The 72,089-nt window shown below is 38.4% G+C and overlaps 1 pseudogene; it reads right to left on the bottom strand.

Moving 5' to 3' along the window:
- Positions 1 to 32,652: 32,652 nt before the first annotated feature.
- LOC101026901 lies at positions 32,653 to 46,631 on the bottom strand (annotated as a pseudogene).
- Positions 46,632 to 72,089: the final 25,458 nt, after the last annotated feature.

The following is a 72,089-nucleotide window of genomic DNA, read 5'->3' as shown; positions in this document are numbered from 1 at the left end:
ATGACATTAGACTCTTCTGTTCTCCTCCATTAGGTCAACCCAACATACCTGAAAACCAAATTCAAGAAATGCCTTCATTCTTACAATTCCTCAGATTAGGCCTCTTCCTTCTTCATGATTTCTCCTGAAAGTCTGCATCTGTCCTTTCTGTTTTATTCTCACTGTCACAGTCTGGAACAGATCCAGGTTTAGATCCAGGTTTAGACTCTCTTTTAGAGAGTGGCATCATGCTTGGCCAGCGGTCATCTTTTGGTGTGTCAAGTTGGTGAATGCTCATCTGTTTGCTTTCAAGCTTCTAAGATTTTGTTGACATATCTGTTGTGCTGTTGTCTGAGCTCCTATTCTTTAAGCCTTAGGAGCTTTCTCCTTTGTGACCCTGTTAATGTAGTTTTGTAGAGTTTTCTTAGCAGGTAGAGGTAAATATATGCATTCAACTCGCCATCTTTAACAAAAAGTGCCCATATACCCATATACTGTTCGAAATATTTTACAATATTGTTAGTGACTGCATAGTAACTCCTGCTGTTCTTCTTCTTATAATTTTTATCATTTAGTTCCATTTTCCACAAGCTTTTTGAAGTCCCCTTGTATGTGGTATGACCCTTAAGAAAATGCAAGCCAATGAAATAAAGAAAACAAAGTTTGGGACAGTGGTGACATCTGGGGGATACGGATGGGAAAATGAAAGAACAGAGAAGAACACATGGGAAATTTGTAGGTTCCAGCAGTGCTTTGCTTTTTAGATGGGGGTGGACTCATGGGTTTTCATCCCATTCTTTATTCATTTACTACTATTTTACACATGTTGCCTGAGTGATTAATTTACTTATTCATTCAACAAATATATATTGAGAGCCTAGTATATGCCTGACACGTGTTAGCCAGTGAGAACTGAATGATAAATAAATAGTCATGGCTCCTGACTTTACAGAAGGGATTATGGTAAAGAAATACACAGGGGAGGAAACAAATAGGGAATGACAAACAGTGAGATAAGTCCTCTTATAGGAGGACAACAGCTGTGAGAGGTACATGTCCCAGACTTGGCAGTCAGGAAAGGTTTCTGTAAGGAAAACGCATTTTAATTAAGGCCTAAAGAATAAATAAAAAAATAGAAGAGTATGTTCAAGGAAGGATTTGAAGGTGAGAGGGGCCTAACATGTTTGTGGTATTGAACATAAAAAGTGAGATGGGAAATAAACAAAGATGATTTTGGACAGTTAAATAGGGCCCAAGTCATAAAAGTTCTTGGAAACTATTTGCATTCATGGGGACTCTTGGTGGCAAGCACCGGAAGCACACCTCAATCAACTAAAAAATATTTTAATCATAAATATGAAGCACCATCTACAGAGCCCTAGGACAGGGATGGGGCTAGTTCACAAGGACATCTGACCTTGAATACCATGAGCACCTGCTTGTCTTGGTTCGTCCTGTCCATCTGTTTTCTTTCTCTCTGCAGACACCTCTTCTTCTAAGGGTCACATAACAGAAAATATGACCACTGACTCTCTTAGTCCCAAGTCCTCAAATCCAGAAAAAGATACTTGTCAAGTATGACAAGATTAATAACACAGCTGTCATGGAAACCACATAGATAGATGGGAGCAACAGCTTGGGAAGAGATCCATATCTCTTTGCTAAGAACTGGTATCTTTTCCTAAAATCAGTAAGAGGATGATAATAAAACTTGATTTGCATACTAGAAAGATGACTTTGTCCAGAGTTTGGAGAATGGTTTGGGGCCAAGGGGTGGTGGTGATAAGGCCAAAGATAAGTTGGGAGCTTGCTGCAGATGATAGAGAATGCAGTGTGGGTAGTGGCAGTGTGACATTGAGGGCATGTGATGTTCATTTCATTTATTTTCTACTACACGTGAGTATTCCAAACTTGTGTCATTGACCATTTTCCCCAAAATTCTGGCACCCAAAAAGAAGTGGATAGGGTTTCTGTGGTCAATGAGATAGCCATCTACAGGAGATCAATAATGCAAATTAGCATATCCAAGTATCTAAGAAATTGGTTGTTAAAGAAACAAGTTCAATTTTCTTTGACCCAGTTTCTCACATATACATGTCAGGTTAGATCTTTCATGTAATATCTATGAACAGCCCACAGAATTATGTCTTCACAATTTGAAAATACTACATAGAGACAATGAAGAGTGAAGATAAGATGACTGGGACTAGTTTACTCTTTCCAACCATGCTTTGAGATAATCCCAGGGAAGATGCTGCTTTAAACAGTCTTTAGACTGAAATCTGTTTCTTAGGCTTCAGGATGATATTAGACTCCTCTATTCTGCTCCATCAGGTATACCCAACATACATAAAAACCAAATTGAAGAGATGCCTTCATTCTTCCAATTCCTCAAGTTAGACCTTTTCCCTCTTCATGATTCCTCCTGAATGTCTGCATCTGTTCTTTTCATTTTATTCTCATTGTCACAATCAGCGGGGTAGATCAGGTTTAGGGAACTCTCTTTTAGAAAAAATGAAGAAATTATAAATACAAAATTAGGCATGGAAGTTAATTTTTATTTAGGCTGGGAAAAGGAATCATATCACACAAACACCATAAACATTACAAAATCCATAAAAATAACACAACATTTTTATTAATTCACTGCCTGATATACTTCAACACCTTGATTTTTCCCTGATACTTCTTTTTTTTGGGTACACAACACTATGTACTTGTTGATCACCTCTTTGTAAGCAAAAGACTGTGTAATATTTTCTGTAGAAAGAATAGAAAGACAACTCAGTCTTTCTCCAACTTAATGGATTGAAAATTTTAAAAGCTATTAATGGTTTAGAAAAGTTTCTTTCATCATCGCTTCATTATTGGTAATGCCATAAAATTGTTATCAAATCTATGAAAAAACTATCAAAATTTTTTTTTCATAACAAGCTGCTTTAGACTTACCATGAGATGGGACCAAAGGTTTGTGTTCTATAAACCTAGGAATTATATATATAGATATGTATTTTTTTTTTTTTTTTGAGACAGAGTCTCTGTTGTGCAGACTGGTGTGCAGTGATGTGATCGCAACTCACTTCAGCTTCAACCTCCCCAGCTCAAGTAATCTTTCTACCCTAGCTGCCCAAGTAGCTGGGATTACAGGAGCACGCCACCACGCCAGGGTGTTTTTTTTTTTGTTTCTGTTTTTTTTTGTAGAGATGGGGTTTTGACATGTTGCCCAGGCTGGTCTCAAAATCCTGGGCTCAGGCAATCTGCCTGCTTCTGCCTCCCGAAGTACTGGGATCACAGGTATGAACCATTGTGCCCAGCCTATACCTGTTTTTTACATTTCCAATATAAACAGAAACAAAGTACAGTGTGTTTATTATTATAATGTGGTTATACAGTTATAATGTATATGCTGCAGTGTCCAACATATTCTTGATGGGACAGAACATCTGTTTTGATTAGCTGTCAATGAAAACCAAATCATCCACTTCCAATGTTATACATCTGATGGTTGGAAGAATTTTCCACTGACTTGCTTATGGTTCCATACATTCCAAAATAGTTTTTCGCTTCTATCACCCATTGCCTTTGGGACCTTAGGGTCTTAGGTCATGTTATGTTGCAATATAGCATGTGTCTCTGCATCTTCATGGGAGTTAGCACTGGGAGATAGGCGTATTTCTGAAGCCATTTCTGTATAGGTAAAAATAATAATAACCTAACTCTTTAGGGAAGTGACTGAAATCCGCATAAACATACACCACTAAACCAGAACTAGATTTCTCTCCAACACAAATCCCCCTAGTCTGATTCCCAGAGTGCCCACTGCCACTCCAGAGCACAAGAGAAAAGTAATATTGAAGGAAGAACTAGGAGTGGAAAGAGACAGTGGTCTTAACCAACTATAATGTCTTATTTTTCCAAATTTTACAAGCCCACGTGACTCTGAGGGTAGGTCTAGGGTTTTTTCTGAGGCCTTGGAAGGGGCCTACGCAAATTTCATGATACATTCATCTTTGGCCACATCTCTGGGCTTTGCCCTTAGCTTAGACCATTGCATTAACCTCATGAATTGTCTGGATCAAGTCTCCCCTCTCAAACAGGTTGCATAACTGCTGCAACAATCTTTCCCAAATATCACTTTCACCATGACCTTCTTGGCTTAAACATTGGACATCCATAAAATAAAGTCTAAATCCCTTAGTCTGATACTCAAGGTGTCTACAATCTGGCTGTAACTTTGGTTGAGAAATTTTTATCCCATGACTTCCTATATATATAGCAAACAATTGGCCAGGCGTGGTGGCTCACGCCTGTAATCCGAGCACTTTGGGAGGCCGAGGCGGACAGATCACGAGGTCAGGAGATCGAGACCATCCTGGCCAACGTGGTGAAACCCCATCTCTACTAAAAGTACAAAAATTATCTGGGCGTGGTGGCAGGTGCCTGTAATCCCAGCTACTTGGGAGGCTGAGGCAGGAGAATCACTTGAACCAGGGAGTTGGAGGTTGCAGTGAGCAGAGATGGCGCCACTGCACTCCAGGCTGGCGACAGAGCAGGACGCCTTCTAAAACAAACAAACAAAATAAAGCAAAACAAAAGTGAACAATCAGTGGGAACCTATGTACTTATAGGCATTTTCCCAAATGTTAATATTTTAAGTCTTTGTAACAACCTTTACACATGAGAGAATGGAGGCTCAAAGATAACAGCTGGAATTGGGGGGCAAATGTGTCTGACTCAGTTGTCTCACTCTTTCTACTGCACTATGTGCTTCTCACTCAGTCCTTGAATTTGGATTTAGTTAAAACCGCCATTTAAATCCCATCCTTTCCATGAAGCTTTTCCAAATTACTTCCTTACTCTGAACTCTCACAATATTTGATACCTGTATTATTCAATGGGCATATGTTCAACACTGCCTTGCATTTTTCACTTATTTCATCTTTATGTATCCTAATTCTATCTCAGTTGCCAGCCCTCTAGGGAAAGAGAGAATGGCTGATACTTCTGCGCATCCCTTGTAACACCTGGCAAAGTTCCCTACCCCCATTTAATAGATAATTCTGAAATGAGTATATTTGTCCACCAGTGGGACCCAAAAGATTAAGGCGACAAGAGGAGAGGAGCCAGCCTTGGATCCAGAAGATTAAGGACAAAGGAGGGGAGAATAGCCAGCATCTTTACCTCTTGCTATTTCTTTACCCCATTATTAGATTATTAGGGTACAGTGAGTTGCCACTGGGGTTTGGTTTTCAATTCTTCTCAGAAGTGCAGCTGCTGATTGACAAGACCTTAGAGAATAGGAAAACAGCATGAGCACCAGTTGGCACTAGCTGCCACGGTGATTTATTCCCCAAAGCACCACTCTGAGGGGTGACTGACACACCCATCAGCTTTCACAGTCATGACAGAAGAAGACAAAAGAGCTCAGTTCCCTGGGGTTCTGAACACTTTAACTGCAGAAGTAGTTGAAATTTTCCACATCACTCTGACACTTGTCCAGTGTTCTCAAGTAGTTATAAGTTGGCCTTTCTATCATATTGTTGTCAGTCTTCGTTTTATTTTTTTACAGGAAAGAATGATTTCATGACTTTATCAGAATTACTGTAAAGATTTCTGGTGCAATTTTAAATTAAAATGCAAATTGTGTTTTTTAAATTATACTTTAAGTTCTGGGGTACATGTGCAGAATGTGCAGTTTTCTTGCATAGGTATGCATGTGCCATGGTGGTTCACGGCACCCACCAACCCGTCATCTACATTAGGCATTTCTCATAATGCTATCCGCGCAACAGGCCCCGGTGTGTGATGTTCCCCTTCCTGTATCCATGTGTTCTTATTGTTCAGCTCCCACTTATGAGTGAGAACATGTGATGTTTGGTTTTCTGTTCTTGTGTTAGTTTGCTGAGAATGATGGTTTCCAGCTTCATCCATGTCCCCGCAAAGGACATGAACTTATCTTTCTTTATGGCTACAAGTGTTCCATGGTGTATATGTACCACATTTTCTTTATCCAGTCTATCATTGATGGGCATTTCGGTTGGTTCCAAGTCTTTGCTATTGTGTAAACATACATGTGCATTGTCTTTATAGTAGAATGATTTATAATCCTTTGGATATATACTCAGTAATGGGATTGCTGGGTTAAATGGTATTTCTAGTTCTAGATCCTTGAGGAATCGCCTGTCTTCCACAATGGTAGAGCTAATTTACATTCCCACCATCAGTGTAAAAGCATTCTAGATGTGTGGTGTTATTTCTGAGGCCTCTGTTCTGTTCCGTTGATCTATATCTCTGTTTTGGTACCAGTACCATGCTGTTTTGGTTACTCTAGCCTTGTAGTACAGTTTGAAGTCAGGTAGCATGATGTCTCCAGCTTTGTTCTTTTTGCTTAGGATTGTCTTGGCTATATGGGCTCTTTTTTGGTTCCATATGAAATTTAAAGTCGTTTTTTCTAATACTGTGAAGAAAGTCAGTGGTAGCTTGATGGGGATAGCATTGAATCTATAAATTACTTTGGGCAGGATGGCCATTTTCACAATATTGGTATTTTCCTATCCATGAGCATAGAATGTTTTTCCGTTTGTTTGTGTCCTCTTATTTTCTTGAGCAGTGGTTTGTTCTCCTTGAAGCAGTCCTTCACATCCCTTGTAAGTTGTATTTCTAGGTATTTTATTATATTCGTAGCAACTGTGAATGGGAGTTCACACATGATTTGGCTTTTTGTTTGTCTATTATTGATGTATAGGAATGCTTGTGATTTTTGCACATTGATTTTGTATCCTGAGACTTTGCTGAAGTTGCCTATCGGCTTAAGGAGATTTTGGGCTGAAATCATGGGGTTTTCTAAATATACAACCATGTCATCTGCAAACAGCAACAATTCGACTTCCTAATTTCCTATTTGATACCATTTATTTCTTTCTCTTGCCTGATTGCCCTGACCAGAACTTCCAATACAAATGTTGAATAGGAGTGGTGGGAGAGGGCATCCTTGTCTTGTGCTGGTTTTCAAAGGGAATGCTTCCAGTTTTTGCCCATTCAGTATGATATTGTCTGTGGGTTTGTCATAAATAGCTCTTATTATTTTGAGATCTGTTCCATTAATACCTAGTTTATTGACAGTTTTTAGTATGAAGGGCTGTTGAATTTTGTTGAAGGCCTTTTCTGCATCTATTGAGATAATCATGTGGTTTTTGTCATTTGTTTGGTTTATATGATGGATTATGTTTATTGATTTGCATATGTTGAACCAGCCTTGCATCCCAGGGATGAAGCCGACTTGATCATGGTGGATAATCTTTCTAATGTGGTGCTGGATTTGGTTTGCCAGTATTTTACTGAGGCTTTTTCGTATCGATGTCCATCAAGGATGTTATTCTGAAATTTTCTTTTTTTGTTCTCTCTCTGCCAGGTTGTGGTATCAGGAGGATGTTTACCTCATAAAATGAGTTAGGGAGGATTCCCTCTTTTTCTGTTGTTTGGGATAGTTTCAGAAGGAATGATACAAGCTCCTCTTTGTACCTCTGGTAGAAATCGGCTGTGAATCTGTCTGGTCCTGGACTTTTTTTGGTTGGTAGGCTGTTAATTGCTGCCTCAATTTCAGAACTTGTTATTGGTCTACTCAGGGATTCGACTTCTTCCTGGTTTAGTCTTGGGAGGGTGTATGTGTCTAGAAATTTATCCATTTCTTCTAGATTTTCTAGTTTATTTGCGTAGAGGTGTTTATAGTATTCTCTGATGCTAGTTTGTATTTTTGTGGGATTGGTGGTGATATTCTCTTTATCATTTTTTATTGCATCTATTTGATTCTTCTCTCTTTTCTTCTTTATTTGTCTGGCTAGTGGTCTATCTATTTTGTTAACCTTTTCGGAAAACCAGCTCCTGGATTCGTTGATTTTTTTGAAGGGTTTTTTGTGTCTCTTTTTCAGTTCTGCTCTGATCTTAGTTATTTCTTGTCTTCTGCTAGCTCTTGAATTTGTTTGCTGTTGCTTCTTTAGTTCTTTTAATCTCTCAGCATTTGCTTCTCTGTAAAGGAATTTTTTATTTTTTATTTATTTATTTTTTTGAGATGGAGTCTTTCTCTGTCGCCCAGGCTGGAGTGCAGTGGTACGATCTTGGCTCACTGCAACCTCCGCCTCCTGGGTTCAAGCAATTCTACTGCCTCAGCCTCCCAAGTAGCTGGAACTACAGGCACTTGCCACCACACCACCACACCTGGCTAACTTTTTTTGTACTTTTAGTAGAGACGGGATTTCACTGTGTTAGCCAGAATTGTCTCGATCCCCTGGCCTCATGATCTGCCCACCTCAGCCTCCCAAAGTCCTGGGATTATAGGTGTGAGCCACCCTGCCAGGCCTGTAAAGGATTTTATTTCTCCTTCACTTACGAAGCTTAGTTTTGCTGGATATGAAATTCTGGTTTGAAAATTCTTTAAGAATGTTGAACATTGTCCCCTACTCTCTTCTGGCATGTAGGGTTTCTGCAGAGAGATCTGCTGTTATTCTGATGAGTTTCCCTTTGTGTGTAACCTGACCTTTCTCTCTGGCTGCCCTTAACATTTTTTTCCTTCATTTCAACCTTGGTGAATCTGATGATTATGTGTCTTGGGGTTGCTTGTCTCAAGGAATATGTTTGTGGTGTTCTCTGTATTTCCTGAGTGTGAATGTTGGCCTGTCTTGCTAGGTTGGGGAAATTCTCCTAGATAATATTTTCCAACTTGGTTCCATTCTTCCCGTCACTTTCAGTTACACCACTGAAATGTAGATTTGGTCTTTTCACATGGTCCCATATTTCTTGGAGGCTTTGTTCATTCCTTTTCATTCTTTTTTCTTTAATCTTGTCTTGCTTTATTCTTTTGAGTTGATCTTCAATCTCTGATATCCTTTCTTGTGCTTGATTGATTCAGCTATTGATACTTGTTTATGCTTCACAAAGTTCTTGTGTTGTGTTTTTCAGCTCTATCAGGTCATTTGTGTTCTTCTCTAAACTGGTTATTCTAGTTAGCAATTCGTCTAACCTTTTTTTAAGGTTCTTAGCTTCCTTGCATTGGATTAGAACATGCTCCTTTAGCTTGGAGGAGTTTGTTATTACCCACCTTCTGAAGCCTACTTCTGTCAATTCATCACACTCATTCTCTGTCCAGTTTTATTCTCTTGCTGACGAGGAGTTGTGATCCTTTGAAGGAAAAGAGGTGTTCTGGTTTTTGGAATTTTCAGCCTTTTTGCTCTGGTTTCTCCCCATCTTCGTGGATTTATCTACCTTTGGTCTTTCAAGTCGGTGAGCTTTGGCTGGGGTTTTTGAGTGAACTTCCTTTTTGTTGATTTTGATACTATTCCTTTCTGTTTGTTAGCTTTCCTTCTAACAGTCGGGCTCCTCTGCAGCAGGTGTGCTGGAGGTTGCTGGAGGTCCACTCCAGACGCTGTTTGCCTGGGTATCACCAGCAGAGGCTGCAGAACAGCAAGGATTGCTGCCTGTTCCTTCATCTGGAAGCTTTGTCCCAGAGGGGCACCCGCCAGATGTCAGCCAGAGCTCTCCTGTATGAGGTGTCTGTCGCCCCAATTAGGAGGTGTCTCCCAGTCAGGACACACGGGGTCAGGGACCCACTTGAGGAAGCAGTCTGTCCCTTATCAGAGCTCAAATGCTATGCTCAGAGATCTGCTGCTCTTTTCAGAACTGCCAGGCGGGGACATTTAAGTCGGCTGATGCTGGGCCCACAACCGCCCCTTCCCTCAGGTGCTCTGTCCCAGGGAGGTAGGAGTTTTATCCGTAAGTACCTGACTGTGGCTGCTGCCTTTTTTGCAGAGATGCCTTGCCCACAGAGGAGGAAATCTAGAGAGGCAGTCTGGCCGAAGTGGCCTTGCTGGGCTCCAGTGGCCTCCTCCCAGTTTGAAGTTCCTGGCAGCTTTGTTTACACTGTGAGGGGAAAACCGCCTACTCAAGCTTCAGTAATGGCGGATGCCCTTCTGGTCCAGCTCAGACTGCTGTGCTGGCAGTGAGAATTTCAAGACGGTAGATCTTAGCTTGCTGGGTTTCATGGGGGTGGGACCTGCTGAGCCAGACATCTTGGCTTTCTGGCTTCAGCCCCCTTTTCCAGCGGAGTGAATGGTTCTGTCTTGCTGGCATTCCAGGCGCCACTGGGGTATGAAAAATAAACTGTGGCCCGCTCAGTGTCTGCCCAAATGACCACCCAGTTTTTTGCAGGAAAACCAGGGCCCTGGTCGTGTAGGCACTGTAGGGAATTTCCTGGTCTGCAGGTTGGAAAGATGGTGAGAAAAGTGCAGTATCTGGACCAGAGTGCACGGTACAGTTCCTAACAGCTTCCCTTGGCTAGGAGAGGGAGTTCCATGACCCCTAGAGCTTCCCGGGTGAGGTGATGCCCTATCCTGCTTTGGCTCACCCTCTGTGGGCTGCACTCACTGTCCAACCAGTCCCAATGAGATGAATCAGGTACCTCATTAGGAAATGCAGAAATCACTGCCTGCCCTGTTGATCTCCCTGGGAGATGCAGACCAGAGCCGTTCCTATTTGGCCATCTTGCCAGCACCTCCCTCTCCTCCACCCCCCAATTCTTCATTTTTTGTAAGGAGTCCTAAATTCAATTTTGAAGTTTTACTTCTTATTTCAACTTCTATTGTAGAACAATTGAAACATATACAAAAATAGAGAGAATAATATGATCAACATGTATTCATCATAAGCCTTGAAAATTAACATCCCATGGTCAGTCTTGTTTCATCTTCCCTTTCATTCCCTCCCTGCCCCAGCACTGAATTATTTTGAAGCAAATTCCAGTAATCACATTATTTCATCCTTTACTTCTTTTAAAAATATGACAGAAGTTTTTGACAAAAGAATCTTAATGTGGGGAGATTGAATGATAACACTTTTAACATGACAATTTTTAAAAACTATGACTTTTGATTTATATTTTATTCAATTTTACAGAAAATAGTTATGCAAAGTATCTTTTTATTATAAGAATCCTGCATGTAGAAGTCCAGAGTAATATCAAAGGACACGATAATCAGTCGTGTCCATCTTGTTCGAACACTGAGAGCTAGCTAACAGGAATAAGATATATAAGGAATACAAATGCTGACCAGGTGTCTTAGCTAAAGAACATTTTCTACTCTGCTTATCTAATTCATTTATTTATGTTTTGCCAATCCGATTTCTTAGCAACACTTATTTGAGAATTTATTTGACTCCAGAATGGTTACTGGATTATTGAGATTTCTGGAAGTGAATAGTTTTGTAGAGCTTTAGATAAAATTAGAACAAAAGAGTCATATGAAAGGGGGAAGAATATGTTGTTGGCAAAATTCACATTTCTTCTCATCTACTCTCTCCTGATATCAGCCTTCCTCTTCCCATGATGAGACTGAGGTTCGTTTTGACACTCCTAAGAAACTAAGAGTGGAGGGCAGGTGAGGAAAGTAAAACGGAGACAACTTAAAAGACATTGAAAGAGCCTGTAATGTGACTCATTCAATGTCTTTATCTCTTTAGTTTATGATGTCTCTCATTGTCTCCTAGAACGGATTTGTGCTCTCCTCCTGGTTGCTATGATGAAACAGATGTGAAACATTTCATTTTCCTGGATTATGTAGACTTCAGCTGTCATCTCTACTGAGTAACTCAGCCTACAAGGCAGTTCCGTTCAGGTCTTTTGTTATTTTTATTTTTTGTAATAGGGAGAAGAAAAATGATGGCTATAAGGAGAAACGTGCATTTCTAAACCCCAATGAGGAGAGATTCTCAGGTAGAGGGCTACATGATAAGGGGAACCAGAAGTGGCCAGGCTGGAGAAAGGAGCAGCACTCTTTGCTAAATCTGAGAGGGAGGTAAGCAAGTGGTCTGGGGGCTCCAAGAATAGCAGAAATCTCTGCTGACTTCCTCCCTCTTATCTCCCTATGGACATGGGACCCAAGGTGTCAGGTTTCCAACCTCAGCAGAACCTCCACCCACCTTTCAGCCCTGAAGCCATCATGTGACTTGTACTAGGAGAGTCTATCTGTGGTGATGATGACCAGTGAGGTCTAAACACCAGGGATCTCCCAAATGTTCTCAGCCATATACGAATTTCAGGCCCTACATAGGACCTGGATGAAGGGGGGTGATGGAGCCCCAACAATAACCACAATTGATTTTTCCACACCCTGTTGATCAGATTAAATGTAATTTAGAAAAATAACAAATGTGGCATTTTTTAAACCTGAGATGTAAAATAAAATCCATGACAGCTGTACTGTATACTTTGCCTAATTTACTTTCTCAGAGGTTTGGAAGGAATGCTCAGAAATATTTAGAGGAGTTGCTTTCAGTGAGATTACTTATATTTATGATATAGAATATCTCTTTTTTCCAAGTGTTATGTACTAAATTTCATGTCCCACAGCCGCCTTCCGAAATTCATATATTGAAGCCCCCATTCCCAGTGTGACTGTATTTGGAGATAGAGCCTTTAAAGAAGGAATTTAGGTTAAAGAAGGCCATAAGGGTAGAGCCCCAATTCAGTATGAACTGTCATTATAAGATGAGGAAGAAACACCAGAAATTCACTTGCCCAGAGAAAAGGCCATGTGAGGACAGAGTGAGAAGCTGGTGATTTCCAAGGAGAGAAACCTCAGGAGAAACCAAACCTGCTGACACCTTGATCTTGGATGTCTAGTCCCTAGAACCATAAGAAAATACATTTCTGTGGATTAAGCCACCCAGTCTGTGGTACTTTGTTATGGTAGCTCTAGCAGACTAAGACATGATATTTAACACTTTCATGTATAGGTCTTTAGTCTCTGAAAATCTGTAATATTTTCCTCTAGTAAAATTCTCTTGCTTTGTGGAATTTTTGTGCACTCTACTAGCTAAAATCGTTCACTTTCTGAAAAAGTGTTGCAAAAGGCTACAGAAGATACTGGATACCATTGACCAAACTAATTAGAAAATTAATGCTGCTCAAACAGTGACTAAAAATAACAGGGGGGTGGGTACATATGCAGGATGGGGCATCGCTACTGGAAGTTAAAACAGCAAGTACTTTTCCCTGATACCATGGTAATACAAGCATCATGGTAACCTTTGTTAAAATAAATGTGTTGGGCTGACGCCTGTAATGCCAGCACTTTGGGAAGCCGAGGCGGGTGGATCACTTGAGGTCAGGAGTTCGAGACCAGCCTGGCCAACATGGTGAAACCCCATCTCTACTAAAAATAGAAAAATTAGCCAGGCATGGTGGTGCACATCTGTAATCCCAGCTATTCAGGAGGCTGAGACAGGAAAATCACTTGAACCCAGGAGGCGGAGGTTGCAGTGAGCTGAGATCCTGCCACTGCACTCCAGCCTGGGCGACAGAGTAAGACTCTGCCTCCAGAAAAATGGAAATAAAATAAACAAAATGAAATAAAATAAAAGTGCTGAATACATGTTAGTTTATCAGGGAGATGATATTTAATTATAAAAGTTACTTTCCTTCACACATATATGCTGCTGTTATAATTCTGCTTGAAATCTTTAAAGAATGAGAGTCAATCTGCTTTATATTCTAGAGACCTCTAATATTGCTAGTTAAATTTCATATGCTGTCAAAAAATAAGGGAAAGCAAGAAAAACACAAAGACAAGGAATATGTATTACTGAACCATAAGTTCCTGAAAATCGGGGATTTGTTTTTTCCTTGAGATCATCAAACACATTGTTTTGCACATCATTGACATTTATGATTGGTTTAATGCATTGTAACTCTGACAAAGAAAAGCACACAGCTAATATGACTGTAGAATAAAGACTAAATTTTGCATACAGCATGAGAAATCAATTGTATCACTTTATAACCATACATTGTATATGCATAAAAATATATGAGTAGATTTTAGCTTATTACAGTAATATGCTAACAAAAATCTAGATATTTATAAATATCTAGACATTTCCAAATACCTATGGTATTAAATATTGTGAAGAACAGACATATTATTTGTCCCAATTGGTCACTTTTTATGCAATTTCCTTTTTGTAAAAATATTTGATACATAAAATTTCCTCCTATGTTTAAGAATAAGAACAAACAAGAACAAAGATTAACAGTGTCCAAATTTTTTTAAATAGATCAAGCTGGTAACGCAATAACTTCATTTGCAATTTATCATATATTAGTCGTTAAAACACACACAAAAAAACCCATTAGTTTTACACACCAGACACACATAGGTTACTACCAAAAGTCAGTGAGAGTAGAACAAAAGTATGTGGTTCTATGTTGTTATGACTGTGTGTGGAAAACTTTCCTTCATTAATCTGCCACTCCACCTCTCTGACACACACCACAAAGTATCCACCACGTGTTAAGGTATAATTGGAACATAAGAGAGGGGATAAAGAACCCGGGAGCCTGGGTGCATAGGAGTGACCTACACTTGAGTGCCGCCACAGAAGTCCAGTGTGTCTGTGTTGGCTGAGTTTTAGCTGTGCTCTCTGCGGGTTGTGCAACCTAATCATAATAAAAATAATGACAACAGAAAGCATTTATTTCATACAGACAAAACATCTTGTGCAAAAAATCTTGTGCTAGGTGGTTTAATTCATTATGTTTAATCCTAAGAAAAACTCAGGGCAAAAGCAAAGCAATGTCTAACTTGGTTTCTGCTCATAAGGAAAAGTCTAGCAATAGGGACTTCCTTAACCAGTGTGAGGACTAGAATTGTCATGGCCATGGATATTATGGATCAACTCAATCATTACCTAAGGTGACTTCCTTGAGGTGGTTACATCAGAACTGGACCTTAAATGATGACTCTAAATTTGTTATGAGGAGAAATGCTGAGCACTTAGGACAGAGGGAACAGATGTCGAAAAGGGTGTAATCGTGATGTAGCATGACACATTCAGGGATATAGCATGAGGTAGCATGACACATTTCAGGGATATAGCATGATGCAGAATGACACATTAAAGGATATAGCATGAGACAGCATGACACATTCAGGGATATAGCATAAGATAGCATGACACATTCAGGAATATAGCATGATGTTACATGACACATTTCAGGGATATAGCATGAGATAGCATGACACATTCAGTGATATAGCATGGGATAGCATTACACATTCAGGGATATAGCATGAGATGGCATGATGCATTCAGGGATATAACATGATGTAGCATGACACATTCAGGGATATAGCATGAGACAGCATGACGCATTTCAGGGACATAGCATGATGTAGAATGACACATTCAAGCATATGGCATGAGATAGCATGACATATTCAGGGATATAGCATAAGATAGCATGACACATTCAGGGACATAGCATGATGTTACCTGACACATTTCAGGGATATAGCATGAGATAGCATGACACATTCAGGGATATAACATGATGTTGCATGACACATTTCAGGGATATAGCATGAGATAGCATGACACAATCAGGGACGAATTCAAGCAAGCCTCAGAGTTTGTCAGATTGCCAGTATATCTCTTTCTTTTTGAAAAGAGAAAACAAAAATAAACACCTCACTAATGTAGTATTTTTTTTTAAATTGAATCCTTTCTATCACCTGTTTGACGTGGTATTATCTTTCTCTGAGGCCTTCAGACGTTCTGGTTTGCAGGACTGTTGGTGGGCGAACTCTTCTGTTCTGTCCCAGAAAGCCCTAATTAAGGTTTTTATAAATCTGGTATTCTTATTTGAAAGTCTCTTACAGTCTACATTAAAAAATCAATATTTATACATAAAAAATAAACATAATTAGAGATACTTTTTATTCTTCTATATATAGCTAATTTATTTTCGTTCTGTAATTTTCACAAGTACTATAGGATAATAAACTTTGGTCCCCAATCAGCTTTCTCATTTTTAACACAATAAGCAAAATGAGATGATAACTTAACTTCTGAGGAAGAAAGAAAACTTTGTTGTGGTTATATGTATGGATTATTGGTTATGTTTTCTAAATCCAACAGACATAGTAGCATCCAGACTTAAACTCTTTAATATTAGCACACGAGGGTTGTGGTGGCTCATGCTTGTAATTCCAGCACTTTGAGATACCAAAGTGGGTGGATCGCTTGAGTTCAGGGATTCGAGACCAGCCTGGGCAACATGGTAAAACCCCATCTCTAAAAAAGAAAAAAAAAATTAACCAGGTGTGGTGGCATGTGCCTGTGGCCCCTGCTACTCAGGAGGCTGATTTGGGAGGATCGCTTGAGCCTGCAAGGTCGATGCGCCAGTGAGCTGAGATCGCACGACTGCACTCTAGCCTGGGTGAGAGTGACAGCCTGTCTCAAAAATAAAAAATAAATAAAAATAATATGAGTACACCATAAATAATGGTGTGCATTTAATAAAGACTGTGATGACTCAAAGTTAAAACCAATACTTTTATTTTTGTGTATTAGAGAAATGCTCACCTTCATTCTAACTTTCCATATGAACAAGCCTCAATAACTGCAATTTTTATGTGAAACCATACTGTTCCCAAAGCACGTATAGGTTGGCAAAAGGCTGAAGAGAGAAGCAGTGGAGACTTGTTTCTTCTGCAAGCAATGTGAGCGTATCTACTGGTCTTAGACTGAAGCAGTGGGGTGCAGTTGCAGCAACTTTGCAGTATTTGGCTTCTTGGAAGAGCAGGTTTTTAGGGCACATGTCCCATTTAGGAGTGGCTGGTTCAGTTAATTGCATGGGTGAGGTTTTGCCCACAGGATAGCTTGTTTTTGACTCATTCTCCTTTGTCTTTAGCATCTTTCTCATCCCCGGAAGGCTCTGCCTGGAAAGAAGGATACTGTAGGAACCACAGTGGACTGTACTTCCACAGTTCTGTTTCACAAAGAGCGTCAGTTTCTAGCTATAAAGTTTAGAAGCTGACCTCCCAACCAAGAGGAAGTACTAGCTTTATAATTTGTTCAAGAAACTCTAATCTTAATATTTCAAAGATGTACATGCTTGATAACCTTTTAAACATCAACTAGGTCAGTGATGTATTCAGTAGTAACTACTTTGCATGTTTCTACAATGCAATGTGCTTTAAAAATTACTGAATCGATGGAAAGAAAAGATTACTATCATTTAAAGAGAATTTCATATTGTGCCTCAGAATTCAAGACTGATTTGGTCCACAGGGAAAGGTCAACATACATCCTGATTTCCCTAATAAAATCTTGAAATGTAGCAAGACTATCAGTTTAAATAAACTTTCATGTAAATACAGTTACCTAGGTTATGCTCCAAAAATTGTGTTTAATTTTCTTGGCTTAATCAGTTCCTCTGCTTCTACAGTTTATTTGTGGCTCCAGCTCTACAAGCTGGAGAATGTATAAGTTATGCTATGGGTTTTTGCTGGGGAAACCAAGTAATTTCTAGAGTCACAACATGGCCTGAGTGATATGGATTCAACAGATACAAGCGACAAAGCACTTTTTGTGTTATATATAACCATGTGATGCATTTATTGCAGAACTTCCCAGAGGCTTTTGGTCCCAACATGCTGAAAATTGTCTTGCATAGTAAGAGTATGGAGTATGGAGTAAATGGAATAGGGTACACATAGTGACAGAGCCAGGGACTCCAGCTTCCCCTTGCTCCTACCCAGAAGCCTGAGGGCTAAGAGCATCAACATCTTGGGACACTTATAATCTATTCATAGGCACATGGTTGCTTTATTTCAAGCTACTTCAATAGATCATTTGCAGTCCACCAACTGGCCGAGTACTCATCACTTGCAGTCAATCACCACGTTAGAATTGAAGAGGACGTAAGAAAACCTTTGGAGTGACCATTCAATTCACAGATCAGACAACTAAGGGAGAAAGCAGTAACATGATAGAGTAGGGAAGGGAGGGACTTTGGAAAGATAACTACTGTTTCATACGTCTGTAATCTTAGTCATGCTCTAAGCCACTCAGAGTCTCCATGTCCTCATCTACAAAATAGAGATAATTATAGCTATCTTGCTATAATATTTTAAAATTAGAGATAATGTATGTGAGTTGCATACCTAGTACAGTAATGTGATACATAATTAATTGCTAATTTGCTAAGTCACTTTCCCCATGTATAGAGTGAGAGTTCAAGCCTCAATTAAAAATCTGTGCCTAGTTCCCAGTTCAGAGTATTGCTTGTCTATTGTGGTATCTTGGATATTTCAAACTATTTTGACCCTTTACTTCAATATGCTTGAGTCTACTAATGTTGTTGTAGCTTACTTCTTTAGTGGTTATCAATTGCCTTGCAACTTTATCTCAGCAAGTAAGTCTGGGGAAAAAGAGATTCTCTTGTAATAATCCTAAAAGCAACCAATATTTGTAGAGCACTTCTAGTTACAGTCTGCTTTCACAGACTTGAAACCTCTGAATAACCTTGAGGAATTTCTACAGTCAGTGTTTTTAACACCCTTAATATACAGATAAGGCAGCTTCAGTCAGTTGTCTGGCCAAGGCCTATTGCGTCTGTGTGATGAACTCAGAGATCTGCTGTCCTTGATCCTGTGTTTTCATTGCTCTGAGTGTCTCACTGCTGCATCTTGCAGTTGAGTGTAGATGGATACACTGATGGTTCAGACGCCTAACCATACTTACTGGAGCAGGACTTTAAGTGATTAGAAAAGCAGGAATAAGGTGTGAAGTGATGGTGGAGAAGGTAGTTAAAAAGTGTGGTGGAAGCAGATGCAAGAAGAAACTAGTACCGGGAGCTAAGAAGGTTTCTCCAGATGTTTTCAAGCCATCCAGCATAATTTTAATTTGCTCAAAAGAATAGTGTGATCTGAGGCCTCTGTAAAGTGGCAAGATGCCACCCAACAGTATCACACTTTCCCTTAGGCACAGACTAAGTTTTCTAGTGTTTTGATAAGGTGAAGAAGTATTTTACTAAGTATTGTTTAGCTCTTAAACTCTAAAAAGTTGAAACGAAATATACAAAAACGTTGAATTGATCCAGTTCAACTAATACTCGTGATAATCTAAATTAATATATGTTATAATTATTTGAAGAACTGATTCATCATGTAGGGTTTCCAAGTTTATTTAACTTGTTTTGAAGACAGAGGAGCTGAACAAAAATAAGAGGTTAAGATTAGTATTAAAAAGAGATTACATATTAGCTTTGTGAGGTCTAAGAAAACGTATGTTGAATGACACCAAAATCAATGCGTAGTGAAAAATAGAGGATTTATCCTGTGAATTCTGCCCTCGAATTCTTCAGTAAGAATTGGTACAGACCCCCTCTCTCTCCTGGAAAGCACAACTTTTTGATCCTTCAACAAATTGCTTGTTCTTGCTAGGTTAATTTTTTGGAGTTATAAGAGGTTGCACTAGTCTTTGGCTTAACATTTTATTTTAAACTACTTTAGTAGAATGGTGTAGGTAACAAATGGTAGAAATAATCTTAATTTATTGCACTTATAATATATATATCAAATATTCTCCTGTACTTTGTGTTCATGTGTGCACATTATCTCCAGTCTACATGACAGGAGTCCCCCCGTTATCTTCGGCTTTACCTTCCAAGGCTTCGGTTACCTGTGGTCAACAATGCCCCAAAATATTAAATGGAATATTCAATTCCAGAAGTAAACAATTCATAACCTTTAAATTGCTAGCCATTCCGAGTAGAGCGATGAAGTCTCCCACGTAGAATGTGAATAATCCTCTGTCCAGCGTATCCATGCTGTATGTGCCACCTGCCTGCTACCGTAGAGAAAAAAACCCAGCACATATGGGGTTTGAGTGTATCCACGGTTTCAGGCATCCCCTGGGAATGTTGTAATATATTTTCCTCTGATAAGGGTTAGGGGGAGGATTACTGTACATCCAGGCAAAGTGAGCATTGTAAGTCTTATTTTATATAAAAGGAAACCGAGGCTCAGTTCATTGTGATTGGCTTAGAGTAGAACCCAGCCTTGTCTAACTCAAAAGCCTGTGAAGAAGGATCTTTCACCATTCACATGGTGTAGAGGGGGTGTAGAGATGTTAACATTCAGGAATCCAGTTTAAAAACACAGTTTAAGTACACTTATTTATTCCACAAATACTTACTGAGATTTTATTAAGTTCCAGGTATTGTTATAAGAACTGAGTCTACGTTAATAAACAAAACCAATAGAGGGCCCCTATTCTCATGGAGTTCTCCTATCTTGTTGGGGAGTTACGTGGTTAACTATTCTTGTAAGGAGAAATACGTAAATGCCTGTTACTGTAAGTCCGCAAAGTTTACTTTAAGAAAAGAAAAATAATAATTATTAAAAAAATTAGAACAGAATGCAGCCATTTTCATTCTTGCATTTTATCTGTAATGAAGGTATTTCTTATAGAGACATACTTTCAACCCCATCTTTAAAAGATAAAGTAATTCCTCCCTAGTAGACTTAGCCCTGAATATCCTTTGTGAGGACTCACCAAAAGGCATTTCCTAACTCCCCTGTCTCGGAGTTAGGATCTCTGACTACAGAAAATACTTAATTACACTGAGAATGAAAAATAGCTAAGACTATTTTAATCTTTGTAATGAAGCCACTTAAAATACTGATTGCATGAGAAACAAAGGTATGCTATTTCCAGGAACTGACTTTTTTATGATTCATATTTCTAACATTGTTATTAGTCAGCAGAGAATTAAACATGATCTCTGACTGTTTATTTATTTTAAGAAATGCAGACTAATGAAGAGTAACATTTATGTATCTAATTAATAGTTAACATTGCAGTCGCTCCTCAATATATGCTTTCTTTCATTGTAAAACATAATTAAACCATCTACTATTTATTGTCCTAGGTACCAACTAATGAGATTTGTGGTACTTAATCTATCCTTGATCTCATCTCTCTGGCAGCCTCTCTGCCTTATTCACATTAATTTTGGTTCCAACAGTCACTACAGATTCTTCCATTCATTACTAACCCCAACTTAGCTTGGATGCACCTGTTCATATTACAAATGCATCTCAAAGTGAAAGATAATCATACTCAATTGCCACTCTTCCTGAGAGTGAAATAGCTGTCAGTCAAGTGGAGAACTTCACTGTGGAATTTTCAGTTTCCTTTAAACTGGGCTTAATGTAACTAGACTTGCCCAGATGTGCCTGAGAAAGAGTGTCAAAAGGAAAAGATCAAGATACAGGCACTAATGAAGCCAAGAATAGTTGCTTATTGTTCTTGACTCTTAGATCCTTTTTTTTAATGACATGACAGGCTGACAAGAATTTAAGTCCTTGCCTTTCTTGACAAAGGCTAACTCAGTGTGTTGACATAATTGTGCAAAAGTACCTTACTGAAGTGCCAAATATAACAACAAGGTATAAGACCCAATTGATCTTGCATTGACAAATACAATTCAATCTTTCTTAAGATTTGGCAGCTAATAAAAATTATTCCTAAGAGATTTTAGAAATTCACACCATGTGAGACAAATCTTGCCTTCATTTCACTTGACATTTTCATGTTTTATGCTTAGCTGTCTTTTGGACATCATCTATTGTGGTATCAACTTTCCATTATTTACTCAACTCTTATTGATATTTTTATTCCCCTTTTTACTCTATTTTACTTATAGCCTCACATTCAGAATTTGCAAAAGAGAAAGGTCATTTAAATAAAACTTTCAATAGCCTAACTTCCTGACTTGTGGGTTGGAAGTTATTCTGCCAACTTTCTCCAAGTACAAGAAGTGACCTCAGATGGTAGAGACCATTGCCATCACATTAAATAGATGACTCACACTTTGTGTATTTCCAGGATGGAGAGTTATTTCCTCCTGTGTTGCTTCCCATGTAGGCAGAGCAGAGAGGTCATCCTCTCACTACTCCCTGACTTCAAAGGAAATTCTAAATTTCAAAGTAAATATTATACATGCACACACATATAAAAATTTATTTAGATTTCTGTATCTAGATTTCCATATAAATCTTATCTGTATTACTACATATAGAAACTTAAATAAGAAATAGATATAGACACTTACCTAGAGACATCTATCTATATCTTGAAATTTTGAGAAAAAAGGGCAGTTATTCAATTCACAGTGTAGAAGAACAAATACTGAACTGTAAGTTAGAAAACCCGGTCACTTATTAGTCATAGGTCCTTAAACAATACATGAAACATCACTAAACCCAGAGTAGTTTACTCATTGGTATAATAATGATAATAACTCCTGTCCTACGTACTAGGTTATTGCAATCCTAAAATAATTATATGTAAAAGTGATTTAAAACCCTTGAAGCCCCCTGCAACAGTAAATTTTTTAAAATTATTTTTTATTATACTTTAAGTTGTGGAATACATGTACAGAACATGCAGTTTTGTTACATGGGTATACACGTGCCATGGTGGTTTGCTGCACCCATCAACCCATCATCTACATTAGGTATTTCTCCTAATGTTATCCCTCCCCCAGACCCCCACCCCGTGACAGGCCCTGGTGTGTGATGTTCCCCTCCCTGTGGCCATATGTTCTCATTGTTCAATTCCCACCTATGAGTGAGAACATGTGGTGGTTGGTTTTCTGTTCTGTGTTAGTTTGCTGAGAATGATGGTTTCCAGCTTCATTTATGTCCCTGCAAAGGACATGAACTCATGCTTTTTTATGGCTGCATAGTATTCCATGGTGTATATGTGCCACATATTCTATATCCAGTCTAACTTTGATTGACATTTGGGTTGGTTCCAAGTCTTTGCTATTGGAAACAGTGCTGCAATAAACATATGTATGTATGTGTCTTTATGGTAGAATGATTTATAATCCTTTGGGTATATACCCAGTAATGCAATTACTGGTTCAAATGGTATTTCTGGTTCTAGATCCTTGAGGAATTGCCACACTGTCTTCCACAAGTTGATCTAATTTACACTCCCACGAACAGTGCAAAAGCATTTCTATTTCTCCACATCCTCTCCAGCATCTATTGTTTCCTGACTTTTTGCTGATTGCCATTCTAACTGGCTATGTTTTTGATTTGCATTTCTCTAATGACCAGTGATGATGAGCATTTTTTCATGTGTCTGTTGGCTGCATAAATGTCTTCTTTTGAGAAGTATCTGTCCATATCCTTTGCCTACTTTTTGATGGGGTTGTTTGTTTTTTTCTTGTAAATTTGTTTGAGTTCTTTGTAGTTCTGGATATTAGCCCTTTGTCATATGGATAGATTGCAAAAATTTTCTCCCATTGTGTAGGTTGCCTATTCACTCTGATGATAGTTTCATTTGCTGTGCAGAAGCTTTTTAGTTTAATGAGATGCCATTTGTCATTGTTGCCTTTGCTTTTGGTGTTTTGGTAATGAAGTCTTTGCTCATGCCTATGTCCTGAATGGTATTGCATAGGTTTTCTTCTAGGGTTTTTATGGTTTTAGGTCTTACATTTAAGTCTTTAATCCATCTTGAGTTAATTTTTGTATAAGTTGTAAGGAAGGAGTCCAGTTTCAGTTTTCTTGCATATGGCTACCCAGTTTTCCCAACATCATTTATTAAATAAGGAATCCTTTCCCCATTGCTTGTTTTTGTCAGGTTTGTCAAAGATCAGATGGTTCTAGATGTGTGGCATTATTTCTGAGGCCTCTGTTCTGTTCCATTGGTCTGTATCTCTGTTTTGGTACCAGTACCATGCTGTTTTGGTTACTGTAGCCATTTAGTACAGTTTGAGGTCAGGTAGTGTGATGTCTCCCACTTTGTTCCTTTTGCTTAAGATTTTCTTGGCTATACAGGCTCTTTTTTGGTTCCATATGAACTTTAAAGTAGTTTTTTTCTAATTCTGTGAAGAAAGTCAGTGGTAACTTGATCGGGATAGCACTGAATCTATAAATTACTTTGGGCCAGATGGCCATTTTCACGATACTGATTCTTCCTATCCATGAACATGGAATGTTTTTCCATTTATTTGTGTCCTGTTTTATTTCCTTGAGCGGTGGTGTGTAGTTCTCCCTGAAGAGGTCCTTCACATCCCTTGTAGTTTGTATTCCTAGGTGTTTCATTCTCTTTGTAGCAATTGTGAATGGGAGTTCACTCATGATCTGGCTCTCTGTTTGTCTGTTATTTGTGTATAGGAATGGTTGTGATTTTTGCACATTAATTTTGTCTTGAGAATTTGCTGAAGTTGCTTATTAGCTTAAGGAGGTTTTGAGCTAAGACAATGAGGTTTTCTAAATATACAATCACGTCATCTGCAAACAGACACAATTTGACTTCCTCTCTTCCTGAGACAGGCAGCCTTGTGAGAGATGGCATCCTTGTCTGGTGTTGGTTTTCAAAGGGAATACTTCCAGCTTTTGCCCATTCAGTGTGATATTGGCTATGGGTTTGTCATAAATAGCTCTCACTATTTTGAGATACGTTCCACCAATACCTAATTTATTGAGAATTTTTAGCATGGAAGGGTGTTGAATTTTATCGAAGGCCTTTTCTGCATCTATTGAGATAATCATGTGGTTTTTGTGTTGGTTCTGTTTATATGATGGATTATGTTTATTGATTTGCTTATGTTGAACTTGACTTGCTTCCCAGGGATGAATTTGACTTGATCATGGTGAATAAGCTTTTTGATGTGCTGCTGGATTCAGTTTGCCAGTATTTCATTGATGATTTTCACATAGATGTTCATCAGGGATATTGTCCTGAAATTTTCTTTTTTTGTTGTGTCTCTGCCAGGTTTTGGATCAAGATAATGCTGGCCTCATAAAATAAGTTAGGGAGGATTCCCTCTTTTTCTAATATTTGGAATAGCTTCAGAAGGAATGGTACCAACTCCCTTTTGTACCTCTGGTAGAAATCGGCTGTGAATCCATCTGCTCCTGTGCTTTTTTTGGTTGGTAGGCTATGAATTGCTGACTCAATTTCAGAACTCATTTTTGGTCTATTCAGGGATTCGACTTCTTCCTGATGTACACTTGGGAAGGTGTACATGTCCAGGAATTTATCCATTTCTTCTAGATTTTCTAGTGTATTTGAGTACAGGTGTTTGTAGTATTTTCTGATTCTGTGGGATCAGTGGTGATATCCCCTTTATCATTTTTATTGTGTCTATTTGATTCTTCTCTCTTTTCTTCTTTATTAATCTGGCTAGTGGTCTATTTTGTTAATGTTTTCAAAAAACTAGCTCCTGGATTCATTCATTTTTTTCAAGGGTTTTTTGTGTCTCTATCTCTTTCAGTTCTGTTCTTACTGTAGTTATTTCTTGTCTTCTGGTAGCTTTTGAATTTGTTTACTCCCACTTCTTTAGTTATTTTAATTGTGATATTAAGGTGTGGATTTTAGATCTTTCCTGCTTTCTCCTGTGGGCATTTAGTGCTATAAATTTCCCTCTAAACACTGCTTTAGCTGTGTCCCACAGATTCTGGTACACTGTGTCTTTCTTCTTATTGGTTTCAAAGAACTTACTTATTTCTGCCTTAATTTCATTGTTTAGCCAGTAGTCATTCAGAAGCAGGTTGTTCAGTTTCCATGTCGTTGTGTGGTTTTGAGTGAGTTTCTTAATCCTGAGTTCTAATTCGATTGCACTATGGTCTGAGAGATTGTTTGTTATGATTTCTGTTCTTTTGCATTTGTTAAGGAGTGTTTTACTTCCAATTATGTGGTCAATTTTAGAATAAGTGTGATGTGGTGCTGAGAAGAATGTATACTCTGTTGATTTGGGGTGGAGAGTTCTGTAGATGTCTGTTAAGTCTGCTTGTTGGTCCAGAGCTGAGTTCAAGTCCTGAATATCCTTGTTAATTTTCTACCGCATTGATCTGTCTAACATTGATAGTGCGGTGTAAAGTCTCCCACTATTATTGCGTGGGGGTCTAAGTCTTTATGTAGATCTCTAAGAACTTGCTTTATGAATCTGGGTGCTCCTGTATTTGGTGCATATATATTTAGGATTGTTAGCTCTTCTTGTTGCGTTGATCCCTTTAACATTATGTAATGCCCTTCTTTGTCTCTTTTTTTCTTTGTTGGTTTAAAGTCTGTTTTATCAGAGACTAGGATTGCAACCCTTGCTTTTTTTTTTTTTTTTCATTCCATTTTCTTGGTTAATCTTCCTCCATCCATTTATTTTGAGCCTATGTGTGTCTTTGCATGTGAGATGGGTCTCCTGAATACAGCACACTGATGGGTCTTGACTCTTTATCCAATTTGCCAGTCTGTGTCTTTTAATTGGGGCATTTAGCCTGTTTACATTTAAGTTTAATATTGTTATGTGTGAATTTGATCCTGTCATTATGACGCTAGCTGGTTATTTCGCCTGGTAGTTGATGCAGTTTCTTCATAGTGTCGATGGTCTTTACAAGTTGATATGTTTTTGCAGTGGCTGGTACTGGTGTTTCCTTTCTGTATTTATTGCTTCCTTCAGGAGCTCTGGTAAGGCAGGCCTGGTGGTGACAAAATCTCTCAGCATTTGCTTTTCTGTAGAGGATTTTATTTCTCCTTTGCTTATGAAGCTTAGTTTTGCTGGATATGAAATTCTGGGTTGAAAATTCTTTTCTTTAAGAATGTTGAATATTGGTCCTCACTCTCTTCTGACTTGTAGGGTTTCTGCAGAGAGATCTGCTGGTAGTCTGATGGGCATCCCTTTGTGGGTAACCTGACCTTTCTCTCTGGCTGCCCATAACATTTTTTCCTTCATTTAAACCTTGGTGAATCTGATGATTATGTGTCTTGGGGTTGCCTTTCTTGAGGAGTATCTTTCTGGTGTTCTGTGTATTTCATGAATATGAATGTTGGCCTGTCTTGCTAAGTTGGGATGTCCTCCTGGATAATATCCTGAAGTATGTTTTCCAACTTGTTTCCATTCTCCTCATCACTCTTAGGTACACCAATCAAATGTAGGTTTGGTCTTTTCACATAGTCCCATATTTCTTGGAGGCCTTGTTCATTCTTTTTCATTCTTTTTTCTCTAATCTTGTCTTCATGCTTTATTTCATTAAGTTGATCTTCAATCTCTGATATCTTTTCTTCCTCTTGATCGGTTCAGCTATTGATACTTGTGTATGCCTCACAAAGTTTTCATTCTGTGTTTTTCAGCTCTATCAGGCCATTTATGTTCTTCTCTAAACTGGTTATTCTAGTTAGCAATTTGTCTAACCTTTTTTCAAGGTTCTTAGCTTCCTTGCATTGGGTTAGAACATGCTCCTTTAGCTTGGAGGAGTTTGTTATTACCCACCTTCTGAAGCCTACTTCTGTCAATTCATCAAACTCACTCTCTGTCCAGTTTTGTTCCCATGCCCTGGAGGAATTGTGATCCTTTGTAGGAGAAGAGGCGTTCTGGGTTTTGGAATTATCAGCCTTTTTGAGCTGGTTTCTCCTCATATTCATGGATTTATCTACCTTTGGTCTTCAATGTGGGTGACCTTCAGATGGGGTTTTTGTGTGGATGTCCTTTTTGTTGATGTTGATGCGATTCCTTTCTGTTTGTTAGTTTTCCTTCTAACAGTCAGGACCTTCTGTGGGAGATGTGCAGGAGTTTGCTGGACGTCCACTCCAGACCCTGTTTGCCTGGGTATCCCCAGCAGAGACTGCAGAACAGGAAAGACTACTATCTGCTCCTTCCTCTGGAAGCTTCATCCCAGAGAGGCACCTGCCAGATTCTAGCTGAAGCTCTTCTGTGTGAGGTATCTGTTGACCCCTGTTGGGAGGTGTCTCCTTGTCAGGAGGCACAGGGCTCAGCGAGCCACTTGAAGAGACAGTCTGACCCTTAGCAGAGCTTTAGCACTGTGCTGGGAGATCTGCTGCTCTCTTCAGTGCTGGCAGGCAGGAATGTTTAAGTCTACTGAAGCTGTGCCCACTGCTGCTCCTTCCCCCAGGTGCTCTGTCCCTGGGAGATGGGAGTTTTATCTATAATCCTCAGACTGCAGCTGCTGCCTTTCTTTCAGAGATGCCCTTCCCAGAGAGAAGGAATCTAGAGAGACAGTCTGGCTATAGTGGCTTTGCTGGCCTGTGGTGGGCTCTACCTAGTCTGAACTTCCCCCACAGCTTTGTTTACAGTGTGAGGGGAAAACAGCCTACTCAAGCCTCAGTAATGGCAGATGCCTCTTCCCCTACTAAGCCAAGCATCCCAGGTTGACATCAGACTTCTGTGCTGGCAGCAAGAATTTCAAGCCAGTGGATCTTAGCTTGCTGGGCTCCATGGGCATGGGATCTGCTGAACTATACCACCGTGCTTCCTGACTTCAGCCCCCTTTACAGGGGAGTGAACGGTTCTGTCTCATTGCTGTTCCAGGCGCCACTGGGTATGAAAATAATCTCATGCCGCTGGCTCAGTGTCTGCCCAAATGGCCACCCAGTTTTGTGCTTGAAACCCAGGGCCCTGATGGTGTAGGCACCCGAGGGAATCTCCTGGTCTGCAGGTTGAGAAGACCATGGGAAAAGTGTAGTATCTGGGCTGGAATGCACCATTCCTCAGGGCACAGTCCCTCGTGGCTTCCCTTGGCTAGGGGACTCCTTGCCTTTCCTGGGTGAGACAATACCCCACTCTGCTTTGGCTCACCCTCCATGGGCTGCAGTCACTGTCTAACCAGTCCCAGTGAGATGAGCCAGGTACCTCAGTGGGAAATGCAGAAATCACCTGCCTTCTCTGTTGATCTTGCTGGGAGCTGCAGACCAGAGATGTTCCTATTCGGCTATTTTGCCAGCCACCAGTAAAGTTTTGTTATTAAATATGAAAGCTTCTTTTACTTGCCTGCAGTGGTCATAGACTTAGTTTAAGTTCCTTAAGGATCTCTGCTACAGAATCCTGTTGGAAGCCAAAGGAAAACATGATTTTATGTATAAAAATATTTGTTTTATCTATAACAAACAGCTACAGGAACAAGAAATGCAGTTGGGTGCATAATTATGCATAGAAGAATATTTATAAGTGAGGTTAAAAAAATGTTAGCATTGTACCCTATTTGAGGGAGGAATTACACATTTCAGGGTGAAAAGCGTAAGCTGCGGGAGATCTCTGTTCGCTGGTGCCAGGACAGCTGTGTGTTTATCTCAGTAGTCTGGCCAACTGGTATCAGCTCTGCTATCACTGATCCCTGCCTCTCCCTCTGCTGTTCTGTGAAAGCCATACAGAATCTCAGCATGGACTTATAGCAAACTATAGTTTGAATTTTCTCCTACCAAATACATTGGCAGTCGGAAATGACCAATTAAACGGAACACTGAGGTAGATTAAATCTGAACTGATTTGGGTTCACCCCTTAGACATTAGGATTAGTACCTATTTTCATGCCTGTTAGTTCATGCTACACTTGATTCACTAGTAAGCACCAGGCTCTATCTCCTGAAATAACCAGCACACTCTATGTTCAGCTTCGTTTAGAGCCATTCATCTTATCTTTCCTTTTTTCCTACATTGGCGAAAGAAACCAAAGTATGTTTGATGGTATTTTTACATTTTCATAATGAGCCTGCACAAATGTGTGCTGCCTACTGGCTACACTCTCACACGGATGTTCCCAGATAATCCCAAACACCACCTACAGCAATAAGTCACATGCCCTTTTTCGGGGCCCAGTTCAGAATGGCCAAGTGCTGCTGTGCCTGTTAGTTTGTCCATGGCAGCTGGTTGGTGCTATGTTTACATGCTGGTGTGCTTGCTGAAATTCTGCCCAATCTCTGAAGGTGGTGTTTTTTCAATCATAATTTCTAGGTCATATACTATGTATATGTTTAGGGCTTGGAGCAGAGAAGAATTCTTGATATTTTTATAGTTCTGAACTACCTTCTCCAAAATCCAATATCATATTAGTATTAGTCAATCACCATGTCTCCATTCCAAATATTTTGATATTTCTTTTTTTGAAAGGAGGTAGCAAAAACATTTCTGTCATGGGTAAGTGTGTAGAGACCACTGGAATAAATCTGTGACATTTTCCTGCCAAGATGTGGCATACTAAGTTTAATTGAGATCGAATGAAGTCATTTTAAAATGAATAGAATAGCAGCAAGTAATAAAACTATGGTAGTGTTTTCACACATATTCTGGTATTCATAGATTCACAAGTCTACCTTTCACTCGCTGAAAAGGAAAATGGTGACTCTATCTGTGATATATTAATTATGTTTCCTAGAACCACAAATTCAAGTTCAATGACACTTGGTTAAGTCTTACATCTTTGTTATAAAAAATTTATATTTTCCAAAATTTCCTGGTTAGAAGCTTTGCATAACATTTGAAAGATGAACCTCTCTGTTTCATCCATGAGTAAAAGGCAGTGGAAATTTTCAGAAAGGTCGCATTCCATCTTAATGTTCATGGGCAGAGTTTCTGGAATGCTGCAAATATCTGAAGAAGTATTTCTTACAAACATATTTAATGTTATACATTTAGAAGAATTGAGCTTCGTGGCAGTATGAAATATTTTTAAAAATTCATAACTATAAAAATGTACCTTTCTGCAATACTTGCATTCTTGAAATTTTGCTTTTCCACATTTCTAGAAATAGAATATTTTTTGAATGATTTAAAACAATTTCAAAAATATATTTTCATACAGATTTATCTTTCTAATATTATAAAAGTAATTTTTCAAAAGGTGATGTCTCTTCTTTGTGGATTTTTCTTCCAAAAGTCTGCAATAAATATGAATTGCTTTTGCTATGAGAAAACATTTAATTTCTTATAAATTTTATAAGGTTCAAGCAATCTAAATATCCAACATAAGATCAAACTGTTACATCTTCATACAGTGAATTAATATCCAGTAATTATGAGTTTTAACGGCAGAGGCTATTTAATGACAGAAAATGTAAATAATATATCACATGATAAAAGCTTGCTGCAAAATAGAAAAAACTAAATTTCGGAAAGAAAACAATACAAAGGTACACATAAAAAAAGAAAAGAAAAAATACACAATGAATTGTTAACTATAGTTGCCTCAGAGTGGTAGAAAGGTGGATGATTTTGCTCTCTTTAAAACTTTCTACATTTTCCAAATTTCTCTGAGAATTATATATTATTTTACATACAGGAAATGCAATATTTTGAAATAAAACAGTATATATGTAGTGCTTATATACTTTTTTTTTTTTTTTTTGTCACCCAGGCTGGAGTGCAGTGGTGCGATCTCAGCTCACTGCAACCTCTGCCTTCTGGGTTCATGTGATTGTCCTGCCTCAGCCTCCCAAGTAGCTGGGAATACAGGCACACAGCACCATACCCAGCTAATTTTTTTGTATTTTTAGTAGAGACGGGGTTTCACCATCTTGGCCAGGATGGTCTTGATCTCTTGACCTTGTGATCCGCCCGTCTCTGCCTTCCAAAGTGCTGGGATTACAGACGTGAGCCACCGCGCCCGCTCAGCCATATACATCTTTAAGAATTCTGTATTTTTACAGGCATGACAAGGAAAGTGCGGCTGATCCAGGCATTGGGATTTGAACAAGTAAATTCACAGAAATGTGAAAGAGGACATCACATTCAGTAAATGGCAAGGAGGTCTATACTGTTGAAGACACATATGGGCCTCGATCATGTAAGAGGACAGGAGCTATGCCAAGAAATTTAGTCTCTATGCAGGGTGACCATACAGACTTGTTTACCTCTGAGAGTCCCAATTTAGTCCTATTATGGCTGTATAATTGTTAATAACACCAAATTATCAAAATTGCCTGGATTCAGATGATAAATTAAGTGGTTACCTTATTTAGCCACTGGGAAACCACTGAAGAGTTATTACCAGAGGATTAACACAGCCAGACTTACAGTCTGGAAAGAGATCCTTGGCTGCATCCTGAAAAGTGCATTTAGGGGGCTGTAGGACTACGGGAAGGAAGATCAGTTAGGATACTGTTGCAAAGTTTACGGGAACTAAGGCAGTAGCAATAGGGTTAGAGTAGAGACAAGAAAGAAGATGGATATGTAAGAGCAGGTTTGGACATTCATGTAAGATAAGTTTGAGGCATTTTAAGACAGAGATGAGTTATTGTGATGCCATTTGTAGAAAGTTCTAGAGCAGCACTATCCAGTAGAACTTTTGGCATTGACAGAAATGTTTTATATTTGTTCTGTCCGGTATGGTAACCAGTAAGCACATGTGGCTAGTGGGAACTTCAAATTAAGTTTTAAGTTATATTAAGTATTAATTAACTTAAATTTATGGAATAGCCATATGTGTCTAGTGGCTTTTGTATTAGGCAGCACAACTCTAGATATTTATCTGCTAGGGTATGAGAGAGACCTGGGCTAAAGTGTAATATTGTGAGGGATCAGTTAGGTGCCAACTTAATAGATGCACTGGCCAGAGGAGCTTGGATATTGAGAAAAGAGCAGAGTACCATATTTAAGGGATTGACAGGAGGAGAAGACTGAAAAGGAAGGCTAAAGATTAGTCAAAGGGTTGGGGAAAGGCCTAGGAGAGGAAGCTGGTTTGGTAATCAAAGAGACTGACGATGTCAAGGAGTGCTAACAGTGATGAAAGATTTTATGCTTTATGTACTTACCAACTAAGATAAAGACACTTTGGAAATACTGAAGTAAAGAGATTATAGAGGTAGAATTATATATATATATATAATATATATAATATATATTTTGAGACATTATATAGATTATATATATATATATATTCATCTTTTAATTGTCATTTTATAGCTCCCCACCATAGCTGCCCTTCATCCTTACCTTCGATGATGACATTTGCTGGCTTCAGGGGAACCAGGGAACAAAGCTGGGACCTGGCAGCCCCACTACACTGCCAGCTGGGGAGAGCAAGTCACAGTTACAAATTATCACAACAATTAGTGCCTTTACTTGGGGGATCTGCAAATTGAGGAGGCCCCAGCTCCTCATTGTACAGGGGTCTATTTGGCAGTGACCTTTCTCTGGGTATGATGATATTCCTTCAGCCTGAGGGAATTGATGTTGATGAACCCGGTGGCATCAATTGGCTCATAATCACCCTTCACGTTCATGCTCACCAGTTCCTCATTGTAGAGAGACAGTGGGAACTCCTGGCCAAGGATGTACACCTGGTCCTTGAGGACAGCCACCTGCACTTTCCCTTCCACTCGCTCCTGGGACTTGGCGATGCTGTGGCGGACAAATTCACACTCAGAGCTGTGCCAGAAACCAGTATACATCAGCTTAGCAAATTTCAAACCCAGGCCTTGTTTGATTTGGCACACTTCCCGGTCCATGGTGAAGGCCTCCATATCTAAATAGGTGTGGTAAAGGATGGTGCCTGTGGGGTCTTGCAGATACCTCAAGACTTCATTCTAATGAAGCGGCTCTCTACGATGTCAGTGCGGCCCACACCGTGCTTGCCTGCGACTTGACTCAGGTACCATGAGGAGCTCCAAGGAGGTCTGGTGGGTGGTGCCATCCTTGACGTTGGTCATCTTCACGGGTCCCCTTTTGTGAACTCGATCTCGAGAATGTCAGGGGCGTTGGGGGCGTTCGCCGGGTCCTGGGTCTTCGTGTAGAGACCTGGAGGTGCTTGGTTTTTGGTATTTTGATGGGCTTAGGCGTTGACTAAGGGGAGATATTGTAGGTGAAGACTTTTCTCTGAGAGTAAAGTTATACAGACTCTATAAAGGTTGAAATATGAAAACTCAGTCTCATTTTGCCACCTTCTACCATGCCCAAATCCTTAAGGAACTGCATAGCTGACTTCTTGATGCAGCTATTTTCCTAAGAATTGATGGCTTGTGCCAGCCAGGAAGGAAACCTGCTTCACAGGTATAAGGAACTGCTTTTTTCCCCCCTTCTTTGGTGATGTAAGGCAAGAACCTGGAAGTTTGTTCACCATTTCAGTAGGGCAACTGCAGTGAGGGGCCAACAATGAAAGAAAGGTGGAACCCAAGAAAGGAAGACAGAATCAAAATATCCTCTGCCCTTCCCATCCCCAAATAAGAATAATTGTTGAAGCAAAACTTACAGATAAAAGTTTATTTTAGGAGCATTAGGACTGGAAAGATGCAAACAGCTATGTGTTGATCTGTAAACTTTCTTTTGGAGGGAGGGTCAATATGATGTGGTGGAATAAATAATTGAACTGGATTTCCATTCAGTAGACTTGAGTTCTAGTGTTGTTTCTATTGTTGATAAACCAAGTGGCCTCAGTATGCATGCCACTTAGTTATTTGGATCACAGTTACTTGTAAAAGTAGATTAGTGTTCAAGTTTATGTTTTTTTTAACTTTAAAACTCTATTAGGGTAAAGTTAAAATTAAGGTAAAGTTAAAACTCTATTAGCCAAGTTAAAATGATATCTAACATGCTAAAATAAGTCTGGTTACATGAAACCCATGTCAAATTTTGTTGACCTGCGTGATAAAATTTTACTCACTGTTTCAATGGATGCATTTTAAATGACTTTATAAGATACCAGTGTTAAAATGGGTAGTATGGAGATACACTGAGTTATGGAAAGTGAAAAAAAAGTAAAATACATAAGAAATTGTTTTCAAATTATTTTTTAAAGCCACTCCACAAATAATGAGGTTGTTTCCAGGCTGAGAACCTGTATGACAAGTTTCAGTTCAAAGAAACTATTGAAGGTTTCTTAATGGTGCCTGGAGGGGTAGACAGTGTAGTGGGTTAAAGTATGCAATATTTTCAATCTTTGGTTTCAAATTTTATTCCATTTAAAAAAAGAAAGAAAAATATTAGGGTTTTCCAGAGAAACAGAACCAATAGGATATATAAAGAGATACATAAGAGGGGGTTTATTATAGAAATTGGCTCACAGGATTATGGAGGCCAGAAGTGCCATAACTGACTGTCTGCAAGCTGGAGAACCTGGAAGGGGGAGTTCTCATGTCGGAGGGCAGGAGAAAATGGACATCCCAGCTCCAGAAGAGAGAGTGAATTTGCCATTTCTCTACCTTCTGCTTCTATCTGGCTCTCAAAAGACTGAGTCATGCTCACCCATATTGATGACAGCAATCTTTTTCACTTGGTCTACTGACTCCAAGGCTCATCTCTTCTGGAAACATCCTCACAGACACACACACAATGTTTCACCAGCTACCTAGTTACCCCTTCACCCAGTAAAGTTGGCACAGAAAAAAGATAAAGAAAGAAAGAAAGAAAGAGAGAGGCAGAGAGAGAGAGAGAGAGAAAACAGAAAGAAGGAAAGAGGGTAAGAAATTTGCAAAGAAAAGAGAAAAAATGAAAGGAGAAAAAAAGAAAAAGGAAGAAAAGGAAGAACGAAGGGAAAATAAATTAGCTGTGTATTGTTGCAAGAAAAGTTTGGCATGGTAGAACATAATAACTAGAGTTTTAGTACTTAATCCTCCGTTAACTGTGTGACCTTGTTTAAGTAATCACACATCTCTGGACTTTTTCTCGTCAGATGAGGGGTTTGAACCAGAAATTTTTTAGAGTCCCTTCCAACTCTACAGTGTTACAACATTTATGATGTAACTCATATGGCCCAAGACTGTTGATTTGTGTTGTTCAGAAAATGCCAAAAAATAGTACAGTCATGTGCCACATAATAATATTTCAGTCAACTATGGATGGCATATATGACAGTGGTCCTATAAGATTACAATGGAATGGCACGTTTCTATTGCCTAATGATGTCATAGCTGCCATAATGTCATGCAACACCTTACTCACATGTGTGTAGTGATACTGGTGTAAACAAACCTACCATGCTGCCAGTCATATAAAAGTCTAGCACATACAATTATGTACAGTACATAATTCTTGGTAATAATAATAACCAACCATAGTACTGGTTTATGTATTTACTATGCTTTTTATTGTTATTTTAGAGTATGCTCATTCTACTTATATATAAAAAATATTAACTGTAAGACAGCCTCAGGGAGACCCTTCAGGAGACATTCCAGAAGAAGGCATTGTTATCATAGGAGATGACAGCTCCATGCGTGCTATCGCCCCCGCAGACCTTACAGTGGGACAAGTTGTGCAGGTGGAAGACAGTGATATTCATGATCCTGATCCTGTATAGGCTAGACTTGTGTGTGCTTGTATCTTAGTTTTTTAACAAAAAGTGTAAAAAGTGAAATGAAAAATTAATAGAAAAAAGTATATGGAATAAGGATAAAAAGAAAGAAAATATTTTTGTATAGCTGTACAATGTGTTTGTGTTTTTTGTTGTTGTTGATGTTGTTTGAGATAGAATCTCACTCTGTTGCCCAGGCTGGAGTGCAGTGGTGCGGTCTTGGCTCATTGCAACCTCCACCTCCTGGGTTCAATTGATTGAACTCAGTTTCCTGAGTAGCTGGGATTACAGGTGCCTGCCACCATGCCCAGCTAATTTTTTGTGTTTTAGTAGAGATGGGATTTCACCATGTTGGTCAGTCTGGTCTCGAACTCCTGACCTCGTGATCTGCCCACCTCGGCCTCCCAAAGTGCTGGGATTACAAGCATGAGCCACTGTGCCTGGCCCAGTGTGTTTGTGTTTTAAGCCAAGTGTTATTATGAGAGTTAAAAGTTAAAAAATTAGTTTATAAAGTAAAAGAGTTACAGAAACTAAAGTTAATTTTATTGTTGAAGAAAGAACATTAAAAAATAATGTTACTATAGCCTAAGTATACAGGGTTTATAAAGTCTACAGTGGTGTAGGGTAATGTCTTAGACCTTGACATTTACTCACCGATTCACCCAGGGCAACTTCCAGTCATGCAAGCTCCATTCATAATAAGTGACCTATACAGACATACCATTTAATAATCTTTCATCCTGTATTTTTTCTTTCTCTTTTTTTTAAGAAATAGGTTTGGAGGGTTTTTTGTCCTTCAACATTTAAGTTTGGGGTACATGTGCAGGACATGCAGGTTTGTTACATAAGTAAATGTGTGCCATGGTGATTTGCTGCACAGATCATCCTATCACCTAGGTATTAAGCCCAGCATCCGTTAGCGGTTCTTCCTGATGCTCTTCCTCCCCACAACCGCTCCTCTGACAGGTCCCACTGTGTGTTTTTTGCCCGCATGTGTCTATGTGTTTTTGTCATTTAGCTGCCACTTATAAGTCAGAACATGCAGTATTTGGTTTTCTGTTCCTGTGTTAGTTTGCTGAGGATAATGACTTCCAGTCCATCCATGTCCCTGGAAAGGACACTATCTCATTCCTTTTTATGGCTGCCTAGTATTCCATGGTGTACATGTATCACATTTTCTTTATCCAGTCAATCACTGACAGGCATTTAGGTTGATTCCATGTCTTTGCTATTGTGAATAGTGCTGCAATGAACATATGCATGCAATGAAAACAGCATATATCCTTATAATAGAATGATTTATAATCTTTTGGTGTATACCCAGTAATGGGATTGCTGGGTCCAATGATATTTCTGCCTCTAGGTATTTGAGAAATCACACTGTTTTCCACAATGGTTGAACTAATTCACACTCCCACCAGCAGTGTAAAAGCATTCCTTTTTCTCCACAACCTGGCCAGCATCTGTTGTGTTTTGACTTTTTAATAGTAGCCATTCTGACTGACATGAGATGGTATCTCGATGTGGTTTTGATTTGCATTTCTCTAATTATCAGTGATGTTGAGCTTTTTTTCATATGTTTGTTGGCTGCATGTATATCTTCTTTTAAGAAGTGTCTGTTCATGTCCTTTGCCCACATTTTAATGGGCTTCTTTGCTTTATTCTTGTTTGTTTAAGTTCCTTGTAGATTCTGGATATTAGACCTTTGTCAGATGGATAGACTGCAAAAATTTTCTCCCATTCTGTAGGTTGTCTGTTCACTGTGATGATAGTTTCATTTGCTGTGCAGAAGCTCTTTAGTTTAATTAGATTCCATCTGTCAATTTTTGCTTTTGTTGCAACTGTTTTTCGCATTTTCATCATGAAATCTTGCTCATGCTTATGTCCTAAATGATATTGCCTAGATTTTCTAATAGAGTTTTTTTAAGTTATACTTTATGTTCTAGGGTACATGTACACAACGTGCAGGTTTGTTACATGTGTATACATGTGCCATGTTGGCGTGCTGCACCCATAACTCGTCATTTACATTAGGTATGTCTCCTAATGCTATCCCTCCCGCTCCCCCGACCCCATGACAGGCCCTGGTGTATGATGTTCCCCACCCTGTGTCCAAGTGTTCTCATTGTTCAGTTCCCACCTATGAGTGAGAACATGAGGTGTTTGGTTTTCTGTCCTTGTGATAGTTTGCTGAGAATGATGGTTTCCAGCTGCATCCATGTCCCTACAAAGGACACAAACTCATCCTTTTTTATGGCTGCATAGTATTCCATGGTGTATATGTGCTGCATATTCTTTATTATTATTATTATACTTTAAGTTCTAGGGTACATGTGCACAACGTGCAGGTTTGTTACATATGTATACATGTGCCATGTTGGTGTGCTGCACCCATTAACGCATGATTTACATTAGGTATATATCCTAATGCTATCCCTCCCCCCTCCGCCCACCCCACAATAGGACCTGGCGTGTGATGCTCCCCTTCCTGTGTCCAAGTGATCTCATTGTTCAATTCCCACCTGTGAGTGAGAACATGCAGTGTTTGCTTTTCTGTCCTTGCGATAGTTTGCTGAGAATGATGGTTTCCAGCTGCATTCATGTCCCTACAAAGGACATGAACTCATCCTTTTTTATGGCTGCATAGTATTCCATGGTGTATATGTGCCACATATTCTTAAGACAGTCTGTCATTGATGGACATTTGGGTTGGTTTCAAGTCTTTGCTATTGTGAATAGTGCTGCAGTAAACATACATGTGCATGTGTTTTTATAGCAGCATGACTTATAATCCTTTGGGTATATCCCCAGTAATGGGATGGCTGGGTCAAATGGTATTTCTAGTTCTAGATCCTTGAGGAATCGCCACACTGTCTTCCACAATGGTCGAACTAGTTTACAGTCCCACCAACAGTGTAAAAGTGTTCTAATTTCTCCAACTCCTCTCCAGCACCTGTTGTTTCCTGACTTTTTAATGATCATCATTCTAACTGGTGTGAGATGGTATCTCATTGTGGTTTTGATTTGCATTTCTCTGATGGCGAGTGATGATAAGCATTTTTTCATGTGTCTGTTGGCTGCATAAATGTCTTCTTTTGAGAAATGTCTGTTCATACCCTTTGCTTACTTTTTGATGGGGTTGTTTTTTTCTTGTAAATTTGTTTGAGTTCTTTGTAGGTTCTGGATATTAGCTCTTTGTCAGATGAGTAGATTGCAAAAATTTTCTCCCATTCTGTAGGTTGCATGCTCACTCTGAAGGTAATTTCTTTTGCTGTGCAGAAGCTCCTTAGCTTAGTTAGATCCCATTTGTCAATTTTGGCTTTTGTTGCGTTTGCTTTTGGTGTTTTAGACATGAAGTCCTTTCCCATGCCTATGTCCTGAATGGTATTGCCTAGGTTTTCTTCTGGGGTTTTTTGTGGTTTTAGGTCTAACATTTAAGTCTCTAATCCATCTTTAATTAATATTTGTATAAGGTGTAAGGAAGGGATCCAGTTTCAGTTTTCCACTTATGGCTAGCCAGTTTTCCCAGCACCGTTTATTAAATAGGGAATCCTTTCCTCGTTGCTTGTTTTTGTCAGGTTTGTCAAAGATCAGATGGTTGTAGATGTGTGGTATTATTTCTGAGGCCTCTGTTCTGTTCCATTGGTCTATATCTCTGTTTTGGTACCAGTACCATGCTGTTTTGGTTACAGTAGCCTTGTAGTATAGTTTGAAGTCAGGTAGCGTGATGCCTCCAGCTTTGTTCTTTTGGTCCTGACTGTCTTGGCAATGTGGGCTCTTTTTTGGTTCCCTATGAACTTTAAGGTAGTTTTTCCAATTCTGTGAAGAAAGTCATTGGTAGCTTAATGGGGATGGCATTGACTCTTTAAATTACTTTGGGCAGGATGGCCATTTTCATGATATTGATTCTTCCTATCCATGAGCATGGAATGTTCTTCCATTTGTTTGTGTCCTCTTTTATTTCATTGAGCAGTGTTTGTAGTTCTCCTTGAAGAGGTCCTTCACATCCCTTAAAAATTGGATTCCTAGGTATTTTATTCTCTTTGAAGCTATTGTGAATGTGAGTTCACTCATGATTTGGCTCTCTGTTTCTCTGTTATTGGTGTATAAGAATGCTAGTGATCTAATAGAGTTTTTATAGTTTTGAGTTTTACATTTAAGTCTTTAATCCATCTTGAGTTAATTTTTGTATAAGGCATAAGGAAGGGGTCTAGCTTCAATTTTCTGTATATGGTGAGCCAGCTCTCCCAGCACCATTTATTAAATGGGGAGTCCTTTCCCTATTGCTTGCTTTTGTCACGTTTGTCAAAGATCAGATGGTTGTCAGCATGTGGTCTTATTTCTGAGTTCTGTATTCTATTCCATTGGTCTGTGTGTCTGTTTTTGTACCAGTACCATGCTGTTTTGGTTACAGCAGGCTTGTGGTATAGTTTGAAGTCAGGTAGCATGATGCCTCCAGTTTTTTGCTTAAGATTGTCTTAGCTATTGTGGTTTCTATTTGGTTCCATATAAATTTGAAAATCGTTTTTTCTAATTCTTTGAAGAATGTCAATGGTGATTCAATGGGAATAGTATTGAATCTATAAATTACTTTGGGCAGTATGACCATTTTCATGATATTGATTCTTCCTGTCTATGAACATGAGATGTTTCTCCATTTGTTTGTGTCCTCTCTGATTTCTTTGAGCAGCAGTTTGCAGTTCTCCTTGAAGAGGTCCTTCACTTACCTTGTTAACTGTATTCCTAGGTATTTTATTCTGTTTGTAGCAGTTGTGAATGGGAGTTCATTTATGATTTGGCTCTCTGCTTGCCTGTTGTTGGTGGATAGGAATGCTAACAATTTTTGCACATTGATTTTATATCCTGAGAATTTGCTGAAGTTGCTTATCAGCTTAAGAAGCTTTTGAGCTGAGACAATGGGGTTTTCTAGATATAGGATCATGTCATCTGCAAACAAAGATAGTTTGACTTCCTGTCTTCCTATTTGAATATGCTTTATTTCTTTCTCTTGGCTGATTGCCCTGGCCAGAACTTCCAGTACTATGTTAAAGAGGAGTGGTGAAAGAGGGCATCCTTGTCTTGTACTGGTTTTCAAGGGGAATGCTTCCTGCTTTTTCCCATTCAGTACAGTATTGACTGTGGGTTTGTTATATATGGCTCTTTTTATTTTGAGGTATGTTCCTTCAATATCCAGTTCATTGAGAGTTTTTAACATGAATCGATGTTGAATTTTATCAAAGGCCTTTTGTGCATCTATTGAGATAATCACGTGGTTTTTGCCTTCAGTTCTGTTTATGTGATGAATCACATTTATTGTTTTCTGTATGTTGAACCAACCTTGCATCTCAGGAATGAAGCCAACTTGATCGTGGTGGATAAGCTTTTTGATGTGCTGTTGGATTTGGTTTGCCTACTGGCAATAAAGTACTTTCATTGAGGATTTTTGCATTGATATTCATCATCAATCAAAGATATTGGCCTGAAGTTTTCTTTTTTGTTGTATCTCTGCCAGGTTTTGGTATCAGGATGATTCTGTCCTCATAGAATGAGTCAAGGAGGAGTCCCTCCTTTTCAAGATTTTAGAATAGTTTCAGTGGAAATTGTACCAGCTTTTCTTTGTATCTCTGGTAGAATTCAGCTGTGAGTTCATCTGGTCCTGGGCTTTTTTTTTGGTTGGTAGGCTGTTTATTACTGCCTCAAGTTTAGAACTCATTATTGGTCTATCCAGGGATTCAATTTCTTCCTGGTTCAGTTTTGGGAGGGTGTATGTGTCCAGGAATTTATCCATTTCTTCTAGATTTTCTAGTTTATGTGCATAGAGGCGTTTATAGTATTCTCTGATGGTTGTTTGTATTTCTGTGGGGTCAGTGGTGAAAACTCCCTTATCATTTTTGATTGTATTTATTTGACTCTTCTCTCTTTCTTCTTTGTTAGTCAAGCTAGGAGTCTATCTATTTTATTAATTTTTTCAAAAAACCAGCTCCCGGATTTATTTATTTTTTTGAAGACTTTTTAACTTCTCTCTCTCCTTCAGTTCATCTCTGATCTTTGTTATTTCTTGTCTTCTGATAGTTTTGAGGTTTATTTGCTCTTGGTTCTCTAGTTCTTTTAGTTAAGATGTTAAGTTGTTAACTTGAGATCTTTCTAGCTTTTTGACATGGGCATTTGGTGCTATACGTTGCCCTCTGAACACTGCTTTAGCTGCATCACAGGGATTCTGGTAAGTTGTCCCTTTGTTCTCATTAGTTTCAAAGAACTTCTTGATTTCTGGCTTAATTTCATTATTTATCCAAAAGTCATTCAGGAGAAGGTTGTTCAATTTCCATGTGATTGTGTGGTTTTGAGCAAATTACTTAATTTTAAGTTCTAATTTGATTGCACTATGGTCTGAGAGACTGCTTGTTATGATTTTCAGTTCTTTTGCATTTGCTAAGTGTTTTTCTTCTAATTATGTGATCAGTTTTAGAGGAAGTGCCATGTGGTGATGAGAAGAATATGTATTCTGTTGTTTTGGGGTGGGGAGTTCTGTAGATATCTGTCAGGTCCACTTGATCCAGGGCTGAGTTCAGGTCCTAAATATCTTTGTTAATTTTCTACCTCAGTGATCTAAATTGTCAGTGGCGTATTAAAACCTCTCACTATTGTGTGGGATTCTAAGTCTCTTTGTAGGTCTCTAACAACTTGCTTTATGAGTCTGGGTGCTCCTGTCTTTGTGTTCTCACTAGTTTCAAATAACTTCTTGATTTCTGCCTTAATTTCATTATTTATCCAATATGAAATACTTTCATTATTTACCCAATATGAAATACTTTCATTATTTATTTGGTGAAATAAATTTACTCTAAAGTATTTCATTATTTATTTGGTGCATATATATTTAGGATAATTAGCTCTTCTTATTCAATTGAATCATTTACCATTACATAATGCCCTTCTTTGTCTTTTTTGGTCTTTGTTAGTTTAAAGTCTGTTTTGTCAGAAACTAGGATTGTGCCCCCTGCTTTGCTTTTTTTTTTTTTTTTTCTTTTTTTTTTTTGCTTTCTATTTGCTTGGTAATTTTTCCTCCATCCTTTTATTTTGAGCCTATGTGTGTCTTTGCACATGAGATACGTCTCTTGAAGACAGCATACCAATGGGTCTTGTCTCTTCATCCAGCTTGCCATTCTGTTAGGGTATTTAGCTCATTTACTTTAAGGTTTGTATTGTTATGTGTGAAGTTCTCCCTGTCATCATGATGCTATCTGGTTATTTTGCAGAATTGTTTATGTAGTTGCTTCATAGTGTCACTGGTCTGTATACTTTAGTGTTTCTGTAGTGGCTGGTGATGGGGTTTCCTTTCCATATTTAATGCTTCCTTCAGGAGCTCTTGCAAGGCAGGCCTGGTGGTAATGACTTCCCTAAGCACTTTCTTGTTTAAAAAGGATCTTATTCCTCCTTCACTTATGAAGCTTAGTTTGGCCAGATATGAAATTCTGGGTTGAAAATTATTGTCTTTAAGAAGTTGAATATTGGCTCCCAATCTCTTCTGGCTTGCAGGGTTTCCACTGAGAGGTCTGCTGTTAATTTGATGGGTTTCCCTTTGTAGGTGACCTGGCCTTTCTCTCTATGTGCCCTTAACGTTTTTTCTTTCATTTCAGCCTTGGAGAATCTGACCATTATGTTTCTTGGGGCTGATTTCTCATGGAGTATCTTACTGGGGTTCTCTGCATTTCCTGAATCTGAATGTTTGTCCGTCTTGCTATATTGGAGAAGTTCTCCTGGATGATATCCCAAAGTATATTTTCCAACTTGTTTCCATTTTCCCTTTCTCTTTCAGGTACCCCAATCAGTCATAGGTTCAGTCTGTTTACATAATCTCATATTTCTCAGAGGTTTTGTTCATTCTTTTAAATTCTTTTTCTCTATTCTTGCCTGCTTGTCTTATTTCAGAAAGATAGTCTTCAGTGTCTGAGATTCATTCCTCCACTTAGTCTATTCTGCTGTTGATACTTGTGATTGCATTGTGAAGTTCTCATGTTGTGTTTTTCAGCTCCATCAGATCAGTTATGTTCCTCTCTAAAATGACTAGTCTGTCTATCAGCTCCTGTATTGTTTTATCATGATTCTTAGCTTCTTTGCTTTAGGTTACAACATGCTGCTTTAGCTCAGTGAAGTTTGATATTACCCAACTTCTGAAGCCTACTGCTGTCAATTCAGCCATCTCACCCTTAGCCCAGTTCTGTGCCCTTGCTGGAGAGGTGCTATGGTCCTTTGGAGGAGAAGCACTGTCTTTTTGAGTTTTCAGCATTTTTACATTGATTCTCTCTCATCTTTGTGAGCTTATCTACCTTTGGTCTTTGAGGTTGCTGCCCTTTGAATGAGGTTAGTGTGTGGTATTTTTTGTTGATGTTGTTGTTTTATGTTTGTTTGTTTTTCTTTTAATAGGCCACTGTACCATAGGGCTGCTGATGTTTGCTGGGGGTCTGCTTTGGTTGCCTTGTTTTTTCCATAGCTGGAGGTATACCAGTGAAAGCCATGAAACAGCAAAGATGACAGCCAGTTCCTTCCACTGGAAGCTCCATCCTAGGGGGGTACTGACCTGTTGCTAGCCTGAACACACCTGTAGGGGGTGGCTGGAGATCCCTTTTGGGAGGTCTCACCCAGTCAAGAGGAATGAGATCAGAGACCCTTTTAAAAAAGCAGTCTGGCTGCTTTTTGGTATAGCAGGTATGTTGCATTGGGGGTGGAAGTAGGACCCTTCCTCATCCAGACTGTATTCCCCAAGCCAGCAGGCTAGAGAGGCTAAATCAACAGAACTGCAGAGATGGCGGTTACTCCCCCTATTCCCCCACCCCACCTCCTGACCAGGAGCTCTGTCCCAGGAAGAGATCAGAGCTCTATCCATAGAACCCTGGCTAGAGTGGCTAAAGCTCCTTCAGGGAGGTCCCACCCAGTGAGGAGAAATGGATCGAGGTCCTTCTTAAAGAAGCAGCCTGGCCATAATCTGGCAAGGCAGCTGTGGTGTGTTGTGGGAGACTCTTCTGTGTTCAGACCATTTATATTCTTCACAGCTGGCAGGCTGGAATGGCTGAGTCTACTGAACCCCAGAGATGGGGCTGACCCTTCCCACCCCCTCCTTTTCTTTTGAGACAAGGTCTTACTCTGTCACCCAGGCTAGAGTGCAATGGCACAATCTGGGCCCGCTGCAGCCTTGACCTCCTGGGTTCGATCAATCCTCCCACCTCAGTCCCCTAAGTAGCTGGGACTGCAGGCATGTGCCACCACACCTGGCTATTTTTTGTACTATTTTGTAGAGATGGGATTTCTCCATGTTGTTTAGGCAGGTCTTAAACTCGTGGGCTCAAGCAATCTGCCCACCTCAGCCTCCTAAAAGCTGGGATTACAGGCATGAGTCACTGTGCCTGAGCTTCATACTGTATTTTTACTGTACATCTTCTATGTTTTGATACACAAATCCTTACAACTGTGTTACAGTTGCCTACAGTGTTCAGTACAGTCACACACTGTATGGGTTTGTAGCCTAGAAGCAATAGGCTATCCCGTCTAGTCAAGTGTGTAGTAGGCTATGCCATCTAGGTTTGTATAAGTATGCTCTGATGTTTTTTCACAAGGATGAAGAATGTATCCTTATCTTTAATTGATACATGACTGCATTAGGAAAATCTCTCCTACTCATAATTTCATTTTATGCTTTCATTCAGTTATAGGAAACTATTTTTAGCAAGACTAAGGTATGAAAGAAAGTTTTTACAATTGAAAACTTTCCACTATTCCAGCTAAGCTGGAGTGGGGTTGCCTAGAATGACTAAATCTGTGCAGGTGAAGAGTTGTGAGGATTCACCTCACCTATTCCCTCTGTCACCCCTTCCTCAACAGCATGAGCTCTGGGAAGAAGACCTGATCATCTCTGCTGCAGAGGACAAAGGCAAGACTCTTTTCTAGAGAAGGAATGTAAGGGGAAGCTAAAATGTGTCCTGAGACACTGGGCTGGTTAAAAGTCATGTGTTTTCTGAAATTAATATGTTGTCAACAATGATTTTTAAAATAAATAATTAGACTCCTTATATTGAGATAGTTTGATTATTCCTTTGAAGCACTAAGGTTACTTTGTAGTAACCTGAGAAATATCTTCATTGAAGAGATTTCTTGACCTGTTTTTTTGTGCCAATCTCCTTCCTTATACCAAAACAAAAAAAATATTTTCTTTTAAGATACTGCAAGTATCCAAGACATAGAACTTTTTCCTGGAAGTAGAGTCTTCTTTTAAAAAATCTCTTTTTGGTACAGGATTGGCAATAATTTCACTATCAGAACCTTTAAACATACCAAAATGCTACCTGAGATTCTGGAATTAGAATGGTCCTTTATCTTTGATGTTCCCAGAAATCATGTAATGACAGAGTGAGGGTAATAGGAGTTCACTGTGCTCAGTTTCCCAGGGTACACATTACTTCTTTGTTTCATGTAAACATAGCTAAAATGATAGAGTATAATGACTCCTTTTAGAATTGTATTTTTCTTTTATTATAGAGATTGGTAAACACTTTAAGTGATACAAAGAGCCAGAAGAAAAGCAGTGCTTTTTAAAAAAATGTAAAGCCTTATGGGACTTTAAATATCAGGTTGAAGGAAGACGGGGTTGTTGTTTGGATTGTAATGTCTGTGACCTTTGGGTGTTAGGCCTGGCTCACCTGAAACTGCTAAATTGTTTGTCCTTTTCACATCTTGATTGGTAAGGCTACAGTTTAAAACTTTCCCTTTTTTCACACAGAGACATTTCAACATCTCTCGACTACTTGGTCCCACCGCTATTCAGTATGGGTTTTCCTTTGAGATCAGTAGAAACAGCCCATTACCCGCATTTTCTAACTACTTACTTCCTCATTAACATCTCCTACTTTACTGAAACTTCTCCCTTAAATGTTAAAGCCAACGATCTTAATCAGTACTCATTCTCCAAAACTGCTATTCAAATTGGATATGGCTGACCAACTCTTCCCTCTTCAAACTCCCCTTTGACATGACTGTTGCCATCACTCTAGCTCTTCCCCTACTTTTCGCCTTTCCTATTTTATTTTTGCTGCAATTTTTTTCCACTTTCCTCCCTCTTTAACTTGGTGCTTTTCACTCTCCATGTTTTTCTGAAATATGAGCTCTTTCTTATGGCTTTATCTACTGTTTCCAATCTGGTAACTGAAAATCTCAATCTCTTGTTCTGATTTGATATCGGAGTTGCACTCTAGAGTTTCCCAGTTGCTGCCTGTATGTTTATCACTTGTGTAATTAGTGCTAGGTGAAGTGTAAGTTGTGTTTCCCATGAGTGAGTTTTATTGTAAAGTTACTAGAAGCTTTTAGCTCCTGGTGGAGACAGACATTCACTTTGGAACAGATCTTTGCTTTCTTAAGTTATACAAATACAAGGCTGATATTTAATCTTGGGGTGGTTCTGAGCGATAGTGAAGTTATCTGTCACAGAGATGCCAAGTGTTCTGCTTCAGAAGATAAAAATGTTCTTTTGCGTCTGTGTGGATACTGCAGATAAAATTTTATGACAATAAATTTGAAAATTCAGATGAAATAAACAACCGCAACTTATGAAAACTGGTGCAGGAAAATAAAGTCTGAATAGAATAGTTCTATTTAAGAAATTGAATCTCTCATTTAAAACCTCCTTGGAAAGAAACATCTAGGTCCAGTGAATGCTCTAAATATTTAAGGAGGAAATATTACTAATAGCCAATTACCAGCCCCTTATTTAAAAAAGGATCAACAGGCTAATCTTACTGATGAACATACAGGCAAAATCCTAATACAATATTAGCCACAGGAATCTCACAGTATGTTAACCATACAAATCATATCATCATACAAAAAATAAATTCAAAATAGATTGTGGGCCTAAATGAGAAAGGTGACCTGATAAACATCTAGAAAATAACATGCAGAATATTTTAATGACTAAGATATTCTTAAACAGGCAAAGATTTCTTAAATAGGACATAAAAAGCTCTAATCATAAGCATATAGATTGATAATTGAACTACATTAAATTTAGGACTTTTATTCACTAAAAGCCTTAAGAGAGTGAAAAAAAATGTAAAACTGTGGACTGTACCATAAAAATCATGAAGAATGGTGTAGGAAATATTTATGTTTCTGTGACCCAATGTAAGAATAAATGTTTATATGATATATATTACATAGATAGTTACTGCCTGCTGTGTCTCCTGTTTACCATTCTCTAATCTAATTACTCTCCTCCTCTTTCTGTCCCCTAGGGTTAAGCACTTTTCTCAATGTTGTGTTCATCTTTTCCCCGCAGGTTTTTATAGTTTTATAAGACATGTACTTCCAAGTAATCTATAATAGTTTAGTAGTTGGGGTCCCAACAGAAAAGTGATGACACACTCAACTGGGCAAATGGAGAAGTGTTTATAAACATACTGTTTGCAAAGGTGTGGTATAGTACAGAAACACCAAAGAATAAGGTTAGACTCCAGAACCAGTGGCTTTGGAATTTCATCACCATCCCTATGTCTCAAGAATAAGAAAAGGTACTTAACAAAAGAATGTGGTGAGAAAAGCCTGCCTGGCAGGAGCTGGGACCTTTGGTCAGGATAAACATCAGTCTGTGAGACCTTGCAGGGAGGAAGTCAAAAGAATGGACTCTGATCTCATACTCTTGCCTTATAGTGCTCCACATTGGCAGAACTCAGCTGAAATGCAGAAAGCAGGCAAGCCCAGTGATGCAGAGGACAGAGTTCAGCCTCCCAGAGCGCAGAGTATAGATGAAGAGGCAGAGTGCAGCTGGGGGCAGGGGAGTTGCACGCCTCTGTGAAACATCCAGCATTAATGCTGTTTGCATGTTATGCCATCATATTAAATGTATCATGCACTCTTTCTATCCTTTAGCCACTTGCTTTCTCCCTAATTTTCCAGAACTTGTTCTGGACTTAGTAGTTTTACTAATATATGTTTTGTTTTTGTTTTTGTTTTTTTTCTTCCTAGACAAATATTGATTCAAGATGCACATTTTTCTCTAGTCAATCTGTTCTTTGTTAAGGTTTTCAGTTGCAAACAACAGAACCCACCTTTACTATTTTAAACAGAATTTTTTAGATACTGGGTACATCATAAAATCTCTGCCGCCACGTGTGATGGATTGTGCTTATATCCCAGTAATGTGGGAGGCAAAAGTAGGAGGATCAGTTGAGATAAGAAGTTCACGGCTGAGCTCGGTGGCTCATGCCTGTAATCCCAGCACTTTGGGAGGCCAAGGTGGGCAGATCACAAGGTCAGGAGTTCAATAACATCTTGGCCAACACGGTGAAACCCCATCTCTACTAAAAATACAAAAATTAGCCAGGTGTGGTAGCGCGTGCCTATAATCCCAGCTACTCTGGAGGCTGAGGCAGTAGAATTGCTTGAACCTGGAAGGCGGAGGTTGCAGTGAGGTGAGATTGTGCCATTGCATTCCAGCCTGGGCGACAAGAGTGAAACTCCATCTCCAAAAGAGAAAGAAAAGAAGTTCACAACCACCTTGGCAACATAGGGAGACCCTGTCTCTAAAAAACAAACTAAAAAAAAAAAAAAAAAAAAAATAGCCAGGTGTGGTGGCACATGCCTATAATCCAGGAGTTGCGGTAAGCTATGGTCACAACACTGCACTCCAGCCTGGTAACAGAATGAGACCCTATCTCTAAAAATTATGTTTAAAATAATAAAGTCTCTACAATAACCACAGGATTAAACTTGCTTACTTTGCAGCCAGGAACAATCTTCAAATTCCGGTGTGGCACTAGTCTACTAGACAGCTTGATGCCAAATATAGAGGCTGAGAAGTTTTCAGAGGATACTAGAGCTCGGACTACTGTCACGGCAGCCTCTGGCACTGACTGTCCTTACTGCCCTTGCTGGCATCACCTCAGCACTGTGCTTTCTCATTCACTTCGTCTACTTCTGAACTCATGTCTCACGTCAGTGCATTGAAAAGGCCCAGGTCATGATTTCCAAGGGAAGCTGGGAAAGCAATTTTTTAGCTTCTGCTTTGGGGGAGGAATGAATTCTCCAACATAGGAAGGATTAGAAAGCTTCTGGACAGCCAAGGAAGTGTGACAAATGTCTATCCATCTCTGACAAGCCATCACTTTCATGCTAATTCCTGCCTCGCCCAACTACAAGGCCTTGAGCCTGGGTCCAACTGTGTACATCTGGTCTGTTTTCTGAGAGTACTTGCTTTTGAGTGAAGCACCTGGACTTCTCAGAATACTTTTGTCTCTGGGTTTCTTTAGCACTAATTAGTGTTGCCATTCAATTAGTCATTGACTTTGGCTTTTAAATGATATTTGTGATTTTGCTAAAATAGTGTAACATTTTATTATTGGCCCTTTCATATTTTCATTTTATTATTTGATCTTATTGCTTCATAAAAGTTTTAGGGATCCTTGGCAGGGGGAGTGATATTTTTTTCTTTTCACAGGAATTAGCATACTTCTGTGAACCTAGGAGGCATGAAATAAACATTTGGTTTTTATTGTTCTATGGTTTTAGCCTTGAGGGATAGAAATTATACTTAGGTAATTTTTAACAAATATATGCACGCATAATCTGCTATCCAGACCATGATGCAAAGCCATTTACACAATCCCAGTTCCTAGTTCTCCAGAAGTATATGTACTGCTTACAAATACGTTTTAGAGTTTTCTCCCCCCTCTTCCAACTTTGTCTTAGATTATACACAGGGTGAAGGTTGGCAATTATGTGGTATTTATAAAAATCTAAGGGGAAATGAAACTTGGATAATACAATATTTAACCTTTTTGAATCCAAATTTATAAAACCAGCAAGACCTTTTTTGGGAGAATTTATACTGCGCGAGAAATGTGGAATTGGGTAGGTAGGATCTGTCAGAGAACTTCTGTGGTAGGAATCTATCAGTAGCTCTCTTTGGGATTCCTAAAATACAGTCTTGGGAATAATCAAATGACCAACAAATCTCCAAGATGCTTGATGCTTGATGTTCATTACCAGAAAGTGGGTAAATGAACAACAAGCTTGTGCCCGTGTTTATTAGTCATCTTTTTTGTTGTCTTGCCTCTAGCTGATGTGGTGTGCTGATGAATATTGGTGTTTGAAAAGCACATGGAGAGAGCAAGTACAAGACAGTGTGTCATGCCACTGACAAGCCTCCTAAAATCCATGCTTTGATCCTGTACCTGCACTCCTAGAATACATTTAGGGCACTAAGGAAAGATGCTAATGAAACATATTAAAAGCTTGGCAGAATAAATATAGAACCACAGGACTGTCATAAGTGTAGGAAGAGCAAAATCATATTCCAGCTTGCAGAAAGAAAGCGATGTAGCCAGTTATTTTGATTGGCAATAGAGAGCTGAAAGCAATCATGATTTTTGTTCTGTAGGTCATATGGAGATCCAAGAGATCCAGCAAGCAGGAGTGGGAATGGACTCAACCAGAAGTCCAGCATAAACTGAAGGCTTCCAGAATGCTGACCTGTCTATCAGCATTTGTTAAACACTTACTAGGTGCAAAACAGCAGTCTAAGCGATATTAAGGAAGAGATGCTATCCCTGCTGTGAAGTGGAAAGAGAAACATGCATACAACAGGGTTCCATTGTAGCAGTGACTATACATATTGCTATATTCCAAGCACTGAGAACAGTGCCTGGTGCTTCAATAAATAGCCAGTAAATATATGAACAAATTGTTTCTTGAAGAGTTCTATTAGATCCCCTTGTGAGTGATACTTAACTTTAAATAGGTAAGTCAGATAGTGAGGGCCTAAATTAGCTAGGGTATGTATTTTCTTACTGAAGCACTTGGCTTTGAGACTGGGCAGGTGTAGAGAATGTATGACAATAGGATACTCACAAAGTTGTGTGCTAAGTAAAGGATGGCAAGCAAAAATAGTGAGCAGAAGAAAAACTATAAAGATCTCACAAAGTGAAACTTCATATGATTCAGTGTAATTCTGGAATTCCAAGTGAAAATAGGCAGAACAGGTTTACTTGCATTAGTAAGAAGAAGTATAGCTATTTATGAATAATGGTAATGGGTAGGGTATTATTTTAAATGATGTAGTTACTGTGGGCTCTGCAAATACGGCTACAGCTGCCAACCACAGAATACTCTTTATATGTGTATAGTGTGGAAAGAACAGTTGGTCACGCAAAGGTTTTTTCAGCCACACCTGTTCACTCAGATAACAATTGCCACCAGTAGTGTTATCTCTCTCTCTATAAAGATAAATGTATATTTTATACATCTATGTCTATAACTATACATACAACTTATAAATTAGGTGGAAGTTAGATTGGCTGATTTTATTCTTTTGAAAGAAGAATACAATTCATTTTAGATACTGGGTAGAAACCGACAAATTTAACTTGCACAGAGGGATCTCTTAGTTGAGATGAATCTTTTTGAGTCATTAGCATGGTTTCATTTATGAGTACAATACCAGTAGAACCTTGTTATGAAATGACTCATTAATTATATCAAGTCAGTTATATCATGGGTCAAATCACATCTCCTGAAGTATAACAACCACATATAATAAAGCCTGAAACAATGCAATTGGCCCATTAATCATTCACTCACTCAATAATTCACTCATTCACTCATTCAACAAATATGTATCAAGAGCCTCCTAAACTGGAGGGATTATAGGCAATACAAAGATGAATAATTCATAATCTTTGTCTGTAATTATCCTATGAAAACTAGTTTTAACTTGTGAGTTTGGTATCCTAGAAGAATCCTGTTGAATGTTTTGCAGCGATATTCTTTTATGAAATATTTTCATCCTCGGTTTTTTGAGAAACTTCTGTGGCATCCTTCTCAAAATAGTTTTTAGGACATCTATTGGATTTTAAGCAAAAACAAAATAAAAGGTCAGTAATAAGTATCAGTGTGCTATTTGGATTTAAAAAAACCTCATTATGTGCCTTCATTACAATTACCAAGTTTAAAAATGTGTAGCTTCAGGGTGAAAACTCATTAGAGCTGCTTGTCTCTACTCAGAATTAATCCATGCAGTTAACTGTGATTGAAAATCAAGATACTTAATTGTTATGATTTAATATGTGTTTGTGCACTCTAAAACATGCGTAAGTGTAGTATGTTTTTCTGAATAAAGCCACAGAAGAGGTGCAGTTTGCCTGCTGTGAGGTTCTCTTCATATATCAGAGATATTAAATGATTTCTTATTTAACTCTAGAAAGTGGTGATGCTAGTTATACATTGTTGCATAACAAATCATCCCAAAACTTTGAGTTAAAATAATAATCATTTAATTTGATGACAACTTTCTGGCTCAGTTGGGTGGCTCTTCTCTTCTGAGGCAGTTTTGTTAATACGTATAATCAACTGGCAGCTCAAACTGTGGCTGGATAGTCTAGGATGATTTCATTTGCATGTCTGTTGGATGGAAGATTGGTTAGATCTAGGACCCTTAATCTGAGATGGCTCATTTTTGTCCCACATGGTCTCATTCTCCAGGCTAACCTGGGCTTGTTCATATGGTGGTGGAAGATTTCCCAGCAGCAAGAGTCAGCTCCAGCGTACAGCCCTTGTCAAGTCTCTGCCTGCATCATTTGCATCTTTGACCAAACCAAGTAAATAACCAAAACAAAAAAAGTCCCTAAAATTCAAGAAAGGGGGTAAAGATTCTCTTCCTCTTTGGGAGGAAAAGTCACATCGCATAGGTATGTGCTTCCAGAAATAAGAGGAATCTGTAGTCATTTATTTGTGATGTACCATAAGATATTCTACAATATTATATATCAATGAGTGTCAATGAACATAACATCATGTAAATATTAAATGATCTGTAGATTGATTCAGGTTCTTGCAATTAAAGAAAAGAAGCAAATGTATTAACTTAGCTCCCTTAGGAGCTATTTTTGAAAAATAATATTTGCTTACCATTAAGGAATAAGAAATACTCATCAAGACAAAATAATAAAACTTTTAAAAATTATTTTGAGTGGAATAACCAGGGTGAATTGATAGGGATAAAGAAAGGCTGAACTCTACCTTAGCCTTACCCCTTTCAGCCCCACTAAGTAAAACACTTACTGTTGTTTAATTGGTATGATATGTACAGGTCTTTGTTTAGTTTATGTTTCCCTTTTGTCTGTTTTTTCCTCTTTGTTTCACTCCCTACAGGCTATGCCTTTATCTGCACCCACTTATATTATCATGACTCCCAGTGTATATCTCCAGCTTTGATATGTCTCCTGAGTGACAGACCGATTTAATTCACTTTGTGATCTCTATCAGGATGTCTCTTAGCATGGCCACATATGAACTCATTGTCTTCTGCTCTAATCTTTTCTTCCCGCTGTAGTCTCTAACAGTGAGTGGTAATGCCAACATTCATTACATGTTCAAGCTAAAATTTATTTATTTACTTATTTTGATACAGGCTCTTGCTCTGTCACCTAAGCTGGAGTGCAGTGGTGCTATTGCGACTCACTTCAGCCTCTGCCTCCTGGGCTCGAGTGGTACTCCCACCTCAGCTTCCCGAATAGCTGGGACTACAGATGCATACCACCATGCCCAGCTATTTTATTTTTATTTTTAATAGAGATGAGGGCTCCCTATGTTGCCCAAGCAGGTCTCCAACTCCTCCTGCCTCAGCCTCCCGAAATGGTGGGATTACAGGCATGAGCCATTGTGCCCAGACAAAAAAGATAGCATTTTATTATTATTATTATTATTTAGAGGTGGGGATATCAATATTTTGCCCAGGCTGGTCTTGAACTCCTGGGCTCAAGTGATCCTCCTGCCTTGGATTCCCAAAGTTCTGGGATTAGAGGAGTAAGCCACTGCTATTCCTTCCCATCATTGCTTTCCACTCACCAATCTCCAAATCTGTGTTTCTTGCCCCTTCAATATTTCTTGATATTCAACTCCTCCAGTTCCACAGCTTCTATCTTAATCAGACTCCATGACTTATTTATCTGCTTCACATTTTCCCCAAATTTCTCCAATCAATCTAGAGCAATTGTCTAAAACATAAAACTTATCATGTCATTCCAAGACTTCCGTCAATAAATCCTCATAACCTTTAGGATATGATCCACATCATTATCTTGGCATACAAGTCTCTCGATGTTGTAACTCATGACAACTCTCAGCCAGAGGAAACTCCTTTCTTGTGTCCATCATGACATCTCTCACCTCTCTGTCCAAAGTGAACCCCTGTTCTTATTACCTTCCTGATCCTCTTCCTTCTCAACGTGGTTAACTCTTACTCATTCTTCCAGAATTAATACAAAAAAAATCTGCTTGGGAAGTATTCCTAAGTTAACACCAGACTTAGGTGAGCAGTCCCCTTATAGTATGTTACTGTCCTAAATCACATTCCATAGTTTTTAACTGGTGATTTACTCAGGTCATCTCCATCATTGCTCTGTGTGATGTTAGCAGTTAACTCAGTCCGTGACACACAGTAAGCTGTCAGGACTCGAATGATGACAAGATTGAACGAATTGACTGAATGAATGAGTAGAGGAAGGATGTGACAGGAGGGTAATTGTATTACAGTTGGCCATGTGTCCTGGCTGCATCTTACTCAATGCACGCACATGGCGGAACTGTTTATTACTGAGAAGTAATTTAGCTAAGTCTGGGTGTTGGAAGGAATGCACTTGGAGTTTAAGTCAAGTTTCAGCTCAGGGTAGGAGTGAGATCTTGTTGACAACAAAAACAGCTCTAGTTCTGAAAATTTAGGGATCATTTATTTTTCTGTAATTGGAAAAAAAATTCACTGTTAGAAGTTTGTCTCCTTAAGCCCAGGATTTCAAGACCAGACTGGCAAGATGGCAAGACCCTCCTTACTCCCTACTTCTGCAAAAAAAAAAAAAAAAAGGACAAAAAAGAAAAGAAATTTGTCTCAATACCATTGTGGGGATTCATTTTCTTTGTCATTTGTTGCTAACTATTAATCTCTGGATTCTCTCTAAATTCTAATCATTTTCTAATCCTTGATATCACTGAGTATTTTCTCAGAGAATTTAAACTAGTTTTAATATTTGCTTAAGTGAAGCAAATTAACAATGTAAATTTAATGTAAATAATTATGTTTTTCAGGACCTAATTTAAATCATTTTTGACTATCTGCTGTTTTAGATTATTCAGATCAACGCTTCTAGCATCTAGCTGTGGGTAATGGAATTGGAGATGATTAGTAAATTGAAGCTGATTCTGAATTTTTAAGGAGCTGGGTGGCAGTGATGCTTTTTCTAGATTCTCATTCTGGAGTGTTCTGCTTTGAAGGACAGATTATTCTACCATAGATGAAGTTCTTTTTATTCGAATCTTTATAATACATCAAAAATGTTAAAAATATTTCTCTCATTGGTGTGTGTATGTGTAATAGTGGTTTCCTATTACTTTAGGAATACCTACTCAGTGAAAAGAAGCACTATATCACTAATATTTTGTCCTACTTTATTTCCTAGTCCCAGTAATAGTCAACTACCGTGTTCTGTCCAGCAGCTCATTCCTTCACCACTCACCTTAAACTTCTGACTGCTCAATTTCCCCCTTTATGTTCAGGCAGTTACTTTTCCTTCCTATTTCACAAGAGACCATCTTCTTGCACTTTCTACAGACCTCAGTAACTCTCCATCAGCATGTAAACACACCCAAGATTGTCCCATTAAAACATCTTTTAAGAACTCAAACAATTCAATAGTAACAAACAACCTGATTAAAAAATGGGGAAAGAAACTGAATAGACATTTCTCAAAAGAAGACATACAAATGGCCAAGAGGTATATGAAAAAAAAAAAAAAAAAAAAAAAAAAAAAAAGCTCAGCATCACAAACTATCAGAGAAATGCAAACCAAAACCACAATGAGATATCAGCTCACACCTGTTATCATGTTTATTATGAAAAAGACAAAAGATAAGTGTTGGTGAAGATGTGGAGAAAAGGGAGCCCTTGTGTATTGTTGATGGCAATGTAAATACGTATGGACATTATGGAAAACAGTATGAAAGGTCCTCCCAAAAAATAAAAATAGAACTGTCATATGATTCAGAAACCCCACCTTTAGATGTATATCCAAAGGAAATAACACCACTAACTCAGTGAGATATTTACACCCTTATGTTCATTGCGTTATTATTCACAACAGCCAAGATACAGAATCAACCTAAGTGCCTATTGAGGATGAATGGATAGAGAAAACGTGGTGTATACATACAATAGAATATTACTCAAACTTAAAAAAGATGGAAATCCTGTCATTTGTGACAACATAGACGAATCTGGAGGACATTATGCTAAGTGAAATAAGCCAGGCACAGAAAGACAAATACTGCATGACCTCACTCATATGTGGAATCTGAAAAAGTTGAACTCACAGAAGAAAGTAGAATGGTGGCTGCAAGGGCTGGGGATTGGGTGGGGTGGGAAAAATGGATAGATGTTAGTTGAAGGGTGCAAAGTTTTAGTTATGCAGGATAAATAAGTTCTGGCGAGCTACGGGGACTATAGTTAATAATACTGTTTTGTATACTTGAAATTTGCTAGGATAGTAGATCTTAAATATTCTTACCACACACACACAAATGCTAACGATGTGAGGTGACTAACATGGTTTGGCTCTGTGTTCCCACCCAAATCTCATCTCCAGTTGTAATTCCTGTGTGTCAAGGGAGGGAAGTGATTGGATCCTGGGGACAGTTTCCCCCGTGCTGTTCTTGTGATAGTGAGTGAATTTAAAAATTACCCAGCCTCTGGTATTTCTTTATAGCAGTGTGAAAGCAGACTAATACAGTGATGGTTATGTTAATTAGCTTGATTATGGTAATTATTTCACAATACATATGTGTATCAAAACATCATGTTGTACATCTCAAATATATACAATTTTTATTCATCACGTGTACCTCATAAAGCTGGAAAAAAGAGCTATAAGTTCTAAGGCTGAAAACTCTCTTTTCTTCTCTGGAGCCAGTTCCTTGAAAGGGTTGTATATGTTCATTGTTTCCATTCCTTTGCCTCTACCTCCTATTTAGTCTAACACTAATTTCAATCTGGATTCTGACCTATCTCTCTAGTTAAACTTACCAAGTTTCTATTATCTTTGTCTCTAAATCCAGTGGGCATGTTGAAGTTTTTGTTATGTTGTCTTCTTGAATATTCAATACTGTTAAAACATCCTCTGTCTGCAGAATCAGATTATTCAACAGGTAGATGAAGCAAATGCTTGAGGCTCTTGCAAAATCAAGGAAACCCTCTATGGGTACATCCAGATGATGGGCTATTACTCAGTACTGAAAAGAAATGAGATATCAAGCCATGAAAAGACATGGAGGAACTTTACATGTTTAACATATTACTAAGTGAAAGACAGCAATCTGAAAAGGTTACATACTGTATGATTCCAACTATCTGACATAAAAGACAAAACTGTGGAGACAGTAAAAAGATCACTGGTTCCCGGGGTTTAGAGGGAAGGGAGGGATGAGCAAGAACACAGAGGGTGTTTAGGGCAATGGAATTCCTCTATATACTGTAACGGTAGATATATGCCATTATAAATTTGTCCAAGCCTATATAATATACAATATCAAGAGTGAACCATGATATAAACTGTGGACTTTAGGTGATAATGATCTGTCCATGTAAGTTCATCAACTGTAACAAATGTACCACTCTGGTGAGAGATGTTGATAGATGGGGAAACTATGCATGTATTGGGGACAGAGGATAAATGGGAACTCTCTATACTTTTTGCTTAATTTTGCTATGAACCTAAAACTGCTGTGAAAAATGAAGTGTATTAAAAGAAAAACCTCCAGGATCTGATTTCTCTATACTTCTTTAAAATAATACCTTCTCCATTCTATACTTGCTGTATTTTTTCATATGAAATTACTTTGATTCTTTGAACTAGCCATGTTCTTGTTCATCTCTAAATCTTTGCCCATCTTTTTTCCTTTACCTAGGATTCTCCAACATTTTCTATTCAGTTGCTACCTTCTTCTCATCTTCTATCATTTATTGCATTTTATTGTTATTGCGTTTTCACTTGTCTGTCTTTACCAGACTCTAAGTTGGGAGTCCATCTTTCTTACTTTAGTATCTCCAGTGTCTTGCATAATGCTGGGCAAATAAAGAACCAAATAACTATTTATTTATTTATTTTATAAATAGGTGATTTAGGGTATGAGACAAATTTCTCCCAATGTTAGCTAGACCTGCCTTGGTTTTGTGTTCAACTGCTCTGAGCTCTTAAATCTCTAAAAATTAATAATCACAGGCCCTAGGTCGCCAGATTTAAGAACAACAGAAAATGCAGAGAATCCAAATAAATTTTAATTTCAGACAGACAATTCATGTTTTTTAGTACAACATAATCATGTCCTAAAATGTGTAATACTTTTATAATATTTAATTTAATATTTATGTAATATTTGGGAACATACATATAGTAAAATTTGATTCATCGTCTGGGATTCAAATTTAACCAGGCTTCCTGCTTTTTATCCAGCAGTCCTACTCAGGCTCCAATAACTGCTTCCTGATTAGTAGAATCACTTGTTTAAACACAGATAATAGAAGCAATAACTGCCTCCATTTTGAGTTCTCTGCAGCAAATTTCTGCGAGGGAGACTTCTTTCCCTTTGCAAATTTTTATTTTTCAGGGCTGTGGCAGATCATTTCTATATCTGCCCATGGAGAAAGTTTTTGCCATTCCAGGAGGAAAAGCTTTCACCTTTAAGCTATTTCCTTTCCTTTGAGATGGTGTTATTTACAAATAATTCACATACCATACAATTTGCCCATTAAAAGCCATTTGATGGCTTTTAGCATATTCAGAATTATGCAACTGTCACCACAATCGACTGACAATTAATAATTAATAGATTTTCTATTAACAATGCATAATTAATAGATAATATATTAATAATACACAATTAATAGATTATCTATTAACAATTTTAGCACATTTTCATCACTTCAAAAAGAAACCCTGTACCTATTAGCAGTCACTCCCCATCTGCCACCCCCGCTCAGCCCTAGGCAATGGCTAATCTACTTGCCATCTAGATAGATTCACCTATTCTGACCATTTCATGTAAATGAGATCAAACAATATGTGGTCTTTTGTGATTTGCTTCTTTCTTGTAGCACAAAGTTTTAAAGATTTACCCATGTTGTAGCATATACCAGTACTTCCTTGCTATTACCGAATAATCCATTGTATGGATATAGTACATTTTATTTATCCATTCATCATTTGATGGGCATTTGGGTTGTTTCCACTACTTTTTCAAAGATTAGCATTCTAAAATTGATTTTTCTCAATTTTGTGTTTGGTCTGCTTTAGAAAAAGGAGAGAAAATATTCTCCTTGTTTTAATAGTTGCAGGATCTCATTTTGCTTTTGAAATTTCTATGGATCTCTTGATCTATCCCTGATCATATCTAAATCTTTTTTTTTTCCACATGGGAATTACTTAAGCCAATAAAAGAGTTCTGTTAAATGCTGTGATATGCAGCTGCAGATCTTGCTAGGCTGTACCATTCTAAAATGTCACAGAAACTTTAAATATGTGAATCCATGGTGCAAAATGTCCAATGTGACATTTCCCATGACTACAGGGAATATCATAGATTTAAGCATCTGGAATGGATTATACTCTTTCACTGGCACACATGTGTGGGTTATGGTGGGAGGCTGGGGTTTTTATGTCATATAATGTTTTTAAGTAAGATATTCTGGGGCTGGGCGCCATGACTCATGCTTGTAATCGCAGCACTTTGGGAGGCTGAGGCAGGCAGATCACTTAAGGCCAGGAGTTTGAGACCAGCCTGGGCACCATGGTGAAACCCTGTCTCTACTAAAAATACAAAAATTAGCTGGTCATGGTGGTGCATGCCTGTAATTCCAGCTACTTAGGAGGCTGAGACACAAGAATTGCTTGAATCTGGCTGCCAGAGGTTGTAGTGAGCCAAGATTGCGTCACTGCACTCCAATCTAGGCAATACAGTGAGACTGTTTTAAAAAAAATGAGATTCTGATCTGGGCTATAGATGACTGCACCCAGGGTGGCAAATCACAAATTTAAAACCAAAATGTGTGAAAGCAATAAGGATGCTTGCGTCTTCATAGGCAGTGAAATGTCATTTTGAAAATAAACAGCCTCTTAGAGAAGGTGAATACATGACAGTCAACACTGACTATTGTGCTATTCAGACATATTAATTATGTTGTAGTGAGTCACATGGCTATGTTTACATTAACCCCAAATAATGGAAGCTTTGTAAAGTTAAATATAAACTTGCTATGCTTCTGTTATCACTGCATGGATTTCTTTTTTTTCTAAAAAATTGTTTCCCTCACCCCAAAAATCATTTAAAAAATGATTTCTATCCAGTAAACCATTTGTTGGGTAGAATGAACAGTTTAGTTATTGTTTAAAGGAGCCATTATACGCTGTGTATTTTTGCATAAATATACAAGATAGTGAGTACAAGGTAGTGATTTTCAAAGTCAGGCTTTGTGATGACCTAGAGAATATATAATTATTTCAAGGGGTGTGACCAAATCTCAAAATAGGGTGAGTACATATTTACTTTAATTTTAAAAAGCACATGCCTTAATGATTGTTTAAAAATATCAAAAAGTGGGCTGAGCACAGTGGCTCATGCCTGTAATCCCAGCACTTTGGGAGGCTGGGGCAGGTGGATTACCTGAGCTCAGGAGTTTGAGACCAGCCTGGGCAACATGGTGAAACCCTGTCTCTACAAAAAATACCCAAAAATTAGTGAGGCATGGTGGTGCACCTCTGTAGTCTCAGCTACTTGGGAGGCTGAGGCAGGAGAATTGCTTGAACCCGGGAGGCTGTGGTTGTAGTCAGCTGAGATGGCACCACTGCACTCCAACCTGGGTGACAGAGTGAGACTCTCTCTTAAAAATAAAATAAATAAATAAATAAATAAATAAATAAATAAATAAATATTAAAAAATAAAAAAGTAGGCTGGGTGCCATGGCTTATGCCTATAAATCCTAACACTTGGGAGGCTAAGGGAGGAGGATCACTTGAGTCCAGTAGTTTGAAACCAGTCTGGGCAACACACTGAAACCTCATTTCTATAAAAAATTAAGAAAATAGCCTTGCATGGTGTAGTCCCAGCTGCTTGGGTGACTGAGGCAGGGGAATCCCTTGAGCTCAGGAGTTCGAGGCTGCACTGAGCTGTGACACTGCCACTGCACTCTAGCCTGAGTGACAGAATGAGACACTGTTACAAAAATAGATAAATAAATAAAATATGAATATCTCAAAGTGAAACAAAAACTGCTAGGACATGAACTCTTTCAAAAGCTTGAGTGATGTCTTCATCCATTGATATAACTTTAGAAATTGTGCTTTAAGCATTTGAAGCACCCTCTTTTTTTAAATCACGCATACCTTGTTTATATCTGCCTTTATAAATATTATTAGAGTTGATGCTCAGGGACTAAACATCCAAGAAGCAAAATAGATCTCTGTGGTCCATTAAACTATGTACAGTCAGTCCTCCACACCTGTTGGTTCTGTATCCAAAGATTCAACCAACCAGAGATGAAAAATATTTGGAAAAAAGCAATAAACATAACAGTACCACCGTAACACACAATTTACCTATATAACAAACCTGCACACATAGCCCAAACCTAAAATAAAAGTCTTTTTAAAAAAACAATACAACCATTAAAAAATACAGATTAAAAAACTATATAGTATAATTATTTCCATAGCATTTACATTGCATTAGGTATTATAAGTAATCTAAAGATGATTTAAATTTTATGGGAGGATGTGCACAGGTTATATGGAAATACAACGCCATTTTGTATAAGAGACAAGCACTGAGGATTTTGGTGTCTGTGGGGGCCCTGGAACAATCTCCTATGAACATCGAGGTACAGCTGTACTTGTTGTCTGCCTTACCATCAGAACTTACTGAATATTCATTGTCTAGAATTCAATATGTTACATTTCTGTGAATCTAAGATTGCATTGATTATGTCCCACCAAGCAAGAAGAAAGAGGCTAATTAATTGTAATAAATAGTGGGATGTATCCTGATATCAGAGATGTGAATGTGAGGGAAAACGTCCATTTCAGCATCAATAAAAAGTATTGGCACTGTGGGGAGTATCCAAATATACTCAGAAGGTAATTGCCCACTAAAATATATAAAGTAGTGGCTGGTTTCCTTGAGTTAAAAATTAAAACGCTTAGTATATGCCTAGCTCTGTGCTAACTCCTCGTCTAATAATTGGTTTGGAACTATTTGATTATCTAGCAATTTCTATTTGTTAATCCTCTTCTGTATGCACCCCATTCTAACAGATATTGTAGGTAGCTGCTCATGAAATATAGGTTAAAATCTGTGCAATAAGTCTTTAATCTCAATATTGTCTTAGTGATGCAAGAAAATGTCCTGTGTTGTGTTCCTTTGGACTCACATCCTTTGAAAATGTGGATATTTATGGAAGCATGCATTGAGTATTTTTATCATAAACTTGCCAATATGGATTCATTGATTTCATTTTCCTAATGTAATAGCAACTGAGGGTTTTTCTCCTTCTACTGATGAAAATCAGAGCTTCAGAGAGCTCATGTAACTTGCCAGAGACTGCACAGCATAGCTGGTTGAACTGGGCTTTCAATTCTGCTGTTTACTGGGTCAGACTGCCTTTCATGAATACCTCAACTACATAGAAATGAGGCCTGCAATTTAGCTGAGCTTTTGAAGGATAAAAGGATAAAGAGACAAATTGAGAGCTTAAGGTGTTGCCTGAGAGGATCAACCTTAAGTGGGGACTATATTGGAGGAGAAGATGGTTTAGACAATGAGATGAGAAAATTTCTGAATGGGGAAGTAGAAAGATGCCAGAAATAAACTGGTTGGTTCACAATTCCCCCACCTGTTCTGTGCTTATGCCATAATTACTGATTCCTAGAACTAAGCTCAACTTACCTTTCACATTTGTTGGGTTTGCTTCAAATCAGTATTTTACTGTGATTCTTCAGAAAGACTTTAGGACTTACTTAGAATCCTGGCAACGTTTTTGTCTTGAACCTAGAGCTGAAATAGTATTTTTAACCCAACATTGAGTATTTAAGACTTTGAGGAGGGTGTCCTTTCTTCACTTTTTCTTTGATTGGGATGGGAAGATAATTGAGAATCTGTACAAATTGCTAGGGTGCAAACATTGGACATACTCACTCCCACCCACACATATGTTTTGTAGCTGAATCTTAAAGGCAGTTAATAAAGATCATGGAAAGGCAAGAAATACTAATATCGTTTTTTTCTTAACATAGATAATATGATTGTCTCTTTGCCCTTCAACAACACTGAAGAGTAAGCCATAGCTTTTGATATAAACACAAGGATGACATGTACTATTATTTGTACAATAGATCCTTGACATGCATAAATGGTACCCATGCAAACCCTTAAGTTTAATTATCACATTAAACTAACCAGACTTCTTGGTTGGAAGCTCTAAGAGGAAAATAACAGAGCTGTTGACATTTGTTCATTCATTTCTCATATATTTATAGAGTTCCTGTTCTATGCTACTGTATATGCACTTTTCTAGGAGACGAATATATGGCAGTGCACTTTCAGACAAATCTGCTCTCATTCTAGAGGAGGCTAGACAAGCACAGTGACAACAAGCCCATAAACTTAATTATTTAATTAATAATATAAAGTAATCCCAGCACTTTGAGAGGCCGAGGCGGGCGGATCACGAGGTCAGGAGATCGAGACCATCCTGGCTAACACGGTGAAACCCCGTCTCTACTAAAAATACAAAAAAAAAACTAACCAGGCGTGGTGGCGGACACCTGTAGTCCCAGTTACCCGGGAGGCTGAGGCAGGAGAATGGCGTGAACCCGGGAGGTGGAGCTTGCAGTGAGCCGAGATCGCCCACTGCACTCCAGCCTGGGCCACAGAGCGAGACTCCGTCTCAAAAAAAAAAAAAAAAAAATATGTAAAGTAGCCTTTGCATACCTCGGAAATGTCTCACCCAGATTTTGACTAATTCCTCTTCACCCTTTAGATCTCCATGTAGACAGCGCTTCCTCTAGAAGCAGTCCTTGACCACTCAGGTTAAAAATATACATGCCCTTCTGGGTACTTTCATGAAACTTTGCATTATTTATTTTTCAACTCTTCTGCTACATTGTTTCCTTTGTATATTTTCTCCACCAGATTATAAACTGAGCCAGTGAGGACCACGACTGTTTTTGTTTGTCTTTGTACCCCCAGCTCCTTGCACTGTGCTTGGCACAGGATAGTAACTACTTATTTATCTTTTCAGTGAATTAACGATGTAGTGAAATGTCTTGTTCCCACACATCAGTCATAGAGTATAATTTGAATTTGTACTTCCTCATCTTGCTTATATTAGATGGCTGTTTTGGAAGAGTCAACCAAAGATGTGAGATTCCCCCTTTACCAAGTCTACCGCCTTGGGTTCCTAGTCAATGTTTTAGTGTGGTACAGTGGCTGACAAGATTTTTAAACATTCCTGCCTGACGTGTGTGTGTGTGTGTTTGTGTACATGCATGTGTGTGTGTGTGCATACACATGTGTTTGAAGACATTAACTCTGATTTACCACAACTTAGTAAGTTTGACTTAGTATGTCAAACTTTGAACTGTACTTCATAATTTAATACCCACAAATATACAGCATAAAGGCTGTATATTTAGGAATGACATGTCATAAAAAGCAGTGACATGGGGAGATGATAGTAACAATGATAGCATCATTCATTTATTTATTCTTCCTATATGTCAGACAATGCTATAAACACTTCATATATATTCACTCATTTAAATTTACCCTCAATTCTGTGAGAAAACTGAGGGTCAAGAAGGTTAAATAACTTGACCACATACTGAATAAACAGAAGAGAATGTGAACTCAAAAGCTTGGCTCTGGAGTTCATCTTTTGAACTTACATATTCTACTCTTCTGATTTGAAAAAGAGATTTGCTGATATGAAAAAAACAAAATGAACAAAATTAAAAGAATATAACAGCTAAAGAAGCACCACTCATATTGGACCAATTCATTCTCTTGATGTAGTAAAAACTGACATATTAAAAACTACCACTGATGCCTATTTATTTTTGTCAAGAGAATTAATTGCTTGTTAGACAGATGGAAGAGTTCAGGTTAGGGGGAAAGTGCTAAAGTATATAGCCTATGGGAGAGAAAGGGCAAGTTTTTCAAGCAGTGATATGCCAAAAATACTTGCAAAAATATGTCAGCAAAATAGCAGGCAGGTGACTAGCATCCCAAAATCCACATGATGAAGACCAACATGGGAAGTGAAGGGAAAAGAGAGATGACAGGTAAACAAAAACCTTTTACCTTTTACAAGAAGCCTCGTGCAATGAAATAGAAGAAATGAGTCACAGTGCTGTAATTAGATAGGTAGAACATCATAAATCACAGATTATTGGTAGAATAAAAAACTTTAATGACTTAGCCAATTAATATCAAATGATATTTTTGAATAAAATAATTTTTGACAAGCACTCAACAGCACTAAAATAGATGTATTAATAACCTAACCACGTATATTGAGGATTTTTTCACAGTCCAAGGCTAGATGAGGTTGTGGGAAAAAGAGGGGAGGTTTATAAATGCCTTGGGGGTGATCTTAGAAACAAAGATGCATGATGTATTAAAGCTTGAATATAAGCAGTGTGATTTTTAGAGTAAGGATGAAATTTTTTATAGAGAAAATCTAAACTAGAAAACAAACATTTTTTCTGCTATAGTACAATGTATGCTTTTCTTAAAAAAACCCCTCATGTTCTGCAACATCATGTCTAAAACAATAACAGAATGAAAATAAAAAATTGGGATGGGCCACTCAAACCTGTACAACTGTATTGCCAGTGCATGACCAAAAAAAAAAGTCCTAATTATTAACACTAATTCAGTTAAAAGGACATTTACTGTGGCCTTATTTAAAAATTATTTTTTTAAATTTAAATTATTAAAAAAAAATAAGGCCACAGTAAATTTTGAATTTCGCCCTGGGGGCGCGGGGAAAGGTGAATGTAGTTAGATGATAGTGAATGTGAGAACTGAAGCTTCTGTCTACAGCCATACTGCCCTGAACGCACCCAATCTCGTCTGATCTTGGAAGCTAAGTAGGGTTGGGCCTGGTTAGTACTTGGGTGGGAGACAGTTGAAGCTTCTGAGTTAAGAAGGTAACAGAAGAGAAATAAGTTGCAGATGGAGGGAAAACAGTTGCAGACTTCGTACAAAATGCACAAAAGGAGAAAACCCGCCCTCCAAGCACTTCCAAGGCAGTACTTGTTTCACTGAGGATAGGACTGTGTCTGCTGACTGTGCAGTGAGCTGTGTTATTGTACTGTGGTCAACTGCTTTTGCTCGATGGTGAAAACATTAAGTGGCTAGAAAAACGCATGTATAACCCAAGGTGCCTTTTGCATATAAGCTGCCACACTGTAGAGAATCATAATAATCACAACTTTGTTTCTTCTTCTTTTTTTTTTTTTTTTTTTGTTCTTTTTTGTTTTTTTCCAAGATGGTGCCTTGGTCTGGACAATGCAATGGCACAATCTCAGCTCACTGTAACCTCTGCCTCCTGGGTTCAAGCGATTCTCCTGCCTCAGCCTCCTGAGTAGCTGGGATTATAGGTGCCCATCATCACACCCAGCTAATTTTTTTGTATTTTTAGTAGAGATGGAGTTTCGTCATGTTGGCTAGGCTGGTCTGGAACTCCTGAGCTCAGGTGATCCACCCACCTTGGCCTCCCAAAGTGCAGGGATTACAGGCATGAGCCACCATGTCTGGCCCATAACTTTGTTACCGTCTGTGTCCTTCTGTCTATCTCTCTAGTTAGCAATGGGGGATTGAGGCTGTTCCTCATACACGTGACACTACCTCTATTGTTAACTTTAGAGGTGAGAAATCATGTTGATACTTTTTGGATTCAAATATGTTAAAAATTGATATTCTCAATTCAAAAATTGAAAAATCTTCAAATGCTCTCAATTCCAATAAGATTGTCTCTAAAATTAAAACAAACCTTTAAAAAATCTGTCAAATCTGAAATATAAAGTTATCCTATAAAATTAAAGTAAACACCAGCAATTTTCTCCATTGTATTGAGCTAAATTGCTGTTAGTGCTTTTTCAGTTCTATTTTGGTAATGAGTACTAGGTTATATGAATTTTTATTGCATGCTGCTTCCTTTGCTGTGGTAAAAATCATTTTAAGTGAAGAATTACTTCTCTCAATGTAGATTAATTATTTCTGAGGAGTTGGCAGATGAAACAAATGACAGGAATATTATTGCCTGTGTTTAGCTTTTAGCATATTTAACATGTGTAGCTGAGATAATTAGAATGAAAAGAATGCTCATTTTATTTAATGAATTAATGGAAGGGGCATCCAGAAATTGTACCACAAAAGTTCAACCAAAGCTGCTTAGATCTTCTTCCATAAATCAGCTGAGTTGATTCAGTAGTTTCATAGCCAATAAGACAATGTCTTCCTTTGTCTTGCTTTTATTTTCTTCATTCAAGTTATATGCACACACTCACTTGATGTACAACTTTACTTTTTAAGTTTATATAAAAGATGCAACATAATTTTATTCTAAATATGCACTTGACAATATGGATTCAAATTTAATTCACTGATGTGCAACCTTGCGTGTGATATCTGAAACCAGAAATTGTCAAATGATGTATCAAAAAGGTAGATTAGCATTTGCTCAGTGCAACCTGACGTGACAGATGGGTAGGAGGAGGGCTGTTATCCTTGAGAAGAGACTAAATATAATATAATTTGGATGTACACACAAACTGGATAAAACTTTTATAAAAGAATTTTAATGCAAAATCTATCTTTCAAACTCATAATAATTAGTTAAGCCCTCCCTTTACTTACTTTTTTCTGTGTGTCTGTGAAATGCCTTGCAAAGCATCCATGCATATGGATATAAATAAAATATATATCCATAAATATATATATAAATATATCAAATAAATAATGCATATAAAACATTCTTTTATATGGCTTATATTGATTGAAAACCTACTAATTTCAAGACACTATGCTAGGGTATTAGGCTACTACCAGTAGGAGCAATAATAATACTAATAAAGGCTAACAGTTATTGAGCACTCACCATGTGCTAGGCATTGTTCAAGGACTTTACATATAGCCTTATAGTCTCTCTCACACACACACACACACACATTAACTAACAATAAATGACAAGTGAGTGATGTGGACAATATTTGTTCTTGAAGATTAGGAGAGGCTTAACCCCTACAGGGCCACATGGAGAAGGCTGAACTGAGGTAGGACCTAAAACAGGCAAGGGTTGGATGGATAGCATGGGGAGGAGAAGATATTCACTTTGCTCTGTGAGCAAAAACTTAGAAGTAGGAAACTAGTCCAGCTGAAGGAACAGAATTTGGATTTTATTATTAATTAATTTAAGGAGACAAATAATAATTGTATGTATTTGTTGTGCATAACATATTTTGAAATATGCTTATATAGTGGAATGGATAAATCGAGCTAACTATTAATAACATATGCATTATCTCACATACTTTTTTTGAGGTGAGAATGCTTAAAATCTACTCTCAGCAATTTTCAAGGATACAATACATTGTTATTAAATATGTTTGCAGCGGGTGAGGTGGCTCATGCCTGTAATTCTAGCACTTTGGGAGGCTGAGGCAGGTGACTCACCTAAGGTCAGGAGTTTGAGACCAGCCTGGCCAACATTGTGAAACCCCATCTCTACTAAAAATACAAAAGTTAGCAGAGTGTGGTGGCTCACACCTGTAATCCTAGCTACTCAGGAGGCTGAGGTATGAGAATCACTTGAACCCAGGAAGTGGAGGTTGCAGTGAGCCAAGATCATGCCACTGCACTCCAGCCGGGGCAAGAAAGTGAAACTCTGTCTCAAAAAAGAAAGTATGTTTGCAATGTTATACAATAGATCTCTTGAGCTTAATCTTCTGGTCTAACTGAAATTCTATATCCTTTGGCCAATATCAAAACTGGGGAATGGTTGAGAAGACCTTATTTTAGACTGTATGTTTTTACTGATCACAATAAGTTGCTTGATGTTGTCAGCTGCCTATATTCTGATAGTTTTCAAGTAGGTTAGATTGTCTGGGAAAAAATAATCATTTATGTCTCGAGGCTCTCAATAATGATATGGGCAATAGATAAAGAAAAAGGACATGACACCCTTGGGGATTCTTTCTATTCCCAACTTTGAGAAACAAAATAGTCTAAGAGGCCTAGATTTATTTAATAATCTGCTCAAAACTGCTCTTCCCAAGGAAGCCACAGAGTACACAGAGGCTGGTGTCAAACTATACATTCTGTTTTTGAGAAAAGCCTTCCTGTTCAAGAGGTTTTAGCTTTTGTTTAAATTATTATAATTTTAAAAGGAAATATATCTTGTTTATGACTCTTGGGATATTAATAAACTTAAAAGCGTGAAAGCATTTTTATATACTAGTAATTAAATTCATAGTAGGTAACATTCGAGTACTAGTGTTTCCTAGAGAAATCCTATTTTGCCAATCTCAACCAAATAACAAAACAAAAGAAAAAGAAGAGTACTCTTAGGAGATACACCTTTAATTTCTATGATAATTGGTGTTTCTATGATAATTGGTGATGAAACTATAAGCCTGTGCAATAAGGTAGGAGGGAATAGCTAAATGTGGTGATTTAAATTTAAATTAACTAACATGAAAAGAAGTTAAAAGTTCAGTTCTTCCATGGCCCTAGCCACATTTCAAATGCTCAGTGGCCAGCACAGATATAGAACCTCTCCATCACCACAGAAAGTTCTATTAGACAGCACTAGGATAAGCTGTAAAACCATCGAAAGCACAGCCTGGTATCATAACCAGATGTGGAGTGCCATATATAGATAATAATTTCATTTTAAAGGATCCAGCAATATTTCAAGACTGCTTTTGTGTTTGTTAAATCTTGTTACAATGGGGCTTATTTGCTCTACAGTCCAGGGTCAAGTTTTCTTTGATAGTATAAGTCGATTTTGCAAATAGCTACAAGCAGTTTTCCAAACAACTATGAATGGGAGTGAGGGGCAGAGGAAATAGCCAAAGGAGATGTTTGGAGAAGCTGAAAGCATTAATCTCTTGGGATAGAGCAGGGTATTGCTATGTCTGTTTCTCCTTCCAGCCCTTTTCACTTGAGTGCTCCCTGTGTTCTTCTGTATGGAGAATGAAGGTTCCCTATGAGCACTGAAGGTGAGTCTGTGCCTGGGAACCCCAGGGTCAGCCCAGCACATTTTACAGAGTAACTCAGTGATGTTGTGGTATTGTGGATGGGAAGGAAGTAGGCAAGTTAACAGGATTGGAAGAAGCAGGGATGGGAGATATAAGACCAGGGGTGTCGCCTATTTTAAAGCAGAGATTATTTTGGTGGGTAGCAAAAAGTGGAGCATGGAAGTGACACAGAAGCCACAGCAGCAAAGTGGTGAGTGCATTTGTAAACTTTGTACTCCATGGTTGCATGAAATCGTGGAGTAATGGGATAATCTAGATACGTAGCAAGCTGCAAATCACCATATAAATAGTACTGACTGAAAGGAAGATGTATAAAAGGGGGCAGGAAGAATGGACATTTCACGAAATCATTGCATCTGACTTTCTAAGAAACAACTTTCTGGTAATAGTTGTCTTGTTTTGGGTTCTCTTGAAAATGGAATCTGAAATGTGTCATTGGGATAGATGGTAAATGGAGGGGTGATCTCAGGAAGCTGAAGAGAAGGAGTAAGGGGTAAGATACTGGAGAAAAAGAAGACAATACGTACACTATTATGGTTGCCACTATGAGCAAGCATTCTCGATCTGGTTAGAACCTCCACATTTCTCCTCCTGAGAAAGAAGACATTGGCTGCTCTGCACCGTTTGTTGAGGTTGTCTCAGAGCTCTCACCTCCCCAACATTTCTGGGCTACATTTGTAGCTGGGCCAGCAGTGCTCCCAGGACCTGAGGCAGAATGCAGAGGTCAGAGGCGCATGCTCGAAATGGGATGCTGTCAGTGGATCTGAGTCTGAGACATACAAATGTGATCCACTCCATCTGTGGTAGAGGTGGGCTAAGTGGATGTGACTCAGCATACTAGAGGCA

This window comes from Papio anubis, chromosome 3 (assembly GCF_008728515.1).
Source record: "Papio anubis isolate 15944 chromosome 3, Panubis1.0, whole genome shotgun sequence".
In the NCBI taxonomy this organism is placed as follows: domain Eukaryota; kingdom Metazoa; phylum Chordata; class Mammalia; order Primates; family Cercopithecidae; genus Papio; species Papio anubis.
The sequence above is the reverse complement of the archived record's forward strand: the minus strand, read 5'-3'. Positions and strand labels throughout refer to the sequence as shown.